Source organism: Bos mutus, chromosome 1, assembly GCF_027580195.1.
Source record: "Bos mutus isolate GX-2022 chromosome 1, NWIPB_WYAK_1.1, whole genome shotgun sequence".
NCBI lineage: Eukaryota > Metazoa > Chordata > Mammalia > Artiodactyla > Bovidae > Bos > Bos mutus.
In genome coordinates, this window is record NC_091617.1 from 81,754,823 (window position 1) to 81,826,911 (window position 72,089).

Consider the following 72,089-nt stretch of genomic DNA (forward strand, 5'->3'; position numbering starts at 1 on the left):
GGGGACGACAGAAAATGAGATGGCTGGATGGCATCACTGACTCAATGGATGTGAGTCTGAGTGAACTCCAGGAGTTGGTGATGGACAGGGAGGCCTGGTGTGCTGTGATTCATGGGGTCGCAAAGAGTCGGACACAACTGAGTGACTGAACTGAACTGAACTTGTCCTTCAAGGACTCAGGGTTTGCCATTGGGCTTCCCTGGAGGGCGGCCAGCATCTGGGCATGCCTTGTTTCTTCCCTTCTCTCCATCTCCTGGGCCTTGGCCTCCTTCTCCTATTCTCTGTTATAAAAGGTATTGGTGGCTGTCTGGACCATCTCATCTAAAGAGGCAGCAGGGTTCTGCTGCTGTAGCTGTTGTAACTTAATTCTGATGTCTAATGCACATTGGGACAGGAATTTGTCCTTTAAAATCACCTGTCCCTTGTAAGAGTCTAAGTCCAGATTGGTAAACTTTTGGAGAGCCTCTTTTAGCCTTTCCAGAAAGGCAATGGAGTTCTCATTGGACTCCTGAGTTATTGCTGAGCCTGGGCACAGTCCCACAGTAATAGGCTTCCTTCTGTTTCCATGGTTGGACTTCCTTAGGGGTGAGTCTTTCTGAAGCTTATCCTACCCAGTACTGTTGCAACCTGAGAGCCAGGCATCTCCACCTGGGTCAGGGTGAAGATCCCCAGGCAGACTGAGGCATGACAGCCTCCTGGAGATTGAATCCCCAGGCAGGTCGAGGCATGACGGCCTCCCGAGAATTGGGTCCCTGGACAGGTCGAGGTGTGACAACCTCCTGGGACCCCTGGAACTGGCGGATCCCCAAGTAGGTTGAGGCATGACAACCTTTTGAGGACCAGATCGCTAGGCAGGTCAAGGCAGGTTGACCTCCTGGGATCACTGGACTGGAGTTGGGCGTCCCCAAGATCTCCAGCGTGACTAGTGCTTGGTAGGATTAAGGGGTTGGAATATTATACAATATTTCCCTCCCAAGGCCAGCTATTTTCTGGTTGTCCCTCCAGAAGACTGTAGAGGCAACATTGTGGGCCCAGATGGGGCTCAGGAAAGGAGCGTGAAACAGGAGGGAAGGAGGCAGAGCACAACCTTTGAAAGAATGACATAGCACAAGGGCATAATGTAAACCGAATAAAATCAGTTTGGTCCAACATGACAAATCAAATTCAAGTAAACCTTAATCCCCAATCTGTAAGCCAACAGACACACCCAGAGGTGACAGGACAGCTCCAAGGCACTGTCAAAAGAGGGAGGAGTGGGTGGTTCCCCAATGGTTGGGGTGATCCTCCCACTTACTAGCATATGAATTCACCCCGCTTGCAAAACCTAGCCAGGCCACATTCTGTGGCCCCAGCCCTTGCCCTCAGCAATGGGCCACACTCTGAAGAGTGGCTTCTCTCTAAAACCTAACAAATCCACCTCTTACTTATTGCTTTGTCTCTCACTGAATTTTTGCAATGAGACATCAGAGCCTGAGCTTCATTAGGTCCTGAAGCCAGGCATCCTGGCTTTTGGCTGGGCTCAAGTCCCAGGAGAGAGTTGAGGGATAGGAGGAAAAAGAAGTGGGGAAAACGTGCCAAGGGATCCCCTTCATAGCCTGCCGGAAAATCTGCTAAATACCTGACCTGTGCTCACAGTTTTCAATGGCCTGGTCCTTGGCACAGAGAAGGTTAAGGACAGAAGGACCCCCACTGGCTTGGGTAACAGCTACTGGGGCTCAGCAGATAGTAACTTTGGGACATACCAAAGAGTAGCCTCTTCAATTCACCCACTGCCTCCACTGTTTGTGGCAGGTTGAGGAGACAAGAAACGAGAGATTGTAAAGGAATTAAGATTTCATTAGGCATATGTCCCTCCAGCCATAGGAGCGAGGACGTCCTACCTTAACTGGAGGTCTTCTGGAATCTGAGACTGGGCCAAGTGAGCTCTGCTGAGTTCATTTTTCAGTGTCCAAGTTTCCAGCATGATGGGCCTCTTGTCACTTCCCTTGCGAGATGTCAGGCGAGTGTATGCTCCTCGGTTCTGTCTCGTCACAACAAATATTTGGAGCAACAGACTTTAAAGCCCTCGGCGTGTCACAGCTCTCGGGTCTTGGACAAACTGTGTTATAGCTCTTAGACAAATCAGTGTTACAGCTCCATTTTATTTAGATAATAGCAGGAGAATCCATCCTCGAAGCATGAGGGCATGCCAACCCAAAGACGTGAAGAGAAGAGAGTGGAGGAGCACGCCAGCGCGCGGGAGAGAGAGAGAGTGCTTTGGCTCCCCTTTTTATGTTTTTTCCTCCCCTGAGCCTGCCCTATGTAAATTGGGCTAGCCAGGAGTGCTGTTTGTTCTACCTGAGGTCCTCACTCAGGTCCCCGGACCTTCCTTTGACCTTCCTTTGTTCTATTTTCACAGGCTTTTCCCTTCCTTGTCTTTTATCCACCGCCATTTTGGACTCCTGTTTCCTATTCTAACTACCTAACAGTTTGATATACTAAATCCTTTTGTAGACAGGGGAAAACATAATAAAAGTGTTTCTTATTTTGCAGAGAAGTCTAGAGAAGAAAAAAAGATTATCTTAAAGACATCCAGTTAATTCAAAGTAATCAGCTTCTGGGCTTCCCAGGTGACATGAGTGGTAAAGAATCCACCTGCCCATGCAGGAGACATAACAGTCGCAAGTTCAGTCCCTGAGTCAGGAAGATCCCCTGGAGAAGGACATGGCAGCCCACTCCAGTATTCTTGACTGGAAAATCATACGGACAGAGGAGCCTGGCAGGCTACAGTCCATGGGGCCCCAAAGAGTTGGACATGACTGAAGTGACTTAGCATGCACGCACAAACAGCTTTTAGATTTCATAGTCACATGAATAAACTCATCATCCCCACACTGCCATCATCACTCTTTCCTTCCATATGTCCAGTTTTGCTTTAAGGGAGCCCACTCAGCTCCCCCACACCAAAGACTGAGCCATGCTGTACAGGCTTTGTCACCCCTGACCCTTGCACACACTCACACACCCACACACACAAGAAAACAGAGCTCCAGAGACGTGGTTACACATGAATGGGAAGGATAGGTTTCTGAACCTGAGTCCAGTGTCTTGTGAGATGCAGTACAGCACAGAAGTCAGGAAATTAGATTCTCAAGTGAGACATCCTGGGTTAAAAGACTCAGGACTCGGCATCTTACCAGTTGTTGGCCTTGGGCAAGTTTATTTAACTCCCTGAAGTTTAGTTGCTTTTTCCATAGAAGGGAGACAATACAAGCACTCACCTCCGAGGATAAAATGATCAATACGAAAGTATAAATTACAGGATGACATAGAAATGGAAGAGGTTATCCATTCATAAAACTAAGGTCTCCAGGCTCAGGGAGTACATATAATACAAGCAACAATATAAGTGATAGTCACTAAGAGCATTTCACGTTAATGCTTCTATTCAAACGTACTCATAGAGTTTGCCATAACCAAATTTACCTCAGTGGGACCTTGTCCTGTGTGGTCACTCAGGCAGTCATATATGTAAAGGGGGTTTATGCAAAACTCTAGCACGATGAAGGTGTCACACAAGTGTATGTTCCTCGGTTCTTTGTCTCATCACAACAAAGATTTGGAGTGACGGACATTAAAGCCCCCTCAGCGGGTCACAGCGCTCAGGTCTTGGATAGACCGTGTTATAGCTCTCAGGTCTCGAATGGACCATGTTATAGCTCTTACACAAATCAGTGTTACAGCTCAGTGTTACAGCTCTATTTTATTTAGAAGATAGCAGGAAAATCCATCTTCGGGGCGTGAGGGCACGTAGATCCAAAGACACGAGGAGAAGAGTGCCCCGGCATGCAGGGAAGAGAGAGAGAGCGAGCTAGCTTTGGCTCCTCTATCTATATGTTTATATCTCCCTGGGCCTGTCCCATGTAAATTGAGCCAGCCAGGAATGTTGTTTGTTTTACATGAGGTCCTCACTCCAGTCCTCGGACCTTCCTTTGTTCTATTTTCGTGGGCTTTTCCCTTCCTTGTCTTCTAGCCACCACCATTTTAGACTCCTTTTCCCTATTCTACCTACCTAACATTCCCCCCTCAAGAGATGGGAGGCCCAATTCTTTGGGAATAGGGGCCTCGAGGTCTTTCTGGCTACTTCCTGCTGAACTGGGACGGCGAGGGGTATTGGGCCTCCCCCTCTTGTAGTCTCAAGCCTCAGAGTCCTTATAGCGGTGTCCAAGGGTATATGATATTTTCCGTGGTCAGCTGTAGTTTTATATCTTTGTTGAACTGTCACTGCATGTTGTAGCTGGTTGACCTGGGCAGGGACGAAACAGGTTAGACAATTGACAGTACATGGAATAATCATAAGCATCATCAATATAGCATAACAAGGACTAGTAGGGGCATTAGTCAATTTTAAATTAACATGGCCAGGATAGCTCAAGTCCCTCCTTGTTCAGGGATCAGATCTATCTCCTGTCTGTCTTGAAGTACAGTCTCTGTCAAGCTCTGTTGGCTCTTTAGAGTTATCCTGAGAAATTTTATCTCCAGAACAAGATTTTGGGGGTGTTCATTAGAATGGCACTCATTTGCAGTCCTGAATAGGTATCTGAGATCTCCCAGGGGCTCACAGGTGTATTGAGTGTCCTCTTCTGTTTTCTTCCATGGCTTGACTCATGAGTAGTGAATCCAGGAGTCATGTCCTGGTACCTTGACTGCTGTGGGGGTAAGAAAGTATTATAGGGGAGGGGCCCTTCCATGTGGGCTGGAGTTGAGCCTTTGGGGACCCATCTTTCCAGACTTTAATTAGGACTTGAGTCCCTGGAGCATATAGTGGTGACTCTTTAGAATCTTTTGGGTCCTGGTTCATACCCCACAAGTGTATATCCTGTTGGAATTGCCCAATAGCCATGGTATAAGACTGGAGGGTCTGAACCTCTGGATCTAGGAAGAGGTCATTGACATAAACAAAAGGTCTCTCATATAGCATCTCATAAGGACTAAGACCAACCTCTTCCTTAGGGGCAATGCGGGTGCGGAGGAGAGCTATTGGTAAAGCCTCCTTCCATCCCAGGGAGGTCTCCTGTGTTATCTTTTTTATTGCTGATTTTAAGAATTGATTGGCTCTTTCTACTTTTCCTGAAGATTGAGGCCTCCAGGCACAACGGAGATAATAAGTAATGCCCAATGCTTTCGAGACCCCTTGGGTGACCTTAGAAGTAAATGATGTCCCATTGTGACTTTGTAATGACCTGGGCAGACCAAATCTTGGAATGATTTCATGGAGCAGTTTTTTTTTTTTTTTTTTTTTACCACCTCCTTAGCCTTCTCAGTCTGGGTGGGAAAGCCTTCAATCCATCCTGTGAATGTATCTATCATGACTAATAGGTATTTGTACCCTTGAGAAACTGGCATCTGGGTGAAGTCCATCTGCCAGTCCTCTCCTGGGTAAGTCGCACGTCGTTGAACGGGCTGGGCCAGCTGGGGTCTTCGAGCTCCTTGGGGGTTAACTGGCAAGTGGGACAAGAGGAGACCACTTGCCTTATAGTTGTTTGGAAGCCTGTTCCTCTGAAGGACCTTTCTAGTAATCTTTGGAGGGCCTTTTCTCCTAAATGAGTAGTGGCATGTAAGGAGTTAACCAACTTCCATTGGAGGTTCCCAGGCAGAAAAAGGAGTCTCTCCTTTTGGAACCACCCGATATGATCTTCTTGAAAGCCCTCACTCTTAGCTTTAAGAGTCTCACCTTCAGTATATGAAGGAGTTTTTGGCAAATTAGTCTGTGGAACTAAGGTGGCAACCCCTGTTAGGTCATTGCTCTGTAATGCTGCTCTCTTAGCTGCCTGATCAGCTGTTTGGTTCCCTCGTGCCACTTTCATGCTCCCTTTCTGGTGCCCTTTACAGTGGGAGACTGAAACCTCAGTGGGCAGATGGACTGCCTCCAAGAGTCTAAGAATCTGATCACCATATTTGATTGGGGACCCTCGGGTGGTCAAGTGGCCCCTTTCTTTCCAAATAGCTACATGTGCATGTAGCACCAGAAAAGCATACTTGGAGTCAGTGTAAATGGCTATTCTTTTTCCTTTTCCCATCTCCAAAGCTCGAGTCAGGGCTATGAGCTCAGCTAATTGGCCTGAAGTACCTGGTGGCAGAGGTCTCAAAATTGGAGACTACTGCATACCTGCTCTTCTTTTTCCATCCAAGATAAAGCTGCTTCTATCAGTGTACCAGATTTCCTCAGGATTGGTCAGAGGATCTTCTGACAATCCCTCTCAGAGTTTTGTCCAGTGGTCCAAGGTTTCTAGACAAGAGTGAAAGGGGAGAGAGCCCTCGGGGGTAGGCAGGAAGGTGGCTGGGTTAAGAACTTCACAAGGGGATACAGTGAGGCCTGGATTTTCCATCAGCATTACTTGATATCTGAGGATTCTTTGATCAGACATCCATAAACGGCCTCTCCCATTGAGGAGTTGTTTTACTTGGTGGCTGGTAAAAATAGTTAGTTTGCCCTTAAAGGAGAGTTTTAAAGCATCTTCTATCATGATTGCAATAGCTGCAAGATTTCGAAGGCAGGGGGGCCAACCTCGGGTAGTTGGATCAAGCCTCTTGGATAAGTAAGCTACAGGCTGGGGCTCAGATCCCAACCTTCGAGTTAACATGTCCAAGGCTACTCCCTCTCTTTCATGAACATAAAGTTGGAATGCTTTTTCTGGGTCTGGCAACCTCAAGGCAGGTGCCTGAGTTAAGGCCTGTTTTAGTGTAGCCTCTGCCTTCTTTGAGGAGTTCCCCATATCAGTGGGATTTAATCATTCTGTCCCTTTAAGCTTTCATATAAGGGCTGGGCAATTAGACCATAGTTGGATATCCAGATTCTACAATATCCAGTTAGTCCCAAGAAAGCTCGCAATTGTTTTCGAGTCGTGGGGGAGGGCAACTCGAGGATTCCTTGTACCTGATCAGAGGACAGCCTCCTGGACTCGTGTGTAATCTGAACTCCCAGGTAAGTGACCTTTGTCTCGACCATCTGTGCCTTAGCACGGGAGATTTTATATCCCCTTTCTGCCAAGAAGTTTAGAAACTGAATTGCATGTTTTTGGGCACTTTTCTCATCTGGAGAGCAGATTAGTAGGTCATCTACGTATTGTAATATTTTCCCATTAGGTCCCAGGTCCAGATTTAGGAGATCCCGGCTCAGGGTCTGTCCAAACAGGTGGGGGCTATCTCTGAACCCCTGAGGTAATACTGTCCAAGTCATCTGTTGGTGTTTTTCTCCTGGGGCCTCCCACTCAAAGGCAAAAGTTATTGGGATTCTTTAGCCAGTGGTCTGCAAAAAAATGCATCTTTGAGATCCAAGACTGTAAGCCACTTGGCACTGGGTGGGATTTCTCCCAAGATTACATAGGGATTGGGTACTGTGGGATGGAGGGGGACTACAGCTTCATTTATGATCCGGAGATCTTGAACCATTCACCAGGTTCCATCTTTTTTCTTTACTGAGAGGATTGGGGTGTTACATGGTGAACTGGTGGGGACCAATAGTCCACAAGCAAGGAATTTATTTATTAAATGCTGTAGTCCCTCCCTAGCCTCTCTTTTGAAAGGATATTGTTTCCAGTTAGGAAACCGAGTGGGATCTCAGAGGACAATGATGACCGGTTCAGCTTGGTGGGCTTGTCCAGGAATCCCCTGGTTCCACACCTGGGCGTTAATTTTGTCTTCCCATAGTTTTTGGTCCCTCTCTATTGAAGGTGTAATGGGTTCTTCAGTAGTAACCAGGAGCTGTAGAGCTCTAGGGGCTGAAAAACCTCCCATCACAAGGGTGGTCCCCAGTTTAGTGAGTATATCTCTTCCCAATAAGGGAGTAGGACACTCAGGGACCACCAGAAACTGGTGGGAAAATATTTCCCCATCCCAGCAACAAAGAAGTGCTCAGGTGAATCTTTTAATAGTTGCTTTTCCTGTAGGAGCCAAAATGGTACAGGTTTGGGAGGAGAAGGCTCCAGAGTAGGAGATCAAGATGGAGTAGGAGATCAAGGCAGAGTAGGTAGCCCCTGTGTCAACCAAGAAATTCTCGGACCTACCTGCCACATCCAGTTGCACCCTTGGCTCCAGCCCCATGATGGTTATCTGTGACAGGCGGGCTGGCTGGAGCGGGCCGCTTCAGTCCTCTTGAACCATCGTGTGGGTAGGTTTGGCGCTTGACCTCGAGGCTCTCGAGTCTCGAGAGCAGAGTGCCACCCAATGTCCCAGTTGATGGCATTTGTGGCAAGCTGTTCTAGGAGACTTGTCTCGGTTTGGACACTCTTTGGCCCAATGCCCCACCTGTCTACAGATCAGGCATTTGTCTCGTGCCTTGTCCTTCAAGGACTCGGGGTTTGCCATAGGGCTTCTCTGGAGGGTGGCCAGCATCTGGGCATGCCTTGTCTCTTTCTTTTTCTCCTTCTCCTGGCCTTGGCCTCCTTCTCCTGTTCTCTGCTATAAAAGGTATTAGTGGCTGTCTGGACCATCTCATCTAAAGAGGCAGCAGGGTCCTGCTGTTGTAGCTGCTGTAACTTAATTCTGATATCTGATGCACATTGGGACAGGAATTTGTCCTTTAAAATCACCTGTCCCTTGTAAGAGTCTAAGTCCAGGTTGGTAAACTTTTGGAGAGCCTCTTTTAGCCTTTCCAGAAAGGCAATGGAGTTCTCATTGGACTCCTGAGTTATTGCTGAGACCCGGGCATAGCTAATTACTTTTTGTGGGGCTGCTTTCAGTCCTGCCTTCACACAAATTAGAAAATGATCTCTTTCCCAGATGTGCTCAGGGTCATTATAATTTCAATTAGGATCGGAGGAGGGGACTGCAGTTTCCCCTACTGGCTATCTATCACTGGACATGTGAAGCCCTGTTGCATACCTCCGGGCTTCCTTTAAGACCCTAGTATGTTCAGGGTCAGATAAAGTTTGACTAAATATGACCATGATGTCTTTTCACGTCAAGTCAAAGGCCAAGGTAATATGTTGGAATGTATCTATATATTTGCCTGGGTCATCTGTATAGCTTCCCAGGTCTTGTTTGATCTGTCTTAGTTCTAAGAGGGAGAAGGGCTTATGGACCCAGGTTGGTCCGAATTCTCCTCCAGTTTCAACTAAGGGACATACTTGAGCTGGCTTTTGTGGAGGGGGTGCTCCCAGATATGGGGGCACGTTTGGATACAAGGAAGGAGCACCAGGCAACTTGGGAGCTGTGGGAGGTGAGCCTTTATGAGGGGGTTCCTTTTCTTGGTTGCCTGTGCCTAACACCATTTGCCTAGTGGGCTCACTTTTAGGGCGTACAACAATCCCATACTTAAGACAGAGTTCCTTCATATCTCTTAGTAGGAAGAAAATTTGGACATAGGGGATCTCTGTCCATTTCCCTTGTCTTTTGCAGAATAATTCTAATTGCAGGATGGTATTATAATTTAAAGTCCCATCCTCAGGCCAGTGTTCCTCATCCCCCAGTGGATACTGTGGCCACGCAGTGGCACAAAAGAATTTCAAGCGACTTCTCCTTAGAGCTAGAGGGTCGAACAGCTTCCAGTTATCAAGGATGCATCTCAAGGGCGTCTGCCAGGAAGTGGATTGGTTATTTCCCATCTGAAAGACAGTCATGACAGGGAGAAAAGAAAAAGACCTCTTTCGATTTTTATGGGTGGACTTCCTTAGGGGTGAGTCTTTCTGAAGCTTATCCTACCCAGAACTGTTGCAACCTGAGAGCCAGGCATCCCTGGGTCAGGGTGCAGATCTTCAGGCAGGCTGAGGCATGACAGCCTCCTAGAGATCGAATCCCTGGGCAGGTCGAGGTGTGACGGCCTCCCGAGAATTGGGTCCCTGGGCAGGTCGAGGTGTGATGACCTCCTGGGACCCCTGGGACTGGCAGATCCCCGTGCAGGTTGAGGCGTGACAACCCTTCGAGGACCAGATCCCTAGGCAAGTCAAGGCGTGATGACCTCCTGGGACCCCCGGACTGGAGTTGGGCATCCCCAAGATCTCCAGTGTGACCAGTACTGGGTAGGATTAGGGGGTTGGATATTATAGAGTATTTCCCTCCCAAGGCCAGCTATTTTCTGGTTGTCTCTCCAGAAGATTGTAGAGGCAACCTTGCAGGTCTGGATGGGGCTCAGGAAAAGAGCATGAAACAGGAGGGAAGAGGTCAGAGCACAACCTTTGAAAGAATGACATAGCACAAGGGTATAATGTAAACCAATTAAAATCAACTGGGTCCAAGATGACAAGGCAAATTCAAGTAAACCTTAATCCCCAATCTATAAACCAACAGACACACCCAGAGGTGGCAGGACACCTCCAAGGCACAGTCAAAAGAGGGAGGAGTGGGTGGTTCCCCAATGGTTGGGATGATCCTCCCACTCACGAACATATGAATTCACCCTGCTTGCAAAACCTAGCCAGGCCACATTCCATGGCCAGTACCCTGTAGAGTGGGCGCTACTCTCTGAATCTTAGCAAGTCTACCTCTTACCTACCGCTTTGACTCTCAATGAATTTTTGCAATAAGACCTCAGAGCCTGAGCTTTATTAGGTACCCGAAGCCATTCTGGGTTTTGGTCGGGCTCAAGTCCCGGGAGAGGGCTGAAGGACAGGAGGAAAAAGCAGTGGGAAAAACGTGCCAAGGAATCCCCTTCATAGCCCGCCGGAAAATTTGCTAAATATCTGACCAGTGCTCACAGTTTCATTGGTCTGATCCTTGGCACAGAGAAGAGAAAGGACAGATGAACCCCCACCGGCTTGTGTAACAGCTACTGGGGCTCAGCAGATAGCGCCTTTGGGACATGCTGAGGAGTAGCCTCTCCAGAGTCCCTCAATTGTGCCCCCTGCTGCCCACCTGTTCACAGGAGGTTCAAGGAAACAAGAAACGAGAGACTGTAAAGGAATTAAGATTTCATTAGGCATGTCCCTCCAGCCATAGGAGCGAGGACCTCTTACCTTAACCGGAGGTCTTCTGGAATCTGAGACTGGGCCACGTGAGCTTTCTGCTGCGGGTTTTTCTCTGTCCCGGTTTCTTCCCCTGTGCTGGGTTTTCTTCGCATTCCACCTCTACCGCGGGAGCTTCGCTGAGTTGGGCTCCTGCTGTGCCTGGAGGTTGTATCAGGCAGGTTAAATCCGAGTCACGGCAACATAGATGTCACGCGAGTGTATGTTCCTCGGTTCTTTGTCTCTTCACAGCAAAGATATGGAGTGACGGACATTAAAGCCCCCTCAGCGTGTCACAGCTCTCGGGTCTTGGATAGACCGTGTTATAGCTCTCAGGTCTCAAATGGACCATGTTAGAGCTCTTAAACAAATCAGTGTTACAGCTCTATTTTATTTAGAAAATAGCAGGAAAATCCATCTTCGAGGCATGAGGGCATGTTGATCCAAAGACACGAGGAGAAGAGCGCCCCAGCGTGCGGGGGTGGGGTGGGGGGGCGCGTAGAGAGAGAGAGCTAGCTTTGGCTCCTCTATTTATATGTTTATCTCTCCCTGGGCCTGTCCTGTGTAAACTGGGTCAGCCAGGAGTGTTGTTGGTTTTACTTGAGGTCCTCACTCTGGTCCTCGGACCTTCTTTTGTTCTATTTTCGTGGGCTTTTCCCTTCCTTGTCTTTTAGCCACCGCCATTTTGGACTCCTTTTCCCTATTCTACCTACCTAACAAAGGTAAGCCCAAAGGCCAAGTTTCAGGGACTGAGATTCCCATCCCCATGCAGTGTGTAAACAGATGCCCCAGGAGGTTAGATGAACAGCTAGTCCAGTTGAGGGAAATCTGTGAACTTCTGCCTGAGTTTTCTATTTAAAATAGATAACTTCTGTGGTTTTGAGAGAACCTTTTTTCTTGCAATTGGAATATGTTTATTGAAGAAAATTCAGAAAATAATGATAAGCAAAAAGTAGAAAATATCATTTTTCATCCCGTCTCCAAGGGAAAAATAGAGTTGGTATTTTTTTTGCATCTTTTTTGTGTATGTATGCATTTATGTGTTTGTGTAACACATACTTTTTAAAAAACCCAAATGGCGCCCATCCCATATAGACTATTTTATTTCCACTTTACCATAAACCTAAATATTTCCCCATGTCAACAAACAAGGCCTTACATTCTTGCTGCTCACTATGGTACTGAGGCAGCAGCACAGGTCCCACCGGGGAGCTAGTGAGAAATGGAGTATCCCAGGTCCCACTTCAGATCTGCTGAATCAGAATCTGCATCTTAACAAGCTCTCCCAAAGGATGTGCCCCACAGGGTCTGAGGAGCATCAGCTGACAGCATGTGTTTAAAGGCCACACAGTCTCCCATAGCATGGCTGAACCATAATCGATTTCACCTCTCACTGGTGGGGATTTCCTTGCTTGACAGAAGCAGATCCCTGGAGGATCTTGGACTTCCCAAGGCTGTCCTTGACCTTCCCATCCACCCTCTAGCAGAGAACTCTTCCCTAGCTGTGGGTCCCCTCTCTGTTCTCCCTGTTTCCCAGATGACCTCTTGGACCCTTCAGAGTCCACCCCCAGGAGACTCCTGACAGCTAGGGAGATACATCCTTGCATGTTCTCCATGGGCTGAATGCACCTGCTCACCTCTGTCATCACCTTCCTCCATCTGGACCCCCGGTATGGAGCCACAGACTTTCCTCAGGCCCCCGTGGAGGCTTGGAGCAGAGCCCTTGGCCAAAGCAATGCCCAGGCCCCTCCCGGGGGCAACCCAGGCTCAGCAATTCCTCAGCCCTTCCTGAAATTCCTTTCAACCTGCTACTCTCATAATCCCTTCTCACTGTGGTGAACTTCAGCCCAATCTGAACTGCCCCCTTAAATGCTGCCTGGGCCTCCATTTCCGGCCCCCCACCTCCCTTCTCCCTGTCCCACCCTCAGCCCCTCCCTTCCTCAGGTCCCCTCTCTGATCAGGACACCCCTCTCAGCCCCTCCTCTCCACCCCCAACGTTCCTCCCCTCCCTCCCCTAGAAACAGCCTCCCACTTCTCACCCACGCCTTCACGCCTCCCTTTCCAACTTCCTCAATTTTCACCTCTCCCCCAAATTCCAATCCGGTCCCTGGGAAAGGAAAAGCGCCTCTGGTCCCACCCTGCCTGTGTGTGGTCCGAGGTGGGGTGGGGGTCGCTGGGGGCGGGGGAGGAGGATGCCTTGCTGGTCCGCCCACCCGGGCTGGAGAGGGTGAATGGAGCCCAGTGTGCCCCTGCTCTGTGGGCGGATGTCAACGGCCGGGGTGTCACTGGGTAAAAAGGGGCCCGTGACGGCTGTGAGGCAGCCCTGAAAATTCTCCCCGGTCCGCCAGCCCAGGGGAGAGCCAGATGCGTGCGGCGAGCTGGGCAAGAAAGAATGACAGTGAACAATAAACTGTGACCCCGACCGCGACCACCTCGCTGGGCTTCCGTGGGGGCTGGGCGTCCCGGATCAGAGCCACCGTCTCCAGGGCGCCGAGACCTAAAGTCCCTAAGAACCAAAGGAGAACCGAAGCCCGATGCTCTAGCTGCACCTGCCGCGGTGCCGCAGGGAGAGACGATGGGTTCCATGGCGCCCCCCACAGTCGAACTTTCTCCCTTTATACACGTTTGATAAGCAATTGAGGAAGATATTCTCAAAATAATACAGATAAGCTTCTATTTTCACCGATCAGAATAGTAAGCTTCTTTTTTTAAAAAAAAATGAGAAAGTGTCTTTGTGCTTAGTAATGATAAAGGTTCAGAGACAGGTAGTCAACCATGCACTGCCGGGCAGAGAGTGAACAGGTCCATTTCTGGGCAAAATGTAATACTACTAAGAACTGAAGCTTCAGTGCTCACACAGTTTGATACTGTAATTCTACATGTGAAAATGTTTCAGAAGGAATAATCCCCAATACTCCCCAAAGCACAGACATCCTTTGTGCTGAAAAATGACAAAGAGCTTATTAACACTGGAATCAACATATTGGGAATTGGATAAGTATATTACAAGTTGGGATATCATTCTGTCATTAACAACATTGATGAGTTTTTGATAACATGAGGAAATCTTAAGAGAAAGAAACAGAATTTCATATACATGGGATAATCACAAGTATACAGAAATAAACATAAGAGACTGTATAAAATGGAAGTGGGTGGTTTTCCCTTTTACCATTTTATGAACTATTTCAGAGCTACATCTAGATCTAGAGAATAATTTAGCCATTACTAAGCACTAGAAATGCAACATTCTGCCTGATGTGGCCCCTCAGGGACCCCCGAGGGAAAACTCTACACGCTTTTATTAAATGTGAATGATTCCTGAACATTATATAACATTGCTTTAACTACTTCAAACTGTCTTACTCGGATACTTCTGTGACTTACTTTTTCCAGTCAACATGATTCTTTGGGGATTTACCCATCCTGACTCACGGTTGATAAATTCAAATCTGGTTCACTTAGTAAATGAGTTAATATTCATAAGGAACTTTGAGCAGGGTGCTACATGAGTTTTGGGGTTTTTGATAAATACAAATCCATTTTCCCTTAAGTATAGTGTACTATTGTGTTAATATTAGGTTGCATTTATTTATCCATTCTCCTACTGATGAAAAAATCAGACTGTCTTTTGTCCTGACTACAAACAATGCTGCTATGGACATTCTAGTCCATATCTGCTTGTGCACGTGTGTGAGTGTGAGAGTTTCTGTAGGGTGCACACCTAGAATCAGGGCTGCACAGTTGCAATGGATGCTCAGAAGCAGTGTGGCAAGTTACTGCCAACGAATGAGTCATTGTGTTCCCAATCCTCACCCCCACACTTGCTATGGTCAGATTTGTTCATTTTCTCCCCAATTTAATGGCTCTGTAGAGAAGGCAATGGCACCCCACTCCAGTACTCTTGCCTGGAAAATCCCATGGATGGAGGACCCTGGTAGGCTGCAGTCCATGGGGTTGCTAAGAGTCAGACACGACTGGGTGGCTTCACTTTCACTTTTCACTTTCATGCATTGGAGAAGGACATGGCAACCCACTCCAATGTTCTTGCCTGGAGAATCCCAGGGACGGGGGAGCCTGGTGGGCTGCCGTCTATGGGGTCGCACATAGAGTCAGACATGACCGAAGCGATTTAGGAGCAGCAGCAGCAGCAGTATATTTCTGGATGGTTTTAATTTGCATTTCCCTGATAACCATGAGTTTAGAGGTGAGGTATCTACTCACATGTTTACTGGTTATTCGTATTATTTTTATTCTGTAAACTCCTGTTCCTCACCTTTTCCTTTCTTTGTACTGGCTGTTGTCATTTTCTTGTTGACTTACAAGAATTCTTACATATTTTGGATATTAACTATGACAATAAATGTGAATGAGTTGACTTTCCACATAAAATACAGCAATTATTAAATCAAACAACAAAATCCAAATATATAATGTTTATAGGAAGCACACTTAAAATGAAGTGATACAGAAAGGTTGATGATTAAAGAAATGGCAGATAAATGCAAACAAAAGGAAAGCAGAAATGACAACATAGATGATGTGAAACTTAAGATAAAAAGTATTAAATAAGACAAAGATAATCACAAAAGGCACATTTTAAGGAGAAGGCATTAGTCATAAACCTCTAAAACTAAACATCTTGGCAGCCAAATATATAATGCAAAAACTTTTAGAAATATAAGAAGAACCTCATTTTAAAACATGCATGCATAATTAAAGTATTCTAATATAATTCTTTCAAAATCTGACAGATCTAGATGATAAAAACTTAGCCAGAACATAGAGGATTTGAGTATTAAAATCAACCAGCTGAATTTAATAAATGCATACAGAACTTTGAAACCTAAAAATACAGAACATGCTTTTTTTCTTATGTCAATAAAACATTTAACTATTTATATAGCATATTTCAATGTCATGTATATTTCTATATTCATGTATCACATATACTATATATCCACCATGTACTTGGCCACAAATAAAACTTGACAAATTCAAAAAAGTGAAGATTTTGTAAGATGTGTTCTTCTGATCAGCGTTTTAGAATTCAAATGAATAATAAACAGAAGACCCCCAAACTATTAGCCACTTAGAATAAAAATAACCTCTAAATCAATACATAAATCAAAATAGAAACCAAGAACTATCTAGAAAGCAATGAAGTGTATGTTCATACTAACATTTTAGTATGTTAAACCCATATTCTGGGGAAAATTATAGTCTTCAATGCCTTTACTGTTAAAGAAGGCTGAAATTAAAGGAATCAAGAACTCTTCTTAGGAAATTAAAAACAAACAAACAATCTAGCCAAACAGATTAATAAAAGTAGAACTCCAAATCACTGAAATAGACAAAAAAGAAAGAATAAATCATAAATTAATTTTTGTACTGTGGTAGAATATACATGATATTTATCATTTTAACCTTTCGTAAGTGTGCAATTCCATGGTCTTAAATACATTCATAATGTTGTGTAACTATCACTATTTATATTCAAAACTTTATCATCTTCAACAAAAACTTTGTACCCATTAAAAGAAACCCCTCCTTTCTCCCTCCCCCCAAACCCCTGGTAACCTATTTTCTGTCTCTATGAATTGTTTACCCTAGATACCTCATAAGTGGAATCATTACAATATTGGTCCTTTTGTGTCTTGTGTATTACAGTAAGTATAATGTTTTCAAGATACATGTTGTAGCATGTATAAAATTTTAATTTCTTTTTATGGTTGAATAATATTCTACTGTAAGTATATTTTACATTTTGTTTATCCATATTTTGGTTATCTGTTGACAGATACGTGGACTGTTGCCACCTTTTGCCTATTGTGAATAATTCTACTATGAACATTGGTGTACAAGTATTTGTTTGAGTTTCTGTATTCAATTTTTGGAATGTATACATAGGTGTGTAATTCCTGAGTCATATGGCAGTTCTATGACAAATGTAAGTGTTTTGTAAGATCAGCTGATCTTACAAACAAGAGAGACAATGCCCACCATCAGGGACAAACAAGAGAGATCAAATACAAGCGGTAGTAGAAATTAGAAAAGCTATACAGATACAAAAGAGAGAAAAATAATTATAAGACAATATTATAAACAACTCTATAACAACCAACTTGAAAATCTAGAGAAAACTGTTGAACTCGAAAAATACAAATTGACACCAAAAGAAACAGAAAATTCAAATAATTGGTTGCTACAAAAGAGACGGAAAAAGTAAAAACAGTACAGTATAGGAATAGAAGGACACTTCTTAACTGTGATAAAGAATATTTATCAAAAATCAGTAGCAAATATCTTACTAAAACAGTGAAACCTTCAAACCATTTCCATTAATATTATGCAGGAAGAAGGGATACTCACTGTGACTGTTACTAGCTAACTTACTTTAAAGGCTCTATAAAGTGAAAGTGAAGTCGCTCAGTCGCGTCCAACTCTTTGAGACTCTATGGACTGTAGCCTACCAGGCTCCTCCGTCCATGGAATTTTCCAGGCAAGAGTACTGGAGTGGGTTGCCATTTCCTTCTCCGGGGGATCTTCCCGACCCAGGGATCGAACTCCGGTCTTCTGCATTGCAGGCAGACGCTTCACCATCTGGGCCACCAGGGAAGCCCTTAAAGGCTCTATAGCATTATTAAAACAAAATAAACTAGTAAGAATAAATTCTGAAAGCAGAAAAACAGTTCTGTACTTGCAGATGGTGTGATTGTATATTGAGAAGAACCCAAGAGACCGTTGTTTAAAAAAAAAAATCTATCAAAGAAGAAATAAATAAACAAGATATTTACAGACTGCAATAACTACTCTGCAGGAAAGGAACAGAGTAATGATAGAAAGTAGCTAGGCGAAGGACCCTGCTTTAGACAGGCTGTGCAAAGCAGACTCTTCTGTAGGGGGTGGATCCTGAAACTGGACTTGGGCAATGAGAAGGAAGAGCTCAGGGTGGCACTCCAGCCAGGGAAAACACTGTGTGCACAGGGAGCTTGAGGAACTGCAGGAAGGCCATCATGGATGGCACCGCTGGGAGGGGGTGGCGCAGGCTGGTGGTAGGCAGAACCCCGGGTCTGGCACGGGTCGGTACTCGGCGCGCAGAGCCCCGGGACCTCAGGAAGTTCAGAGCTTGCCCACTGGAGGGCAGTGACGCGCTTCTCAGAAGAGACCGCCCGGGAGCGTTTGGTTCTCGAGCCCGGCTCCAGAATCCCACCGGAGGTGTAGGGGAAAGTAGTCCTCAGATCCCACCGAGTAGGTTAGGAAAGCACGCCGCCAACATACACACAGGCCGTGGAGTAAACGGGGGCAGACCGATGGAAGAAGCCAGGTTAGGGATCAAGTTAAGGTGGTCCTTAACGTGGAGGGCAGCAGGGGTACCTAGTCCTGTTTGAGACCGAAACTCCTCTCACGCCAGCTCCGAAGCAATTTTCCCAGTGTTGCCACCACGCCTAAATCCCCACGTTAGAATCACTGCAGTTATTACAGAAGACCCCAGTCAAATGCGCATGTGTTAACCACTGCTGCCCAAGGACAACTCGTTAGTCGCATGGGACACAGTGACACACTAGCACAGGTTAAATTTGCCCTGAAGTGGGAATGGGGAGATCTTTGGGCTGTAGGTTGTCGGGGATGTTGTTACTGCCTCAAGGACTGCAATGATGACCACTGTTTATTCACTTGTTTCTTGCCAGGTGTCAAAGAGCTTTGTTGGATTATCCTTCCTAATAAAACAGCATCTTGAGATCTCTTGATCTGCTGGATTTTCCCACTGCAAAGTTACTGTTTTTCCCTTCGTAATTAATGAATACTGGGGGGAAGTTACCGAGACTCTGCAATATTGTTTATCCTCAAACTTCCCGTCACTTCTCCATATCCTTGGACTGCCTCTGCAACACCCCTCCAGGCTGGCATTGGTGGCTTTTGCTTTTGGTTCAGCTTTCCTTCACTCCAGCCTCACCGGAGTAACTCACTGTGTTTGCATCTCCCTCCCCCTCAACTCCCTTCCTCTGACCCCTCCTCCCACCCTGCACCTGGCATTGGCACTCCTGTGGGTTTCGACAACCAGGCTCTGGACCCCTCTGTGGACCTCTTTCTCTTTCATCTAACTCCACTCTTTTCCTCTCTTCTCCCCTCCTCCCCAGTGGATTCTTCCTTGGTGGCTCCTTCTTTGTTGAATTCCCACATCCTTCAAACTCCGCAAATCATATCCTTTACCATTTGCTTGGGAAGAACCAAGCCTAGATCCTGAACCACACCGTTGGGCTGCATCCTCCAGGACCACAAGCTCTGTGCTTGCCCAGTTTCAAGACCAAAGAAAGAGCCTGGAGTCAGAAACACCAATGGTCTAATGCATGTAGAGCTTACTTGTCTGAAGCAAGGTTCTGGAGTGACACCCCACCATACTCAGCAGGCAGGACATGGCGGCTTCACTCGCCGGGGCAGGGGAGGTTATCAGTTACGGGGGGATTTGTCAGGTTGGCTCATGAGTTACCAGGAAAACCAGCAGAAGAGCACGTCTCTGACCACTCCTTTGATAAGCTATCAGGTGGAGATGTTCTGCTCTAAAATTAGAACGCTCATTAGCTGGGGTAGGGTCAAGTATGTAGGAAGGTCAGTCAGGTGAACAGAGTGTAGGTGCAGCAGGCACTGGTTGAGCAGAAGACATACAGGCAGCAAGAGAGCCACAATTTTGGGTGGCCTGATGATAGGTATTGTTGTTGGTGTCTAGTAGCTAAGTCGTGTTTGACTCTTTTGTGACCCCATGGACTGTAGACTTCCAGGTTCATCAGTCAGTGGGATTTCCCAGACAAGAATCCTGGAGTGAGTTGCCATTTCCTTCTCCAGGTTATATGTATGTTAACTTCCTAATCCTTTCTCTATATTCTCCAAACATCTCCACCTCCACAAGCATCCTTTCCTCCTTCCATCCAATCTCAGACAACTAGCAAAGGCCTTTGGGGCCAGCTGGAGCTCTGACACCACCTGGTAGAGTAGAGCGAACACTGGCTGTGGGGGAAGTCAAATCTGATGTGGCCCCTAGTGCCACCGTTTACTAGCTATATGACCACTGTCTTTTCCTTTGAACTTTCTGAGCATCAGTGACCTATCGATGATGTCTGGATAAAAATACTGATTATTAAATATTTTAAGAATTAATATTGATGTGTGACAAGTTCCTGAAACAGACTCTGACATGTAATGCTCAATAAATGGTGTGTGCATGCTCAGTCCTGTCCAACTCTTTGCGACCCTATTATCTGTAGCCCGCCAGGCTCCTCTGTCTATGGGGATTCTCCAGGCAAGAATATAGGAGTGGGAAATAAAATAAAATTTATTTCCTCCTCCAGAGGATCTTCCTAACCCAGGGATAGAACCCGCATCTCCTACGTCTCCTGCCTTGGCAGGGGGATTCTTTACTCTGTGCCACCTGGGAAGCCCTCAATAAATGATGACTATTATAATTATTCATGGTATGAGTCCAACTCTCTCTAAAAACTTTATGCATTACCTCTCCTCTCTCCTGTATTTTCAACCTCTCACTCCCAACTGGTTTCTTCCCTCAGCATAATTATGAACAAGGTCAAACCTCTCCCATCTTTAAAAACAAACTAAATAAATAAATAGAAAAACAAAAAGTCCTCTGTAAAAAAAAAAAATACCCCACCAGCTCCCACAAGTATTTTCACACCTGGTCAAGAAAGGAGAACTTCCACAGGAGGGAATCCTTGGTTTAACTAATGCCTGGTTCTCCAAGATTCCTATCACCTGTGGGAATTTCTTGTCTGGACTTTGTGAATCAGAGAATTGACTTATGTCATCAATTCTGGAAAATTCTCAACCATTATCTTTTCAAATATTGTCTCTGCTCCATTTTCTCTCTCCCTTCCTTCCAAAACTCCAGTTAAACATATATTGGACTTTCTCACTCTACTGTCTCATTTATCTTCTCATCTGTATTTTCTACCTTGAAGCCCTCTGGGCTTCGTTCTGGATGGCTTCTGACTTATCTTCCTTTCCACTTTCTTGTTAACCTTATTGCATAATCCTACTTTTCAGTTCTATAATATCTAGTTGATTCTTTTTAAAGCCAGCAATCTGCTTTCAGAGCTTCCATATCCTTACATAAAACTCTAAATCCTGCTTTTATCTCCATGGACACAGTCAGCATTGCTTTATTACAAGTTGAGTCTAGTGACTCTAGTATCTGGGCTTCCGGTGGGTCTGTTTCTATGGCTTCTGCTGATTCTACCACTTATTTTGTTGTTTGTTTGCTTTACACGCCATATATGCTGGTGTACTTTCTGGACATTTTATCTGAAAATGACTATTTTGAGAATTAATCTGAGACCTAGGCTCTTCTTCCAGAGAGGGTTTTCTTTCCTTCTGCCAGAACCTGAGGTCACTCAGTCCAGGAACAAGACCTGAGGATATTCTAGACGACCACAGAGTCGGTCTCTGCCCCATATCCAATTGCAGCCCTTTGAGGTCTCTGCTCAATGCAGAAGGTGGACATATTGGAAAGAAGTGCAGAGGGAGGTGGAAAGAAGGAAGGGAAAGAGATAAGGAAATGTGTCTTTATATACAGGGTGAAGATGGGCTTGGGTAGAGATGAAACCCTTTACCTTAGGCAGAGTTCTTAGCCACAGACCACAAAACTGTCTCTGGCAGATTTACTCAGAAAGGAAGTTTAGTAAAGATATCATCTGGAGGGCTAAAATGCAAGGTAGAGTCCAGGGCGTGTGTGTAGCCTGTGTCCACTCCAAGGGAGGCCATGAGGGACAAAGGACAATTCTGGCATTTCTAGGTCCTTGTGAGGACCTGGACTCTTGCTGTATCTGCCCTGTAGGTAGGGAATTCCTTAAAAAGAGGAAGGGGGTTCAAATACTGAGCAGACAAACAGAATAACTCTTTCCATTAAGCTCCGCCTCTCCTCCACCCCTGAACGGTGCGGTCTTGAGGTATGTCCAGAAAAGTAAGAACTTGAACTCTGTTAATAGCCAAGGTTCAGAGATCACGGACCCCTGGAGTCCTTGACAAGGACCATTGCAAGAAGAAACTATACAACGCCAAAGAGAATATTGGCTGCAAAGGAGGAAGGCATCTTTTACTACAAACCACACTTCTCTTCAAACCCAGAAGGTCTAAATGAGGATGGCTTCAGAAAAACTGGGAGACTGGCCCTCAGCCTTCTCCACCCAGCTTCCCAAGGCACAGGTATTGTACTCTGGGAAGATAGTCTAGGTGGAGGACCCAGGAGAGTGATCTCACAGAACGGGAGAGCCCCACAGAGCTCCTAGAATCTTCCTGAATGTGGGGTCCCCTCTCTCACGGAAAAGGAGCTATTTCCACCTTACTTGGCATGAGCATCATTCCCTGGGGAGAACTGCCAGGGAGCTAAACCAACAAGACCAGGGCCGTCCAAGCTGTCCATCGAAACCATTGCCCATGGAGCCCCAGCCCAGAGCCCCAGCTAGGCCAGCGGCAAGCCTGGGCAACCCTTGGTGATGGCAGCACCACGGGCCAAGAAAGGGCTGGAGGCCAGCAGCCCACAGGCCACAGCATCCCTGACGGCCTGCTGAGGGCAGCAGCTGCAGTGTCAGTGCCCAGCACACAGCATGGGCAGTGCGTCTACACCTGACCAGCAATGTGCTGATGGAAAAGGGCCCAGAGCTGACTCTTGCAGACAGAATTCCATAGAAGAGAAGTTCTGCACGATCCTAAGACCCTCTGTGACATTGCAAATCCTGGGGTCAAACAACCACTAATAACTAGACAGTCATGTTCATCAGACTGGACTTGTAGTCCCAGATGGTGAAACCTGGTGTGGTGGTACCATGGTTGTAACAACACGCAAAATTGTCACATTGTGTAGCACTCTCACACATTAGCCTGATGCTGGGCAGACATCACATCTTTGAAAGCACAGGGAGCAAAGTGGCATTACTGGGGCACCACCTCCTGCCTCCGGGAACACCTTCTTGAGAGGTAAACTACCTGTTTATTTGTTGAGCCATTGCCAGGCTCCTCCTGGTGGGATGCGAGGGGCAGCTGTCCCCTGTGATGAGTCGTGGGCTCTTCTCAGGGGGATGTCCCTGCCCTGCTGGGACCACATTCAAGAAGAGACCTGACAGCAGAGGTGATGGCAGCAGGTGCCCTTGGAAGAGGTGGGGGAAGCAGTTGCCTTCTTAGTATCCGTCATACTAAGTTCTGTTTCCCAAAGTTAAGCAGATGGTGATGGTGGACGAGGAAGAGGCTGAGAAGCTGGTCCTTCTCCACACACCAGGGCAGCAGATACCTCGCTCTTCTTGCTGGGATTTTGGAGCCATGATGAACCAAGCATGTCTGGCAGAGCAGCACATGAAGAGGGATTGGATGGCCAATGCCTTGGGTATGGGTGTTCAGGGCACAAACAGCCCACTGAACAGCCCCCTGGCTGCTGCAGCTGCCGGTGATCATGTGACTCCCCCCACTTCCTGCCAGAGACCCCAAGCTTCCTCACCACCTTCTGCTCCCTCCGACCTGAGGAGCTATTGTGCTGCCACCATCTGCAGCCTCTGGCACCACTGTTGCCGCTCCTGTGGAAAGCCATGTGCCAGGTCCCTCCATGCCCGGTGGGCCCCAAGCTGGAGTCCAGGAAGCTGGGGGCAAAGGTCATGCTGCAGCATGGAACTCCAGGCTCAAAGCTGTCCTTGGAGGAGCCCCACAGGTGGGCAGACTAAAGTGTCCTGAGAGTCACTGATTGTCTATCCCATGATCTGTGTTCTTGTTTCCTGGAGCTGTTTAGCTCCTGAGATGGCTTCAGGACCTGTCTGTCTGTCTCATGGTGTAGGGGTGGGATGGATTCTTCATACTGATCCAGAAAGGGTCTGGGTGGAGAGAAAGGATTGAGCAACATGTCTGGACCTGAGGTTGCTGACCAGCTGCTTCTTTTGTTGAAGCATAACAAAAATACAGACAAGTGGGTAAATTATAAGTGTGCCGCTCAATAGATTTTTCCAAAATCACCTGTGTAACCAGCATCCAATCAAGAAATAGAAATGTACCAGAAGTCCCTCCTGACACCTCCTAGCCACTCCCCCTCACAAAGACCACTATCCTGACTTCTGACACCATAAGTTAGTTTTGTCCATTGGAAGACATAATAAGAATAGAATCATAAGATATTGCTGATGGACTTTAAAAGAAAAAAAAAAACAGAAATATCCAATACCTAATGCTGGGAGTTTGCTTTGGATGATATTATCGCCTAACATCATCATCCTCACACTTGTAATAAATCCAGGCTCCTCTGTCCATGGGATTCTCCGGGCAAGAATACTGGAGTGGGTTGCCATGCCCTTCTCCAGGAGATCTTCCTGACTCAGCGATCGAACCTGCATCTCTTATGTCTCCTGCATTAGCAGGCAGGTTCTTTACCACTAGCATCACCTGGGAAGCCCGAGCTCGCCTCAGGGCAGTGCAAAAACAGACCAAGCAGTGCTGTGCTGCAGAAAGTGTTTAGAGCAGATTCACACACTCAAAGTCTGAAGGGAGGGTAACCCCAGCCTTGGGATGCTCAGGAACCTTGGACAGAGTGTTGATTTCAGAGAGTCTGGGATGGGTAGGCAATGAGTCAACTTTACCTACATTTCAAAAGGTAGGGCAATGCTCCATTAACATCTGGATCACACACTAGATAAGTACGACATCTCATTAGAGGATGCACGTAGGCATCCTTATTTGACATTAACTGGCAGATTTATTCCTGTGTGAGTTACACCTGCATGAATCACCTGACAGGGCTGAAACAGGAGAGAAGAGTGGAAGAAGTTCCCAGCCACAGGTATGGAGAGGGAGCAGAAAGAAAGCCTACTGGGAGAGGTATCACCATCCAGCCACCCAAGAAGAAGTGCTCTGAGGGGCATGGAGAGGGTCTCCAGGGCCAGTCTTGGGCAAGGGACAGACAAATCTTAAAGGGACAGTGAGACTTCCTCACATCTTTCCCCAGCAGCAGCAATAAATGAAACCCGAACGGCTCCAGTTTGAGTCTCCCAAGGGAGTAGGAGGCCAGTTCAAGCACGAGGGCAAAACCCGTCCTTCCATCAGTCACCACAAAGAACATAGGATGGTTTTCAACCTGACAGCAAACGACATCACCAGGAGAGAGGTCATCTTTCACTCAAAAAAAAAATTGTGGTAAAAAAATACACAACATAAAAAGGTACCATTTTAACCATTTTTAGGGATACAGTTTAGAGGCATTAAGTGCATCAATACTGTTGTGTAACCACCACCACTATCCCTCTCCAGAACTCCTTCATCTTACTAAACTGAGATGGTCCTCATTAAACACTAATACCCATCCCCCCTCCCCCAACCCCTGGCAACCAACCTACTTTCTGTCTCTAAGGATCTGACCACTTAGGTACCTCACATAATAAGGATAGAAGTGGAATCATACAGCATTTGGTCTTTTGTGTCTGCAGGGGAGATTTTAAAAACATGAATGCCCAGGCCTAACAACTCCTGATCAATAAACCAGAACTTGGGGAGGGGGCAGGAACCCCTCCCCACAGCAAACACATCCGAGCACCTGCTGGCTAATGCCTAAAATTCCTTTAGATGTGGGTAAAGCTAAAGATTTTCCCTATTTCAACTGGAGATGAAAGGTTTAAAATGACTGACTGAGATATCACAGTGACTGAAACTCATCTGCTCAAGATTAATCTATCAGTCAACAAGCACAGATGACTGTTATCAGGCACTGTCTCCTTCTGAGACCCAGGAGCACTCAGATGACAGCAGATGATGAAATGGGGTGAGACAAACTAGAGACTCGTGGTCACTTTTGGTGTGGGGGCTGGTAGTAAAGGTGAGTTCTGTTTACCTTTACTTACCCTGTGGACAAAATAGGAGTTGGGAGTAGAGGAATTTAGGTCCAACACAGCTGTGTACTAGCCCCATTTACTGGAATGTGGCCACCCTGACATATGGTTCCCATCAACTATATTTTTGCATGATTCTTGAATCCTGCCTCCCACCCCCCACCTTTTTCTATTCGACTGCACTGACTTCATTACAATGGAACTTCTCTTCCATGGGTTCTAACTGAGGCATGACCAGTGCCTTGTTCAAGAAGAGTTTCTTCTGCTGCTTGTTTCTGCAGAACTAGGAATACATAGAAAACAATCAGATGGGTTGGAGGGATACAGACATATGGAAAATAACAGAATGACAAGAAATGTTCACACCAAGCCTGGCCCTACCTGTGAATGGAGAAAGGTATGGACAGGGGACTGAGAAGGACTTGAATGTTTATTTATTTTTTAAAATCCTAAAGCAAAACATGACAAAATGTTAACACTCTTTTTACTTGTCTTCATGCCCTTTGGTGTCTTTAAAAGTTGTCCGTATTGCATATATATCTTTATAAATAACTGTACACATGATTATAGATGAATAAAGAAATATTTTGATGACTAAAGAGAATTCTTACAGTTTTTTATGTTAATGATTTTATCATAAAATTAAATTAATAAAGCCTCACAGTAAAGTTGAAAAATATAAGAAAATAGAGATGCAAATTAACATTTCCCATAAAACTACCATCCAGAATGTGCCACAGTTAAAAAATTTTTAGCAATTTATTTCTTTTTATTATTTTTGTTTGCACTGGGTCTTCATTGCTGTTCATGGGCTTTTCTCTGATTGCGGTGAGCGGGGGCTACTCTCTAATTGCAGTGGAGGAGCTTCTCATTATGGTGGCTTTTTTGTTGCAGAGTCTAGATGGGGTCTAGATGCATGGGCTTCCGTAGTGGCAGCATATGGGCTCAGTAGTTGAAGCACACAGGCTTAGTTGCTCACAGCCTGTGGAATCTTCCCAGAGCAGGAATCGAACCCATGTCCTCTCAATTGGTAGGTGGATTCCTATCCACTGTACCACCATGGAAGTTCCAGAATTTGCCACATTGTGATGTCTTGATAGCTAAGCTTTTTCTCCAGGCATTAAATAATTGCAACATTGGTTTTAAGTTTTCAGATATCTTCTGATTATAAAAATAATACTTGCTCATTATACAATGGAGAAAAAGATAGATAAGGAAAGAAAATTACACATGGCCTTAATACCTGGAGTGTCTCTGTCAAGGTTCTTGATGGCAAAAACCAAAATCTGATTCTAGTTGCGAGGAGAAAGATATCATCGGAAAGACTGGAATAGCATGCATCAACAGTGGGGAGGTGGGTTTCCCAGGGCCGTTTTTATTTCCTTCATCTCCTCTTCTGGTCTTTATGTAATAGGTTGACCCAAAAATTCAGTCAGATATTGAATGGCTAGACCCTAATACCAGAGAAGGAAATGGCAACCCACTCCAGTATTCTTGCCTGGAGAATCCCATAGTCAGAGGAGCCTGGCAGGCTACAGTCCATGGGGTCGCAAGGAGTTGGACATGATTGAAGCGACTCAGACAGTAAAGCGTCTGCCCACAATGCAGGAGACCGGAGTTCGATCCCTGGGTTGGGAAGATCCCCTGGAGAAGGAAATGGCAACCCACTCCAGTGCTCTTGCCTAGAAAATTCCATGGATGGAGGAGCCTGGTGAGCTACAGTCCATGGGGTCGCAAAGAGTCGGACATGACTGAGTGAATTCACTTCAGCACACACACAGAGACCCTAATGCCAGTTTGATCTTGGTTTAAACATTATTTCTATGATGGGAAGGAGTCACTCAGTGTCACAATGGCCTTTTTTTGACGGGAGAGAGCTTATCATTTGTCATTCTCTGACATTTTTCTTGTTCTCTTAAGTATTTGTGTCTTGTCTCTATTCTCTGTTGTATTCTCAGGGTTGGAACAGCATCTGGCGTTAGCAGTATTCACTGTTGAATGAATAAGTGAATCAAAGAGCCTTCAGTGGTCTTACCTACAAAGTACCTTCCTTTAACTACCACTGGACATGTCATCTAAGAAGCCAACCTGGTGAAGCACCATCTTTCATCTGCATCCCTAGCCCCCACCTCCTTGTGCAGCAGCAATCCTAATACATCTCTGTGTCCACTACCTGCAGCCAACACCATATCCCTCTTTTTAGCCTGTTTGCCTTGCGCCTTGAGGAGCCTGAAATATCCATGTGACGCCTCCACTTCCAGTTCAATGACATCATCAATGTGTCCCTTGATGGGTATATTCTTCCCTTTGGTGTTAAAACTCTCAACCCTCAGGGTCTAGTGTTGCTAGGATGGAAAAAATATTTTTATATCCATTCACTAATGCAGAAGCCATAAGTTGGTGTTTTTTTCCTTTGGCTCATCATTTATCATTCTTTACCACTTTTTTGTCATCAAAGAGTGGGAGGAACTATGTCATCCTCTGTGGGAGGAAGTCGGTATTCTTAAGGCTACAGATAAGCTCCACCCCAGCCACCACGGCCACACTAAACATGAGGCCACTGAGCACACACTGGGCGGAGGGGAAGGAAGTAGAATGCCCTTGCAGAGTGGACTGTCCTGGTCCCTGGTCCCTGAAAACCCCCACCGGGGGAACATTTTATTCAGCATTCACAAGAGATGAATATTCTGGGCCCATTCCAAGAGTCTGAGCCTTCAATTCTTCCCCAAACTTCTTTGTTATAAATGCTCTCATCTGAGTTCTTCTAGGCCATTGATCATATGACAAGATTTTAACTATTACCCAGGATTTAGTGGGCCTTCCTCTGTGGCTCAGTGGTAAAGAATCTACCTGCAATGCAGAAGACACAGGATACTCGGGTTCAATCCCTGGGTCAGGAAGATCTCCCTGTAGGAGGGCGTGGCAACCCACTCCAGTATTCTTGCCTGGAGAATCCTATGGACAGAGGAGCCTGGCGGGCTTCAGTCTATAGGTTCACAAAGAGTCGAACATGATTGAAGCAACTGAGTGCACACACACACACACATACACACACAGGATTTAGTGGTCCTTGAGCTGTTCCAGAAAAAGTAGAATTGTTTTTTAATGTTACTATTCTGTTCAAAGTTCTGCCCTCTAGAAGTGTTTGCTTTATACACTGTTCTTCAGGACCATCTGGAGCAAAATTATAGCACTGCTTGGCACGTCCTGTCTGGGAGAGCCACCTGGAAGCAAGCTTGACTGTTCCCTCCTTATCAAGTAGTCAGAGAGAGCTCTCCTCTACCAGGTGTTGGCAAAGGGAGCAGAGGGAGGAGGAAGCATGCTAGGAATGTGAGCAACACATTCCCACCACTTATTTTTGCTTTCAGGTCATGCTCAAGCCTGGCCTCATTGTACATATCTATTTGATGATGGAGCATTGTTATGCAGCCTGACTTTAGATTCAGAAAATATCCAGAAAACGTGGTTACCATACTAGTGTTCAGAGTCTCCAGAAGAGCCCAATAGCAAGCTAAGATCCAGTTTCTCAAAATGTCACTCTGCCATTTGCCAACACGGTCATGGTTTTGCTCCAGAATCATGAAGCCTTCACTGTGATTCTCATATCTGGACTTGACACAGCCTCCATGAAATTTATTACCTCTGGATCCACTATGCAATAATAAAGCTGCTGGCACTGCAACCTGGGCCAGTTGGAAGGTCTTTTCTTACATTGACCTCCACCTAAAAACAAACACATGTGGACACTCTACCCAACAACAACAGAACAGAAATTCTTCTAAGTGCACGTGGACCTTCTCCAGGAGAGAACATGGGTTAGGTCACAATTCAGAACACTTTAAAAGAGAGATGTCATATCAAGTATCTTCTCCAACCACAATGGGATGAAGTTATAACCCTGTATATGAGACAGCAAAAGAGACACTGATGTATAGAACAGTCTTTTGGACTCTGTAGGAGAGGGAGAGGGAGAGGGTGGGATGATTTGGGAGAATGGCATTGAAACATGTGTAATATCATATATGAAATGAGTCGCCAGTCCAGGTTCGATGCACGATACTGTATGCTTGGGGCTGGTGCACTGGGATGACCCAGAGGGATGGTACGGGGAGGGAGGATGGGGAACACGGGTATACCTGTGGTGAATTCATATTGATATATGGCAAAACCAATACAATATTGTAAAGTTAAAAAAATAAATAAATAAAAAGTTAAAACAACAACAACAAAAAAGAAATCAACTACAGAAGGAAAACTCCAAATTTGTGGAAATTAGCACACTCTTAAACAACTAATGGGTCAATGTTTTACTCTGCTTGGGCCACCATCACAAAATATGACAGACTGAGTGGCTGAAAGAGCAGATATTTATTTCTTCAGCTCTGGAGGCTGGGCAATCCAAAACCAAGGAGCTAGCCAATTCAGTTCTTGGTGAAGACATACTTGCTGGCTTGCAGATGGCCACCTTCTCCGCTGTGTCCTTACAGAGTAGACAGCATTCTCATCTCTCTCTTCTTATAAGGACATTAATCCCACCATAGGGGCCCAACCCCCATAACCTCCTTTGAACCTAATTGCCTCCTAGAAGCCTCAGCTGCAGCTACTGTCACACTGGGGTATTAGTGCTTCAACATGTGAACTGTAAGGGGACACAAACATTCAGTCCATAACATTCTGCTCCTGGCCTCCCTTAAAGTCATAAAGATATGCAAAAAATTCATCCCATCCCAACAGTCCCAAAAGTGTCAACTCACTCCAGCATCGACTCTAAAATCAAAAGCCTAAAGGTTTATCTAAATAGTATCTAAGTCAGCTAAGCATGAGACTTAAGGTATGATTCATCCTGAGGCAAAACTCCTTCTCAGCTATGAACCTGTGAAACCAGACAAGTTGTGTGGTTCCAAATACAGTCATGGGACAGGCATAGGCTAGACGTACCCTTTCCAAAAGGGAGAAAGTGAAAGGAAGGGGTTATGGTCCCAAGGAAGTACGAAAGTTAGCAAGATCAATATCATTACATCTTAAGGCTAGAGAAGAATTCTCTTTGGTCAGATACTCTGCCCTTAGCCCCTTGGAGCAGTCGTCCTGCCTTCAAGACCCACTGGATTGGCGACCCCATCCCTGTGGCTCTACTTGGCAGGTTACCACCCCACAGCTCCAGGTGGCCCCACCCACAAGGCTCCAGAAGACCACTGTCTGGCCTGTTGAGATTGAGGTGGTGTCCCCCGCCCACACACATTTTGAAACCAAGGAAGCAGCCGTAATGATCTCTGAATTGCCTTCAGGGTCCTTTTCCCCTTGTCTTGAAGAATAGCACATGTTCACAGCCAAAGAGCTTTACCATCCAGTGCTGCCTGTAGGACCAAAGAAGCCAAATAGCCTTCCCTCATTTAGTCTCAGCTCCACTCCCTTCGGTTGAAACTGGCAGTGTTGCTGATGGGGTGGCTAATCAGGTCTGTAGTCTCACCCCATGCTAATCCCGTTATCAAGAGGTTGTTGAGCCACAACTTCCTGTTCTCTTCAGAACATCTCTTTCATTTTTTGCAATATGGATAGGCTGAGAATTTTCAAATCCTTAAGTTTAAGATCTTTTTTGCTTGACAATTACTTCTTCAATGCATTCCTCTCTTTTTGCATTTTACTATAAGCGATTGGAGAAGGAAATGGCAACCCACTCCAGTGTTCTTGCCTGGGAAATCCTGTGGTTAGAGGAGCCTAGTCCACGGAGGCTACAATCCATGGAGTCACAAAGAGTCGGATACGACTTCATGACTAAACAATAACAATAATCAATTTGGAGGCACCAAACCTCTCTTTCAACACTTTGCTTAGTAATCTCTTCAGTTAATGGCATCCAGTCCCATCATTTGGGGTTTCCTGGTAGCTCAGCAGTAAAGAATTTGCCTGCAATGCAGGAGACCTGAGTTCAATCCCTGGGTTGGGAAGGTCCCATGGAGAAGGGAAAGGCTACCCACTTCAGTATTCTGGCCTGGAGAACTCCATGGACTGCAGTCCATGGGGTCACAGAGTCGGACACAACTGAGTGACTTTCACATTCGCATTCACAGTCCCATCATTTAACGGCAAATAGAAGGGGAAAAAGTGAATGCAGTGACAGGCTTTACTTTTTGGGGTTCCAAAATCACTATGGACAATGACTGCAGCCATGAAATTAAAAGACGCTTGCTCCTTTGAAGGAAAGCTATGACAAATCTAGACAGTGTGTTAAAAAGCTGAGGCATCGCTTTGGTGATGGTCTGTATAGTCAAAGCAATGGTTTTTCATGCTTTGGATTTGTCATGTATGGATTTGAGAGTTGAACCATAAAGAAGGCTGAACTGGGGTGCTGGAAAAGACTCCTGAGAGGCCCTTGGACTGCAAGGAGATTAAACCAGTCAATCCTAAAGGAAATCAACCCTGAATATTCACTGGAAGGATTGATGTTGAAGCCGAAGCTCCAATACTTTGGCCACCTGATGTGAAGAGCTGACTCACTGGAAAAGACCCTGAAGCTGGGAAACATTGAGGGCAGGAAGAGAAGAGGGCGACACAGGATGAGATGGTTGGATGGCATCACTGACTCAATGCACATGAGTTTGAGCAAACTTAGGGAGATAGTAAAGGACAGGAAAGCCTGGTGTTCTGCAGTCCATGGGGTCACAGTCAGATACAACTTGGTACAACAACTCCCCAGTTAAGTAGGCAATTTCTTTTCTCACAAATTCTACCTTCCACAAAACACTAGAACATGAACATAACTGAGCCGAGATCTTTGCCACTTTTATAAGTACCACCTTTTCAACATGTCTTCTAACATGTTTCTCATGTCCATCTGAGACCTCACTGGAAAGGGCTTTATAGCCCATATTTCCACCAACATCCTGTTGGTGACATTTAGACATTCTCTAAGGAAAGGGACACTTTTTCTATAGTTGTCCTTTTTTCCTTCTAGGTCATCAACTGAATTATTTTTAACTGTCCCTTCATGGCACTCTTGACCTAGAATTTTCTAGCAGGTACCTCCAGACTCTCCCAATTATCCAGTGGCAAAGCTGCTTCCACAATCTTAGGTGTTACAGCAGCATCTCACCTCACAGTACCAAAATTCTGCCTTAGCTCAATCTGCTCGCTGGGTGACTTAAATCACAAATATTCATTTTTCATGTTTTATAGGCTATAAATCTGAGATCAGCGTGCCAAGATGGTTGGGTTCTTCTTCTTCTTCTTTTTTTTTTTTTTTGGTGGAGGGGAGTCTTAACCACTGGACTGACAGGGAAGTCCAGATGGTTGGGTTCTGATGAAAGCTTTTTTCCTGACTTAAAGACAGCTACCTGCTGGGTGTGTGCTCATGTGGCTTTTCCTCAGTGCATGCATATGGAGAGAAACACCAGACACAGGATAGGTAAGGAAGCAGAGGACTTGAACAACACAATAAACCAAATAGATGAAATATATATGAACACTCTGCCCAACAACAACAGAATTCACACTCTTCTGAGAGATCTTTGTTTCTCTTCCTCTTTCTGTAAGGAAATGAATGTCATCACAAGGGCCCCACTCTTATGACTTGATCTAAACCTAATCATTCCCAAAGACCCCGCCTCCAAACACTATCACTCTGGAGACTAGAGCATCAACATGAATCCTGTGGGAGACAAACTTTCAGTCCACAACAAGTACCATGTTGATTTTTATTATTATTTGCTTATTTACCAGTGAGATTCATTTTCTTGCATTTCATAGGTTTGTTAAATTTATAGTTTTTGTTAATTTATAGTTTTTCTTAGATGAATAATCACTTTATGTCCTTTGCCCATTTTCCTATTAAGGTATTCATTTTTAACTTCTTGATTTATAAAAGCCTATTATATTGTAAGAAGACTAACACTTTGTGACACATAGAGAAAATTTTTAGTTTGTTTTTCCTCTCAAAATTGGTTTTCTAACAGTAATTTTAATACATAAATTATTAATTCTGATGTTGAAATTCTATTAAAAAAACCTTCAAATTTTTAAAAATAATTAAGTTTTTTACTTTCTTCTTTATGATTCCTACTTTGGTATCATTCATAGAAATACTCCAATAACTTCAGCATCATGGGAATTTTGCAAGAAATATTAGTAACAACTCTAGTAAAGTTACTAATAATCCTGTCATTTTTTGAGTATTTACTATAGATCAGACACTCTACATACATTGTTCTACATGGATACCTCAGAGATATTGCAGGTCTAGTTCCAGATCATCACAATAAATAAAATGTCATGGGTTTTTGTTTGTTTCTCAGTGCATGTAAAAAAAGTTATATTTACACTATATATTATGGTCTATTAAGTGTGCAATAACATTGTGTCTAAAACAACAATACGCATACCCTAATTAAAAAGTATTTTATTACTTTAAGAAAAACAATTACAATAGCAACGTCAAAGATCAGTGATCACAGGCCATCATAACGATATAATAATAACAAAAAAATTGAAATATTGTGAAAACAACCCAAATGTGACACAGAGGCAAGAAGGGAGCAAATGTTGTTGGAAAAATGACATCAATAGATTTGCTTGACTCAGGGTTACCATAAATCTTTCGTTTGTTTAAAAAACATAATATATGCAAAACCTCAATAAAGCAAAGCACAATGAAATATGTCTGCATTTAATCCTCATAAGAAACCCAGAAAGGAATTATTATTCCCATTCTACAGATCAGGAAACTGAGGCTCCAGAAGACAGTAACTTGCTTATCGTTCTGTGAGTTGCAAATGTTGGAGCCGCGATTCAGTCACAATGCAGATAAACGAGTGGATCCAGTCCCATCCTGACTCTGCTGTGTTGGCTGCTGGGTCCCTTCCCCACTCTGAGCCTTCATGTCACCTGTAAAGTTTGTTTAGTAATAACTTTCTCAAAGAATTGTTGACAGATTTAACTGAGGAAAAAAAATGTAACATGCCTGGCACCAAGAAACAGTCAGTAAAAGGGAGTCAGCCGCCATCCCTCTTGGCTGGCACACCCCACTGTCTCCCTCCCCTCTCCTTGTGAAACGGTGGGGCAGAGGCTGGGAGAGAAAGGGCAGACCCGTGCCAACAGTGAGGGGCAAAGGTTAAAATCCCAGGCCTAGAATCTAAGCAAGGAACAGAGTGAGGCGCAACCCACATGCACCATCACGCCTCCAAAAGAGCCACTTCCACCCAGGAGTGACTCAGAGGCTTTGGGCACCTTCCCCTGTGTGGGAGCACAGGTGCGGCCAGATCAGGAGAATCTCCCCATCGCTCAAAAGCAGCCACTCTTGCTCCTGAGAAGCGCCCGTGAGGTCGCTGCTCATCTCCAGCCAGTGTCCCTGCCGCACACACCCAGACCATGGGGACCCTCGGGGGACACCTGATTGCAGGGCTGCTGTTCCTCATCGTAGTGCTCTACTACTCGGTGCTGGTGTCCTTGGCTCTGCTACGGGGACAGAGGTTCCTCAAATCTCCTCTGCCCCCAAGAGACAAGCGAGGGCACCGGTGGTGGCAGCTGGTTTCTGTGGAAGCAGTGGTGAAGGTGGTCTTCTCCCTGATCGTTATCTTGCCCGAGCTCTTCTACCCACCGGGAACAAACCGGATGGTGATGGTGGACTGGGAGGACCCGAAGCGGCCGTTTGTGTTCCAGGACACCTGGCAGCACATCACCATGTACGGGTTCTTCCTCTTCAGTGGAGTGGTGGATATCGTGAGCCAGGTGTGCCAGGCGCGGCAGAACATGAAGCTGGAGCGAGCGGCGGAGGCGCTGGCCTTCTGCGTGCTGGTGCTGCTGCTGATAAACCACATTGAGAACAAGAGCACCCTGGAGAGCCGCGTGCACGCCCTGTTCATGCTGCCTGTCTTCCTGGTCGGCTTAGTGCTTATCATCGAGGTCTGGGTCCCCGACCAGCCCTCCCTCTGGGTGCTCAAGGCCTGGATGGGGCTGGTGCTCAGCAACTGGCTGCTACATCTAAGCGTCCTGATGTATGCGCCTCCCTCCGGACAGCCCTGGAGCAGGGACGACCCTGTGGAGCTCGCCTTTGTCACCACCTTCTTCTGCTGGCACCTGGGCTTGGGGGCTGTCCTGCTGGCTGCCATCTATGGCCTCTGCAGCCTCTGGCACCATCGCTTCTCCTCCTGGAAAAGGGTCCCAGGTGCCAAGTACCAGCCATGCCCCCTACATGAGGGCAGCGAAGAGCCTGAGAAGTTCAGGGCAGGGGCCCCACAACTAGACGGGGGTGTTTAGGCATAGAATATATCTTGGTACCTCACCCTTTGTAATGAGGATGCCCGCTGTGTGCCTCGTGCAGGAACATCCTGGGCTCTGCATTGTGGCTTTTCATTGCAGGGGTCCCATTCCTTGATCTGAAATGAACAAAGATTACTTCTGTCTACCACCCTCTTCTCTCCAGACCTGTCTCTCTCCTGCTAGCCAGTGTGGTTCCTTATCATGGATTCACATGAAGTGAGAATAGGAGTAATGGTTTCCTCTGACAGCTTTTGGGATCCAAGAGGAAGAGAAGAAATGAGGAAATAGAAGAAAATGGAGGGTGTCTGGGGACATGGCAGGGCTCTGTATGTCCAGGGCAGAGCTGGCTTGGTGTGTGAGCTGCGTGGACCTGCAGCTGAAGTAGTAAAATGTGTCCCAGGGAGAGAGCTCTGTTTTTCCATTGTGGTGAGGGCTTCTGCTTCTTCATTTCTTTTTAATTATTAATTTAATTTAATTGAAGGCTAATTACAATATTGTGGTGGTTTTTGTTTGGTCTTTTACTCATATGCATACTAAGTGGGGCAGGAAGAAGAGCTGGTTTTGTTGTTACTGTTTTCTCATCTAAAGTGGATGAGGCTACTTCTGCCTGAGGGAATGAGGGATGAGGGGATAGGGCAGCAATCAGGTTAGCAGGGCTCAAGGTCTGGCGAGGGAGGGATTCCCAAAGGTGGGTGTAAGAAATGAGGATTATATCTGTATAATTTTAGGTTGTTTGGTTTTTGCTACGACATAAAACTCCATTGCTTATGTAGAGTCTTTCAATAAAGTCTATGATACACATAAACATGTCTTGTGTGAGTGATTCTGGGGTGAGATCAAAGAAAAGGCCCAGATTTCAGTTGATGGGAGCAGAAGGCAAGGACCACCATGAAACTTGGGGCACAAATGACTTCAGCAGTTCTGAAGATGCAGGGACTCCAAGCTGAGAGGGAATCTGAGAACGCCAGCTCCTGGAACCTGCAGAACTTTCAGCCACTGTACTCACTGAGCTCCTCCCAGAAGCAGGAGGTGTTAATAACTTCACATCCTCAGTGAAATATATGAAAGCAAACTATATAAAAATACTTATCTCTGGGTAAACTAGAAAACTGCTCTTGACAGCGCGTGTCTGCTTATGTGAGATGACAAAGCCAGCATTTGGAAGTCTGAAGAGGCAGGAAAAAGGGAGGAGGTGCTGACCACAGTGGTAGAGAAAGGACCACAGAGAAAAGTGCCCACACAATGAAGCAGCTGCAATTCTGCCACACCCACACAGTCAGAGGTGCTGGACTCAAAGACAGAAAGGCTCTATGAAGCACAGAGAGGGATATGCATTTGCAGATGGAGGGCAAGATGGGCTGTACATTGTTCTCTGAAACATCACAGGACACTCCCTAAAGAAGTATGGTGCATGAATGTGGAGACGAGCCCTGGAAACAGTGGAATAGGGCTTAAAGCAAAGAAGGGGAACAAGGGAAGGAATGGAAGTGGGGCAGGGGTCTGGCAAGTCACAGGGCAGCTTGGAGGGAAGGAACACTCTGGGTCTAGAAAAGAGAAATGACTTCCCCCAGCTGGAGCCAAGCCAGCCTCAGCTTTCCTCCCTAACCTAAGGAAAGGCCAACATCTTTCCTTGTGTCCCCACCTAAAAACCCAGAAACAGAGTCAACTTTACCCCAAAGCTAGTAAACCTTAAACTTCAGTTCCCCTCACTTCATTCTTTATTTTTTTTTTTGGAGGGGGGCACATCTCTCAGTTTGTGGGATCTCAGTTCCCAGGCTGTGGGCCCAAGCAGTAATAGTGCCGAGTCCTAACCACTGGACCACCAAGGAATTCCCAAGGCCCCCCACTTTATATCTCTTATATAAAGTCTTGAGAGGGGCCATAGCAAGTGTTCATATGATCACTTATCACTGAGAAAATGCAAAAGTTAGATTTTTCTTACTCTTTTTTCTCCATAAAATGTGGCTGTGCCCCCTCCCTGAAAACTCAGCACAGATTTACTTTCAGGATGACTTATGATAAACACATCTCTTCCCATTAGTAGTGAAAAGTAAGAGTGAAAGTGTTAGTCCCTCAGTCATGTCCAGCTTTTTGGGACCCCATGGACTGTAGCCCACCAGGCTCCTCTGTCCTTGGAATTTCCCAGGCAAAAATACTGGAGTGGGTTGTCATTTCCTTCTCCATCTGTTAGTAGAGCATCCTTTATTCAAGGAAAATGGTTAAGACTCTTCTTCCTTTAGCTTGAAAATAAGAAGCTTAAAATGTTAATGACATCACACACTGGCTAAAAACCACCTGCCAAATTAGAATCTCTCAGTCAACAAATGTGAATATCTTATCAGATGCTGGGCCTGATGCAAGGAGCAGGAATTAAAGGTGCAGAAAACTGATGGCTTCCCTGGTGACTCAGACGGTAAAAGAATCCTCCTGCAATGCAGGAGACCTGGGTTCAATTTCTGGGTTGGGAGGTTCCCCTGGAGAAGGGAATGGAAACCCACTCCAGTATTCTTGCCTGGGAAATTTCATGGACAGAAGAGCCTGGTGCGCTACGGTCCATGGTGTCGCAAAGAGTTAGACGTGAATGAGTGACTAACACTAACACTTTTCTTCACTGAGGCAGAGGTGGGAGGTAATACACAGATTTGGTTTCTGCTTATCTCATTTGTGCTGTATGCAGAATTCTTGTCCTGCACATCTGGCCCTTGCCCAGAGTATCAGTAATGGCTCTCTAGGGAATCAGAACCAACGGGATGCAGACAGAGAATTCAAGGAACTGATTCATAAGATTGTGAAGACTAGCAAGTCCAGAATCTTCAGGGCACGCCAGCAGGCTGGAGACCCAGGGGAGAGTTGAGTTGATGTTGCCATCTTGAATCTGAAGGTGGTCTGGAGGCAAAATTTATTTTTCTTCAGGGCACCTCGGACTCTTCTTTTGATGCTTTCAACTGATGAAATGAGACCAAATCACATTACCTAAGCCTACTGATTTAAATGTTCATCACATTTGTAAAAATTACCTGCACAGCAACATCTAGACTGATGCTTGACCAAACAACTGGGTATCATGGCCCAGCCAAGTTAACACAAAAAATTAGTCATTGTACTCAGCATAACAGAACACGACCACTCAAATATGATTTAAGTCAACATGTTTGTCATGTATTGGAGACCTCCCAAAAGAGTCGTAATAACTTCATTTTGGGTTTTCCTGATGGCTCAGACAGTAAAGGATCTGCCTGCAATGCAGGAGACCCAGGTTCGATCCCTGGGTCGGGAAGATCCCCTGGAGAAGGAAATGGCAACCCGATCCAGCATTCTTTCCTGGGAAATCCCATGGACAGAGGAGCCTGACAGGCAACAACAGTCCACGAGGTCACAAAAGAGTTGGACAGGACTTAGCGACTAAACAACAACAACAAACTTCATTTTAAATGAACTCCATCATTATAGGACCTGACTGCAGTGCGACTACAGCTATATAATGTTCTATGGATTTCTTCCCTTCCCTGAACCCTCCAGAAGGAGAATGATAGAGCGATGGGTGTGCAGGTAGGTGACACTGATTTTTAAATTTAAAAATTTTAAATAATTTTTTAATTTAATTTTTAATTTAAAAAAAAAGAGACTTTTTTTTTCTTTTTCAGGTTACATATTCTAGGCATCTTAGAAAATAACAAAAAATAGTTTAAAGTGTTTGAAAATCTACCATAATGCTCTTACCCAGAATTAATTACTGCCTCACAGGGCTAAAAGGGTAGGATATTATTTCAACCACCTTAAGAGGGTAGAGGGCTTCTCAGGTGGCTCAGAGGTAAAGAATCTACCTGTAATGCAGGAGACAAGAGTTTGATCCCTGGATCAGAGAGATCTCCTGGAGGAGGGCATGGCAGCCCACTCCCGTATTCTTGCCTGGAGAATCCCATGGACCAAAGAGCCAGGTGGGCTACAGCCCACAGGCTTGCAGAGTCAGACGAGACTGAAGTGACTGAGCACACATGCACAAGAGGGGAGAAGGTGGGGTTTAATATCAGAGATGAGGCCATTCCTGGTGATACTGCCTGATGTACCTGATGACCAGGTAAAGGTCACTGAAGATAAGGAAGTCCAGAACTGGGAGTCTAGTACTACGAGAAAGAACTAAGGATACTGACATGCCTGGAAGATGGCAACCTTGGTGAGAAGAACCTGGAGCCCAGTTCTTGGTGAATCTGGAGGGGGCAGTGTGGTAAGGCATCAAGGAAGTACAGAAGATAGAAAATGTGACTAGCATGAGCTTCAAAGGAAGACGTGATCAGGGTTAAGCAGACATGGTAATATCTACCCTACAGAGGTATTCTGGGAAATAAACATAGTTCTTCATATACAACGCTTAACACAGAGTGTTGTGTATACCATACAGCAGACACTCAATATGTATTAGTTAGAGATTCCGAATACACATGCAGGCAATGACCAGACCATATATTGAAAATAAAACTCTGACCCACAGTCTGCAGCAACCAGCCCAGGAAGTCAGTCTTCGATCTACAAATCAGACTTGTAGAAAGTTGGCCAGCTGTCACTCGCTACCAACCAGCCCAGGTAGCCAAACAATAATCCCTATAACAACTGACACACAATGGACAGGACCTGATAAAACTAACAGCTTCCCTAATTTTTGCCCTGTTTCTAGCTTAAGGAGCTTCCCTGGTGGCTCAGATGGTAACGGCAACCGCTTGCAATTCGAGAGACCTGGGTTCGATCCCTGGGTCGGGAAGATCCCCTGGAGAAGGAAGTGGCAACCCACTCCAGTAATCTTGCCTGGAAAATTCCATGGATGGAGGAACCTCATAGGCTACAGTCCATGGGGTTGCAAAGAATCAGACACGACTGAGCGACTTCACTTTCTAGCTTAGGACCAGCCTAAAAAAGCCAAATATGCACCCCTAAGCAATCACGTGAGACTCCACTTCTAGATAGCCTGACTACAGCTTCCCTATGACAACAGCTTCCAAGCAAAGCATTCCCTGAAGGCTTCTGTTTTTTCCCCCACCATGATGCTTTCCCATTCCTCTGCCTCCCTGAGCCTTTGCCAAAAAGCAAATAATGGCAGCTGACCCCCTTGCTGTAGCAAGCCTGAAAAGAACACCTTTGCTTGTTCTCCTTTGATTGGTTTTCATCTATTTTCATATGTTAAATTCTTTCACTTATTCATTTAAGCTGTTAATAGTTATCGAGCATATACTATATGCCAGACTCCATGCTAGGATCTAAGAATAAAGAAGTGACTCAGATGCCTAGGTCCCTGCCTTCAAGCCAACCGTGGCTGTGGGAGAAGAAAGGCAAATAGACAGCAAGGTAAGCACAGTCTGTAAAGGACTGTGATGAAGGGCGGCTCAGCCAGACTTGAGAATCAGGGAAAGCTTACTAGAACAGTGTGGAGACAGGGGCCTGAAGGAAGAAACCTGGAGGAAGGGAAAGAGCAGTGAGGAAAATGGTCAGGAAAAGAGAAAAAGCCATAGGAAAGTCCCCAGGTCATTGCATAAACACTGCAGAAAGTGCCTGAACGTAGGATGCTTCAAGACGAGCCATGAAAGTAGAAAGGCAGACAAGGGTCAGAATCTTTCTAGGCCACATGAAGACATTTAGCATTTATCCTAAAACTGACAGTAGTGATCAGATTTCCATCTTGGAAACATCACTCAAGCTCCATGTAGATGAGGCCTGGAGGAAGGCAAACTTGGAAGCAGGGAAACCAGTTAGGTGACTAACAAGTGATGGTGGCTGGATGAGAAGAACAGTGCGTGGATTGGGGAGCTGATTTAGACCTCCCCAACCAGGACATCCGGAGAAGGCAATGGCACCCCACTCCAGTACTCTTGCCTGGAAAATCCCATGGACGGAGGAGCCTGGTGGGCTGCAGTCCATGGGGTCGATAGAGTCGGACACGACTGAGCGACTTCGCTTTCACTTTTCACTTTTATGCATTGGAGAAGGAAATGGCAACCCACTCCAGTGTTCTTGCCTGGAGAATCCCAGGGACAGGGGAGCCTGGTGGGCTGCCGTCTGTGGGGTTGCACAGAGTCCGACACAACTGAAGCGACTTAGTAGCAGCAGCAACAGCAACCAGGACATCAAGGCTGGAGGTCAGTAGGGGAGGAGAGGGGGCTGGGGGATGGGACAGCCCAAAGCTTATATAGCTGAAGAAGAAAGTAAATGTAATCACCAAGAAAATGAAATCCATGATGGGGGCTGTGGAAGAAGAGATGAATTCTGGATGGAGACATGAAATTAAGGTGCTGTCCTGGAAGCAGGTGGAGGTACTGTGCCTGGTGCTCAAGAGGAAGGGATGGATAGAGAGGGCAATCTGAAAATCAAAAACAGTCATTAAAGCCATTGATGAGGATGGATGAGATCACCCAGGGGGAGGGTACAAGGAAGAGAGCTTGGAACAGGACTCGGGGTACCTTATCTAATTGAGAAAAAGAAGACAGACATTCGTGAGGCAGACCAATAAAGAGTAGCCAGGGTAGAGGGAGGAAAACCAGGACTTTGCTGTAATACAGAAACCAAATATTGATGCTGTCTTAATAAAGGGAGTAGCAAATAAAGGTTTGCCTCTTGTTCCCAGTTCCTCCTTATCCTCCCCAGGAAACGACATTGGGAGGGAACTTACTCTACTAGTTCCAGTTACTAGTCACTAGTCCCAGTTTCAGTTACTAGTGGAACTGGTCCTGCATTGCCCCATAGTGTTGCCCAAGCTGCGTCAACAAAGTGCTGGTGTTGGTACTTGTCAATAAATAAAACTGGATGATGAAATACTGAGGAGAGATGCACACACTTAGGACAAGGAAGTCCCCCTAAGCCATACCACCTGAGGGTGTTACCAGTATCTTGGTGAGGTGGGGCTGGGAGTTAATTCAAGGGCCACAGTGGGCATTATTCTGGTTTGATGATTGAACAGTATACAGTTAACTACTCAGTTCGTTCTGCTTGTACTCAGTCATGTCCAACTCTTTGCAACCCCATGGACCATAGCCTGCCAGGGTCCTCTGTCCATGGAATTTTCCAGGCAAAAATACTGGAGTGAGTTGCTATTTCCTTCTCCAGGGGATCTTCCCAACCCAGGAACTGAACCCACATCTCGAGTCTCCTGCACTGGCAGGGGGATTCTTCACCACCCACCACCTGGGAAGCACCCGGGTTATGGAGCACCTACCGTCACACTTCCTTGTTCTTCACTAGACTGCAGGTACAAAGGGACCCCGGAAGGATATTGCAAGTTCTCCAACCTCTTCAGCCCTGGCTGAGGTATCCCTCCCCATCCTCACAAGCCTCTCTCTCTCTACCCCTCTCTGGAGTATGGCATCCCCTCACTGGCAATGGCCATCCTTGGTAGCAAAAGGGTTTTCTTCTCTAATTAGCAATTCTTTAAAGACCCAAGTCACCCACCCCCTTCACCAGGGAAAAAACGTCCTTCCCCACCTTCTCCTAGCACTGCCTGCCCACCCTCATAGGCCCTCTGCCCTCCTGAGAACAGTTCCTTAACTTCTTCTGGCAACCCCACTCTCCAGGTACACATTCCCCAGGAACCCAAGAACCAATCTCAGAGTGGCAACATCCTCACTGCTTGGCCCATTGAACTGTCCTGATGTCTTGGGACAGGAGCTAGGAGCGTGAGTACTGGGAGACAGAATTGGAAGAGACACTTGACTTTCACTCACTTTGTACTTCTGATTTTTTGTTTTCAATGAAACCAAAATTAAAACTGTACTAAGGGCACGGAACTACCTAGTAAACTGTAAGGAATGCACAGAGCCCAGCTCTGCCAGGCTGTCCGTGGGGCCATGCCTGCTCCACGGCTACCCTCTTGTTAAAGAGGTTCTGGTCTGAGAATGGCCAGAGTGCTAGGGCCCCTCACTCCTGTGCGCTTTCCTCTCCCCTCCTAGGGGCTGGGGCAGAGATCAGGATCTCAGCCCCCAGCCCACCTCTTTTCAGGTAAGAGGCTGCGGGGTCGCCGCCACGCCTTTGCGCGACTATCCCAGGGGGCGCCCAAGGGACGACCGCGCAGCATCGCGCTGGAGTACCTGCCTCGCCGCCGCTGGACCAGGGAGAGGTCAGGGAAGAGGTTGTGTATCCGCCTCTCCCAGGTCGTTGGTACCGTCAGCTGCCTGGCAAGACACAGATTCAGGACGCAGAGACTGCGCGGCTGAGAAGGTTTCCGCCTGCATGGATGCCCCACCGGGACCCCCTAGCTGCCGAGCGCTCTTCTCCCACGCGGGCCGGGCGAGGGCCGGCTGGCCCCAGGTGCTCAGAGGTTACACGCGTAATCTGGGGAAATGAGGAGGGAGATGGCTGAATCAGGGAGGGGTGGACTGATTCTTAGAATCTTTTCTGCGTACAGTATTTCTCTAGCTCCTTCTAAGCACTCGAGAAGAATCAGCGAACAAAACAAAGTTTCCCGCGCTCTCAGATCTAGAGTGGGAAGTAGCATTGACCTGATTAGTTCATATGTTGAGGTTTAGCCCTAAGCATCTACAACCACCTCTTCCTACACGCTATTAAAAGCAAACTCCTTGACAAATTGCTCTCCAGTGTGCACCAAGGGAGACAGCAAGTTGCAAAAGCACGCTGATTGGGAGAGGTTGGGGGCAGAAGAGCTATACGATTGGGAAACAGTTCAGCTCAGTTCAGTTTAGTTCAGTCACTCAGTCGTGTCCGACTCTTTACGACCCCATGAATTGCAGCACCCCAGGCCTCCCTGTCCATCACCAACTCCTGGAGTTCACTCAGACTCACATCCATTGAGTCAGTGATGCCATCCAGCCATCTCATCCTCTGTCGTCCCCTTCTCCTCCTGCCCACAATCCCTCCCAGCATCAGAGTCTTTTCCAGTGAGTTAACTCTTCACATGAGGTGGCCAAAGTACTGGAGTTTCAGCTTTAGCATCATTTCTTCCAAAGAAATCCCAGGGCTCATCTCCTTCAGAATGGACTGGTTGGAGCTCCTTGCAGTCCCAGGGACTCTCAAGAGTCTTCTCCAACACCACAGTTCAAAAGCATCAGTTCTTCGGCACTCAGCTTTCTTCACAGTCCAACTCTCACATCCATACATGACCCCTGGAAAAACCATAGCTTTGACTAGACAGACCTATGTTGGCAAAGTAATGTCTCTGCTTTTCAATATGCTATCTAGGTTGGTCATAACTTTTCTTCCAAGGAGTAAGCGTCTTTTAATTTCATGGCTGTAGTCACCATCTGTAGTGATTTTGGAGCCCAAAAAAACAAAGTCTGACACTGTTTCCACTGTTTCCCCATCTATTTCCCATGAAGTGATGGGACCAAATGCCATGTCTTCGTTTTCTGAATGTTGAGCTTTAAGCCAACTTTTTCACTCTCCTCTTTCACTTTCATCAAGAGGCTTTTTAGTTCCTCTTCACTTTCTGCCATAAGGGTGGTGTCCTCTGCATATCTGAGGTTATTGAAATTTCTCCTGGCAATCTTGATTCCAGCTTGTACTTCTTCCAGCCCAGTGTTTCTCATGATGTACTCTGTATATAAGTTAAATAAGCAGGGTGACAATATACAGCCTTGACGTAGTCCTTTTTCTATTTGGAACCAGTCTGTTGTTCCATGTCCAGTTCTAACTGTTGCTTCCTGACCTGCATATAGGTTTCTCAAGAGGCAGTCTGGTGGTCTGGTATTCCCATCTCTTGAAGAATTTTCCACAGTTTGTTGTGATCCACACAGTCAAAGGCTTTGGCATAGTCAATAAAGCAGAAATATATGTTTTTCTGGAACTCTCTTGCTTTTTCAATGATCCAGCAGATGTTTGCAATTTGGTCTCTGGTTCCTCTGCCTTTTCTAAAACCAGCTTGAACATCTGGAAGTTTACGGTTCACATATTGCTGAAGCCTGGCTTGGAGAATTTTGAGCATTACTTTACTAGCGTGTGAGATGAGTGCAATTGTGCGGTAGTTTAAGCATTCTTTGGCATTGCCTTTCTTTGGGATTGGAATGAAAACTGACCTTTTCCAGTCCTGTGGCCACTGCTGAGTTTTCCAAATGTGCTGGCATATTGAGTGTAGCACTTTCACAGCACCATCTTTCAGGACTTGGAATAGCTCAACTGGAATTCCATCGCCTCCACTAGCTTTGTTCTGAAGACCTACAAGACCTTTTAGAACTAACACCCAAAAAAGATGTCCTTTGCATTATAGGGGACTGGAATGCAAAAGTAGGAAGTCAAGAAACACCTGGAGTAACAGGCAAATTTGCCCTTGGAATACGGAATGAAGCAGGGCAAAGACTAATAGAGTTTTGCCAAGAAAATGCACTGGTCATGGCAAACACCCTCTCCCAACAACAAAAGAGAAGACTCTACATATGGACATCACCAGATGGTCAACACCAAAATCAGATTGATTATATTCTTTGCAGCCAAAGATGGAGAAGCTCTATACAGTCAGCAAAAACAAGACCGGGAGCTGACTGTGGCTCAGATCATGCACTCCTTATTGCCAAATTCAGACTGAAAATTGAAGGAAGTAGGGAAAACCACTAGACCATTCAGGTATGACCTAAATCAAATCCCTTATGATTATACAGTGGAAGTGAGAAATAGATTTAAGGGACTAGATCTGATAGATAGAGCACCTGATGAACTATGGACGGAGGTTCGTGACATTGTACAGGAGACAGGGATCAAGACCATCCCCATGGAAAAGAAATGCAAAAAAGCAAAATGGCTATCTGGGGAGGCCTTACAAATAGCTGTGAAAAGAAGAGAAGTGAAAAGCAAAGGAGAAAAGGAAAGATAGAAGCATCTGAATGCAGAGTTCCAAAGAATGGGAAACACAAGGCCTACATTAAGCAGAGAAATCTTATTTTCATTGGTAAAACATCTTTTATCTTCATCACTGGGGCTTCTCAGAATTTCCTAAGTGCCCCCCAACCTCTTTTTTAGTCACTAATATTTGAAAAGTAAGAAAAGATGGCAGTTTCATTCCTCAGGTCATAAAAACACTTCGTTTCACTCCTTATTCAAGTTTCTGGCAAGATGGTTGAGATGCCAGATGTGGTGACAATCTGTTAGAAGAAATAGATCAGGTTTGAAAGGCAGATGATAGGGACTCATGAGTGTTCTAAATTAGAAATAACAAGGCTTAATGACCCGACAATAGTGCCCCAAACGTCCAGTTAACAGGAAGCGCAGAACAATTGACCAAGGATCAAAACTAGAGCACCACCAGACTAAAGGGACTCCAAACAGGTCCTGCCCAGGCATGTCTCTCTTCTTTTCTTTTTTTTTTTTCTTCCTTGTGATGAAAGCTTTTAAGGTCCACACTCATCAGTTCAGTTCAGTCGCTCAGTCATGTCCGACTCTTTGAGATCCCATAAATTGCAGCACGCCAGGCCTACCTGTCCATCACCAACTCCTGGAGTTCACTCAGACTCACGTCCATCGAGTCAGTGATGCCATCCAGCCATCTCATCCTCTGTTGTCCCCTTCTCCTCCTGCCCCCAATCCCTTCCAGCATCAGAGTCTTTTCCAATGAGTCAACTCTTCCCATGAGGTGGCCAAAGTACTGGAGTTTCAGCTTCAGCATCATTCCTTCCAAAGAAATCCCAGGGTCCACACTCATAACAACTTTCAAATATCTGATACACTAGTATTAGCTGTAAAACCCCATGGTTTATATATTTATAGCTTGGAGTTTATACTTTTTAACCTTCTTCTTTCATTTCACCTACCCCCATCTCTGGTGACCACCAACCTGTTCTTTCTATGCATGAGTTCAGTTTTTGTTTGTTGTCTGTTGTTAGATTCCACATATATGTGAGATTATATGGGACCGGTCTCTCTCTGATTTATTCCACTTAGCATAATGTCCTCCAGGTTCATCCATGTTGTTGCAAATGACAAGATTTCATTCTTTTTTATGGCTGAATGATATTCCATTGTACATGTATACACAGCATTTTCTTTGTCCATTCATCCACTGATAGACATTTAGGTTGCTTCCATATCTCGGCTTTTGTAAATAACGCCACAGTGAACATGGGGTGATACAGATATCTTTTCTAATTAGTATTTTTGTTTCCTTTGGATAAATACCCAGAAGTGGAATTGTTGAATCACATAGTGGTTTTATTTTTAACATTTTGAGGAACCTCCATACTGTTTCCACAGTGGCTGCACCAGTGTGGATTCCCACCATCTGTGCACACCCTCACTAACACTTGTTACTTCTTGTCTTTTTGGAAGACAGCCATTCTGATAGGTGTGAAGTAATATCTCACTGTAGTTTTGATTTGCATTTCCCTGATGAGTAATGACACGGCACCTTTTCATTTAGTTGTCGACCATCTATATGTCTATTTAGGCCTTTTGCCCATTCTTTGATTGGGTTGTTTGTTTTTTGGTGATTGAGTTGCATGAGCTACCAGACATCTTTAATCATAGCACCAGCCCTGTAGGATTAGAGTTTATCCTTTTAGTCTGCCTCAGTTTGAGACTCAGGTTTAGCAACAAGTGCTGGTCAGGGGCCTGGAGAGAATCTCATTGTATTAAAATATACATTATCTTTCAGTTTATTGTATATGCTCTATGATCGTAAAGATCTTTTTAATTCCTAGCGTGCATGCACTGAATGAGTATTGAAATTTCAATACAGGAGATATGATCTCTGAGATATTTCTTCACTCTTTTGCTCCATGTCATATGAAAGGGGTTTTTTTTCTTCACTATTCATAAATAAGGCCAATGTGTCATGAAAATATGTTCTCTTTATACTTTCTTCTTTGACAGCCTATAATTTGCTTAACTTGTTATTCCTGTTTCCATTACGGCTACTGCTCCTTCTTTCTCTTATCATATATAAATGACCTGGTATGTTATTGTATATTTTAACACCAATTTAAATTCTGATGATAGCTGGAACCACTCTTTCATTCTTCTGCATTTATTGTAAGAAAAAATTTCCAATGTTCTTACTTTTAAATCCAAACTGACTTATATAAGGGAGTGCAATCATTTGACTCTATTATGTGTTTTAGTATAATTATGTTACAGCATTTACATATGGAAATGTACATTACTTAATTATGGATCATTATTATGTCTCCTTTTAATTTCAGTTAGGACATGAAATGACAAAAGCCACCCCTGACACCTGGGAGTCAGCCTGGCACTCAGTGCTCAGCATCGTGTTCTCCCGTGGCACATTAACCATTTCACAGATCGCCAGGATCAGATAAGGCCACTCTGAGAGCTTGATGGATCAAGACGAAAACAAGAGCACTCTGTAATCAAGTCTGAACACAGACAAATGTGAACGTGGTCCAAACCAGAGAAATGACTAAATGTCTCCCTATGTTGGCTAGTATGGGTGACTACTGTTTTACAATGATAGCTTTAGCTCTAATATGCCCTTCTTCTGGGCAACATTTATCAAAATATCCAACTATAGAACAGTTCCCGCTTCTTGATAGCATCCAATTCAAAGCAAAGCACCACTTTCATGAATCTTCCTGAAAGTCATAAAACAAACTTAAACCTTCAAGTCCCTTCTCTGCGGTGTATATTCTCACTTGCAGTGAGCAATAGGTTTAACTTATTCAACTGTAAGTATGTTCCTGAGGATCTTTGGTTGGGAGGCATTGACAGATATTACAGTGTCATCTGTCTATCTAGCCTTTGCAATAATGTATGTAGATAAATTATATTACCTATGAATTTCAGTTCAAGATAATACAGGGGCTTTATAAAGTATTTATTATAAAAAGAGGGTATTGAGTTTGATAGTTGATAGTAATTTCCTGAACTTGATTCTGTCTACAGGTAAATCATGGTACACTGTTTTCTCTGCATATAAATCCTGTGTGCAAATGCAGGCTTCACACAGGATGTCACTTACGTGAGCAGGTAGTGTCATACTACACACACACACAAATTCCTGAAACTAAATACAGCACAACTATTCCACTCTGCAACTTCAGAAAAATGATTGGTTAAAGGAAACCAACTGAATAGAAGAAAATATTTGCAAATCATAAATCTGCTAAGGTATTAATATCCAAAATATGTAAAGAATTCATACAACTCAATAGCAAAAAATAATCTAATTTTAAAAATGGACAGAAGATCTGAATAAACATTCTTCTGTAGAAGATATAGAGATGCCGATAGGCACGTGTGAAAAGATATTCAACATTGCTAATTATTAGAGAAATGCAAATCAAAACCATAATGATACTATATCACACTGGTCAGAATGACCATCATTTAAAAGTCTACAAATAGTAAATGCTGGAGAGGGTGTGGAGAAAAGGGAGCCCTCCTACACTGTAGGTGGGAATGTAAATTGCTGCAGCCACTATGGAAAACAGTATAGAAAACCAATACAATATTGTAAATTTAAAAAATTAAATTAAATAAAAAAAATAAATCTAATAGAAAAAAAAAAACTAAAAATAGAGTTACCATATGACCCAGCAATCCTTCTTCCAGGCATATATCCAGACAAAGTTATAATTTGAAAAGATACATACACCCCGATGGTCATAGCAGCCCTGTTTACAATAGCCAAGACATGCAAGTAACCTAAATATCCACTGACAGATGAATGGATAAAGAAGATGTGGTACATATATACAATGGACTATTACTCAGCCATAAAAAGAATGAAACAATGCCATTTGCAGCAACCTGGATAGACCTAGAGATTATCATACTAAGTGAAGTAAGTCAGACAAAGACAAATATCATATGATATAACTTATATGTGAAATCTAAAATAGGACATAAGTGAATTGATCTATGAAACAGAAACAGACAGACATGGAAAACAGACTTGTTGTTGCCAAGGAGGAAGGAGGAGGTGGAGAAAGGATGGATTGGGAGTTTGGGATTAGCAGATGCAAACTATTATATATAGAATGGATAAACAACATTCCTACTGTATAGCACAGGGAATTATATTCAACATTCTGTTATAAACTATAATGGAAAAGAATATGAAAAATAGTGTATATATGTAAAACTTAATCACTTTGTTATACACTAAATCTGCCTGCAGTGCATGAGACACAGGAGACGTGGGTTTGATTCCTAAGTCTGAAAGATCCCTGGGTCGGGAAGATCCTCTGGAGGAGGAGATGGCAACCCACTCCAGTATTCTTGCCTGGGAAATGTCATGGACAGAGGAGCCTGGCAGGGTCTCAAAGAGTCCAACACGACTGCACAGGAGCACTGTACCTAGTATCCGTGTCCATATGCTAGAAGCTAACTCAACATTGTAAATTAACTATACTTCAATAAAATAAATTTTCAAAAAAAGATAATTCAGTGGACATGTACATTAATAGTTCATGGTGCTCTAAAAGCTAGCCATTTGTCATCATTTTTGTCTCTGTGCACAAGCATACACACACACACACACACACACACACGTTAAAAGAACAGATGGAGAGATATAAGGTGTGGTTGCTTGAGTCTCCGTGATTACATGGAAGGTGCTTGACTCAATGTGTGTGGTTGAGTTTGCAGGACAATCAGGCAATGCTGTTGCAGGCTTCTGAAAGTGCAGGCCAGGCTGGGGGGCAGGGGAGGTCATGGGAGAAACAGAGGACAAAGGTTGAACATACCTGAATCAGAACTCAGTTGGATATATGGATAGTTGTGTACAACATGCTTCAATATATTACCTTTGTGCTTTTTTTTTTTTTTTGATAAGAGACCTCCCAGAAAATAGTTTTATTACCATGGAAACAACACAGTCCTACATTTTACACACGACTTTTGGACTTCATTTATTTCACTGTGGCCTGGGATTCTTTCATCAGTGGTGAAGAATAGAGGCTCAATTGGAAGAGAAGACAAGAGGTCTTAGAGAAGTTAGCCTTCAAAGGTGGCCTCCTTGGGACAGCATCAGAGTAGCAGTGAAAATCATGAAAAATGGCAAGGAATCCAAAATGAATATAAAAATACAGTCTTCTTTGCATTGTGCTAAACATCTGTTGCTAATTTTTTTTAATGGCCCACAAACCTACGTTGCCAGAAATTATAGCTGAGGCTCAATCTGTGGCACATACAATGACATTAGAAAAGGGAATTTTTGTTTCTATGAAATCATTTTTAAGGGTTTCAACCCTTAAGCATTGAAGAGTTTAAGGGTTTCAACGCTTCTGTGTCAATTGTCAGCAATTTTGAAAACAAACTTTCGCGGCAGCTTTTTGTAGTCCTTAACCTCACCGATGTGAGCAGAATGCTTTTTTATCCCCCAGGGGGCTCTCATCCACCAGAAATAAAAATGTCCAGCCTGATCTCATTACACAGCTGATGTTCAGCAGATTTCACCATCTCTTTGATTTTTCTTAGAAACAGTATCATCAGAATTCAGTGGAATAAAAATATCATTTCAGCTGGATTTTTTTTCCTGTCATTATTTATACAACCTATAATTCACTGGTAATTTGAGTTTTTTTCCTACAATATGTTATTCACCCTATTTTACAAGCCTTTGTGTGCTTAGTCACTCAGTCATGTCCGACTCTTTGCAACCCCTTGGACTGTAGCCCACCAGGCTCTTCTGTCCATGGGGATTCTCCAAGTAAGAATACTGGAGTGAGTTGCCATGCCCTCCTCCAGGCTGCAAGCCTTTAAATTATTTAAAAACTCTCATTTTCATACTTTTCCTTTAAATTTCAGAAGTCTGATATGCTATCAACTTTGTGTGTATGTGTGTGTTACTCATTCAGTCGTGTCTGACTCTTTGCAATCCCATGGACTGAAGCCCACCAGGCTCCTCTGTCCATGGAATTCTCCAGGCACGAATACTGGAGTGGGTAGCCATCCTCTTCTCCAGGGGGATGTTCCCAATCCAGGGATCAAATCTGGGTCTCCTGCATTGAAGATGGATTATTTACCGTCCAAGCCACCAGGGAAGTCTATGCTATCAACTTTACAAATATGTTTCTTTGTAAAAATCTTCACTTTATCTTGCTGGGGTCACTGTTTATTAGAAAAGAACTGCAGGGTTTGCATGTTGGCAAGGATTCATTGTGGGCAGCAATAAAACCAAATCTTCAATATTCAACTGAATATTATTGACTCTTTTCCTTTAGAAATGACACTTTGTCATAGAGACTACATCACTATATTCCTATATAAATGTAGAATCACCATGAAAATGACAGTTAAAATGCAGACAGGTTTGGTGACTCCAATAATACAAGAGGATTGCCACCAGTGACTTCTTAAAAGGGTGAACTCTTTAGTAAAGTATTAAATAAAACACAGCACAATCTTCCCTTGATATTCACAGTTGTTGCTTCCCAGGAAATTTGGTATTTAACTAAACCTTGCCAATAAACTCCCCAAAACAAGCACTTTGTGTTCATTTGTAAAATGAAATTATTTCTGGGCTCAAATAATTATAAGCAGGTTTTCACCTACATAATTCCAGGTTCAGTTAGATTATAGAAATGGATCATTATAAACAAATTTTTTACTTCTATTTAAAAGTCCTGAGGGACACAAGAGAAATCTTTTGCCAGCCCAACAAAATGCCAGCTTTAACCCCTATTTGTCATGACCAAAAAATAAAAATTTCCAAAATACTTTAGGAAGCAGTAGTGCCCTGCAGAGAACCATTAATCTTTATGAAGATACAATGACATATCTGTGGTTTACAAGCTAGGTTACACCTAATTTTTGTAAAAAATATAGTCACTCAAACATGATCAGGGCTGTTTTAAGAACTTTTTGAGGCTCAGTCCCACAAGTTGGAGGCCCTACCTTAATTACAGCAAGCATTTAAAAATGCACCCTCATCCTACAGCAAATATACTAATAGCCAGACCTGATATGTACCAGGCACATTCTAAGTAATTTACAGCCACCCTCTGAAGTCGGCCACTTCCCTGGTGGCTCAGACAGTAAAGCATCTTCGTGCAATGCAGGAGACCCAGGTTCAATCCCTGGGTTGGGAAGATCCCCTGGAGAAGGAAATGGCAACCACTCCAGTACTCTTGCCTGGAGTAGGCTACAGTCCATGGGATCACAAACAGTCAGACACGACTGAGCAACTTCAATTTCTTTCTTTCTCTGAAGTAAGCACCGTTATTATTCCCAATTTGCAGATAAGGAACAGGCACAGAAAGATTCAATGACTTGTTCAAAATCACACATGTAAGTGGGGAAGCCAAAATACAAAGCCATGCACTCTGATGTTGACATACTATGGCCTGTGTAACTTTTGTAAAGTTTGTATTTAAGAATAATTTATAGCATCATTTATGAGTTAGTTGAGTTGCAGTTGACTTAATATTTGTCAGTTTCAGTTGTGGAGTTTTTGTTTTGTGTTTTGAGCCAGTCATTTAATTTGAGGTCTCAAACATCATGGGAAGGTCCTTAAAAGGCCTGTGAAAGTGAAAGTCATTCAGTCATGTCCATAGCCTGACAGCCTCCTCTGTCCCGTGGAATTCTCCAGGCCAGAGTACTGGAGTGGAAAGCCATTTCCATCTCCAGAGGATCTTCCCTACCCAGGAATCAAATCCACATCTCCCACATTACAGGAGTATTCTTTACCATCTGAGCCACCAGGGAAGTCCTAAAAGGCCCGTAGACCTCATGTAGTAAGCCTGCACTGTCAAAAGATCTTCCTTGCAATCAGAGAGACCCACACCAACTTCTGAGAGACCCACCCACCTTCTCTCTCCTGGTTTTTAGAGTGTAGTTTCTAAAACACCATGATCCGTGCAACCCTAATCTCTAATTTTAGTACACACCTTTCCCTGGTGGCTCAGACAGTAAAGAATCTGCTGGCAATACGGGAGACCCAGGTTCTATCCTGGGTTGGGAAGATCCCCTGGAGAATGAAATGGCAACCCAATGAAGTATTCTAGCCTGGGAAATCTCAAGGGAAGAGGAGCCTGGTTACTACAGTCCATGGGGTCACAAAGAGTCAGACATGATTGAGTGACTAACACTTTAGGATAAGTGTTATTATCTCAATTTATGGAAGAGGAAACTGTCATGAGAGGGACTAAAAGTCCTCACTCAGTGTTCACATTGCCTAAGAAATGACAGAAGTGAGAATTCAGTCCTGGTCCTTAGGGCTCCAAAACCTCTGTCCTTCATTCTGTTTAGTTTCCATGGGGCTTTCCTGTCCTTTTGCGAAACAGTCCTTCCTTGGTATACGGAATGTCAGCAGGTTTCCTAACGTCCCGCCACCCAGTTCCCATCAGCATCTCTTGCTTTCTCTTGTAAGGAAGTTCTTTCCTTACAGCCACTGCCCTTCCATTCCAGAGCCAATGAGGCCCAGACTCTTGTTAGGGCACAGCCAACTGCAGAGGGTGTTCTGGATGGGGAACTCCGGAGGAGGATTTTCTCAATGCCGGACCTCACCTGCTCCTCTTTTCCTGGGCACTAAAATCACCCATCACTTCTCCTGACCATCCTTCTTAGAGATCCCTCCTCCCCACAACCCCAGAGGCCATGACTGCACCAAATTCCCCCTCACCTTGGTGGCCTGGATCCCTGAGGATCCAAAGCATGGGGAGCAGATATTACCAACTGGTTCCCTTCTCTCAAGACTCCACTGGCCCTTCACCTGGAGGCCTCAGAGACTGAGGCTGAAATAGCCAAATTTTATTGGGCAAGTGGTCAAGTAGAGAGAGCAGAGAGAAGCAAGGAAGTGGGGATGCAGGCAGAGAGAAGCAAATAAGAGACCCTTCGTATAGCCAGATAGAGAGAGAGCGCATGTGCACAAAAACAGGGGAGAGGAACTTGGTTCCCAAACTCTCCTGAGGTCAATCCTCAGGCCTCATGAAATCTGCCAGTATCCTTCCAACACGCTCCCTTCTTCCCACTGAAGTTCCCTGCATCACCTGCTGAGACCCACTGCAGCCCAGGGGCAGGAGAAAAGGGATTGGCTCATTAGTCCCAACCCTCCCACCCCATCCTGATCTGGCAGGTTGTGGCACTAAAGTGAACTTTCTGAGGACCTGTTACCTGCTCATCTCTGAGTCACAGACACTTCAGTAAATGATATGGTATTGAGATAAGAGATACCAGTGCCATAAAGGACGGTCTAACTCTGAAAAAATAAAAAAGTTAGCAGTTAAGAGAGTTAAGAGGCTGTCATAGAAATTTCAGCACAAAGTGAAGATGCTCCAAAATGAGACTAGAAAACAATTTGACTAAACAGCATTTTCAGAGAAACACTTCTGGCATTTAATTGCATAACTGCTACAAAGGATAGAGAAAACCTTCAAAATTCTATTCCAAGGAGGAAAAATATCTTCCTCTTTAGAAACCAAACTTAGATAGGTGTTGGGACAATAGAGATAAAGGATTTAGGGGAGTGAAGTTTGAATCTTAATGCGGCAGACATAGAAATAGAAGAGAATTTGCATATGATGAATATATTTTGGAACTATCAACTTGAAACCATGAAGATAGACGTATTCTACGTGAAAGTAAGTATAGTGAGGTTTATAATATTTTTAAAGGTACTGACCTGCCTCTTGAGAAATTTGTATGCAGGTGAGGAAGCAACAGTTAGAACTAGACATGGAACAACAACTGGTTCCAAATAGGAAAAGGAGTACGTCAAGGCTGTATATTGTCACCCTGCTTATTTAACTTATATGCAGAGTACATCATGAGAAACGCTGGGCTGGAAGAAGCACAAGCTGGAATCAAGATTGCTGGGAGAAATATCAATAACCTCAGATATGCAGATGACACCACCCTTATGGCAGAAAGTGAAGAGGAACTAAAAAGCCTCTTGATGAAAGTGAAAGAGGACAGTGAAAAAGTTGGCTTAAAGCTCAACATTCAGAAAACGAAGATCATGGCATCTGGTCCCATCACTTCATGGGAAATAGATGGGGAAACAGTGGAAACAGTGTCAGACTTTGTTTTTTGGGGGCTCCAAAATCACTACAGATGGTGACTACAGCCATGAAATTAAAAGACGCTTACTCCTTGGAAGGAAAGTTATGACCAACCTAGATAGCATATTCAAAAGCAGAGACATTACTTTGCCAACAAAGGTCCACATAGTCAAGGCTATGGTTTTTCCAGTGGTCATGTATGGATGTGAGAGTTGGACTGTGAAGAAAGCTGAACACCAAAGAATTTATACTTTTGAACTGTGGTGTTGGAGAAGACTCTTGAGAGTCCCTTGGATTGCAAGGAGATCCAACCAGTCCATTTTAAAGGAGATCAGCCCTGGGATTTCTTTGCAAGGAATGATGCTAAAGCTGAAACTCCAGTACTTTGGCCACCTCATGCAAAGAGTTGACTCATTGGAAAAGACTGTGATGCTGGGAGGGATTGGGGGCAGGAGGAGAAGGGGACGACAGAGGATGAGATGGCTGGATGGTATCACTGACTCAATGGATGTGAGTCTGAGTAAACTTCGGGAGTTGGTGATGGACAGGGAGGCCTGGGGTGCTGCGATTCATGGGGTTGCAAAGAGTCGGACATGACTGAGTGACTGAACTGAACTAGTACATTTGGAGAATGTAATGAACTGTATAGATCTCCTTCGCTGGTGAAAGAAATATTCATAACACAAAATTATACATAATTTTGCACATAATTCCAGGAAGTACTCAGACTCCAAATACCGCAAAGATAGTTGAGGACTGCTAGTCAATGAGCACAGTGAGGAGGTCAGTGGATAAAAAATTACTAAGAATAATTTGATTAGATATGAGAAGTAGAAGAATTCTTTTTTTAATTTTTAAACAGCTGCACTGGGTCTTAGTTGTGGCAAACAGGATCTTTAGTTTCGGCATGTGGGATATAGTTTCTTGGCCAGGGAACAAACCTGGGCCCCCGCATTGGGAGCTCAGAGTCTTAGCCACTGGACCAGACCACCGAGAAGTCCTAGAAGTCAAAGGATTCTTGATAAAGGCGGGCCATAGTGATCAAATATCAAGGATAGCAATATTCTCAGTACACTGACTTAGCAGATTCTTTGCTAAAACAGGGCCTTACCCGAGGTGCTGTGCTCTACCTTATAGCCCCTCCAGAAATGCCCCAAGTCTAGCCCCACTGTGGACCCCAGTCCACTTTACTCTAGCTAAGTCCTATCCAGATCCACTCCCTGGGGTACTCCTTTCCATGCTCACTTTGCCAGTTCCAGACTCTGAACTCAGCAGAGACACAGATGGTGCAAAACCTGCCCTGCCTGCCCTGCCCTGCCCTGCCCTGCCTTACCCACTGGATGATATCTCTCAGTTCAGAGGCTTATGTATATACCCAGGCTTGCTGGGCCAGCAAAATGGAACATAGCACAACCAACAAAGTGGTGATTGCCTGATGATCTAGAAAGATATCCACAAGTCTGCATCATGGAGAGCAGGTATGTAGATATGCTTGTAATTAGACATTTTTGTAACAGTCTCGTAAGCATCATGGCTGAATTCTCTGTTTCTTTTCTGGCTTAAATATTTTTCTGGTTTTACTACTCACCACAACATAGATGGGTTTCCCCTGTGGCTCAGCTGGTAAAGAATCTGCCTGCAATGTGGGAGACCTGGGTTCGATCCCTGTTGGGAAGATCCACTGGAGAAGGGAAAGGCTACCCACTCCAGTATTCTGGCCTGGAGAATTCCATGTACTGTATAGTCTATGAGGTCATAAAGAGTCGGACACGACTGAGCGACTTTCATTTTCACTTCACTTTCACAACATAGATGAATTTCACAGAGACAATGAGAAAGAAAGCAGACACCAAAGAGCAAGTGCTGCATAACTCCATATAAGTGAAATTAAAAAACCAATCTATCATAATAGGAGTCAGAATAGCAGAGTTTCTATGTTGACTGGGACTGGAACCAGAGAGCTTTCTGGGGTGCTAGAAATGTTATTTCTTGATCTGGGGGTGGTCACATGGGTTGATATACTTGCAAAATTTTCTTGAGTAGTATCCAGAAACATTTATTATGGGTTCCTCCCTTTCCCAACAGCATTTCCTGATGGCGTGTAGGGTTTCCCCTTGCTGATCTGTCTTCTGGAATTCCTGGGTCCCTTTCCCTCCTTCCTGACCCTGGAGATTTTCCTCTCTGGAAGTTCCATCTGAAGCCAAGAGCTACCAAATGGAATTAAAATACTCTTAATCAGAGGACTCCAGGTTCTCTGTTCTATCTGCCAGTTATCAAGTTATTGCCTTTCAGCTCCAAGTGTATATATAGCTCAGTGATAACTGATCTGGACCTTAAAATATTTCTCCTTTGCTACCTGGCCAAATGCTAAGCTTTCTTGGTAGTGGACACTGGAGAGAGACTGGTAAGACCTACACCCTGTCTCTACCCTCAGATTAAGCTGATAGTAGGAGTATATCCAGATGGTGCAGCAGTAAAGAACCCACTTGCTGCTGCAGGAGACAGGAGACTCAGGTTGGATCCCTGGGTTGGGAAGATCCTGTTTGTTACACTAACACTCTTGTATTATGTTCTTGCAGAGATTGTAGCTGACCACTTTCTTGATGGGGTCTCTGTGGAAGGATGTGGACCTGATGGAAGGCAGGAACAGGTTGGAGTGATGCAGGAGCCTTCTTGTGCACAGATCTTCTTGGTCACAACTCTGACGCCAGCCACAGCTTTGGCAACCCGTTTTGCACAACCTTCCGTTCTCGACCTGAGCAACCTGACTGTGCCTTACTTTGGGCCCTTACTCCCTTACTCTGAAAAGTCCTTCTTCCCTGTGTCTTCTGGACCCTTCTCCTACATTTCTTCCCATTCTTCTTGTTAGATTTTTATTATTATTATTAAAAATAGAGTATGTTTATTTGCACAGAGCATGATTCCCGAGGGAACAAGGCATCTTATCATTGATCATCTTGCACTCGGGATTCATGAACTTGAGCATCTGAGCCAGCAGGTGTCTGCTCACCACACAGCCCTGTCTTCTTGGTCTGGAAATTTCTCAGCTGGCCCTTGGGGGTCATGGGCTTCCGCCTCAGGTATCAGGGCCCAGCATCCTTGGTCACTTGCATGTCACCATTGCTGGGGGTTGACTTCCCTGACAGGCTCTGGGGCCCGGTGTCCAGTCGCAGTCCTTCGGCCACTGTCATTTCGATGGTCTGCTTCCCCTGCTCCAGCTTGCTGGCAGCTGCCTGAAGGGTGGAGGAAATGCTGTCAGCCTCGGTGCTGGGTGTGCCCAGCCAGCTGTTGCCTCCCAACTGTTTCTGCTCCCTCTTGGGGGGCATCTTCTTCACATAAAGTGCACCAAGGAGGTTTCTCTGTTGATGTCACTCTCCTCGCTGCTGTGTTTCCTCTGCTTCTTCTCCCGCGGCATGGGCACCTTCTTGTCCTCCTGGGGCAGTGTCTCCTTCTGGCGCTCATTACAGCTCATGCTCTGCTTGTCCATGCCCTTGGGGCTCTCCTCCTGCTGGGTGACCTTGGGCTTGCCCTCCAGCTCCTCCTGGGAGTTGCTGCGGCTGGCGGACATGTTGTCCACCTCCTGGCCCTTGAAGTCACCATTATCACTGACCTCAAAGGCCTCATCGTCTGATCCCTTCTTCTTCTTCCAAACCCCCTTGCTGGGTGGCCCCTTCTTTTTGACCTTGGGGCCCTAGCCACGGTCCTCTCCGCTGGCCTTGCTGTCGTCGGAGGACATCTCCAGGTCACCCTCCAGGTCACGGATGTGCAGCTCAGTGGCTTTCTTGCACCTGGCTTCTCTTTCTCATCCTCCTCCTGGTCCTTCCACCTAGGCTGCTGCTTGATGCATAAATGGTTCCGGACTGGGTTTCTTCTCTCCCACTCCTCCTCGGCTGTCAGCATGCGGCCTTTGGCCAGCGGCATGAAGTTGTACCAGTTGTTCACAGGGAAGGCCTCAAAGGCTCCATCAGGCACTGGTGAAGATGTAATAGGATGTGTGCTCTATCATGCCATATTTCTTTCTTGGTGCCTTTTCCCCGAGCTTGCAGCGGAAACCCCTACCAGCTCCCAACTTGGGCATCTCCTCCTCTTGGTAAATTTTCTTGTTGCTCAGGTCGCATTCTAGCTGGGCCTGATTCCAAGTAGCGAGGTTGACTTTATCAAGTTTATGGGAACTCGGACGACATACTCAGTGACATCCTGACCCTGGGGCCGAGGGCCACCATGGGCGATGGTCAGGGTCCAGTCGGAACCTCGTCCTTTTCGCTTCCTCCTGGGGTCTGCGTCCTCCGGTCTCTGGAAGCCACCCTTGAGGGATCAGGTCTCTGGTCTCGATCAAGGACCCCAAGTCCAGGCAGGGTACTGTTGATCCTGAGAAAAGCTATCTGGAGGCAGCGCTGGGTCAGCCTCGGAAGCCTCCCGTGCCACGTCTGCACCGGCGCAGGCTCCTAAATCGGAATAGAAACTCTCCAGCAAGCCTAGTCCAAACAAGCTACTCCAAGCTGAAGGCAGCACCTTCTGTGCCTGGCACACTGGCTGCCAGAAATATATATATCCATCCAATCACGAGGGTCACGTCATCATGGGATGACCCGGTCATGTTGATAACCCAATCAGGCCGATGACGTCTCACGCAGATAATCAATACTTCGATAACCCAGTTATGCAGAGTCCTATGTAGCTCTTTTGGTTCGTCCTGACTTCTGGTGGCTCAGAAGGTAAAGAATCTGCCTGCAATGTGGAATACTTGGCCCTGGGTTGGCAAGATCCCCTGGAGGCCGGCATGGCAACCCACTCTGGTATTCTTGCCTGGAGAATCCCCATAGACAGAGGAGCCTGGTGGGCTACAATCCATGGGGTCGCAAACAGTCGGACAAGACTAAGTGACTAAGCACAGCACAGCCCAGTAAATATAGGTTGTCCCCAGAGTCCACACTTGGGTTCGCTTCTTGATGTACACATTCTCTCCAGACAGTCTTGTCACTCACATTGCTTCAATCTTTACTTTTATTAAGCTACTTCCCAGCTCTCCAACTCTACTCCCATATCATTTTCAACAGCTGTCTAGGGACTTGGACAAAGAAAGCCAACCAATATTTCACACTCAGGTAGTTCTTGCCAAAGAATGACTGTTCTTTTGCTGTATGAAAGTTGTGGGCTCTACATATTTAAAGTGTTTTCTATTTTTACTATAATGATTAAGCAAAGCACACACACACACAACACGACACACTCCTGGGATTCTGAGCAAGAGGAGTTAGTGAGCATCCCTCCCCCATGCCACTACCACGCCCAAATTCTCAGTGCCTGATTCTGTCCTCCACCTTGCCTCCACCACATGCTTCACAATAAATCTACAGATATGCACTTACCAGTAATTAAAGCCAACAATCTTGGTTGTGAATTCCAATTCCTGCCCTCATCTTCCATATTTCTAGCTCGTTCCCTTATTAACCAGACTCCAGTAATACTTTCCCCCACGAGGACCTAAAGTCCATTTTTCTCAGTCCCTCTTTCCCCAGATGTCCCCTCTTCCCTCCCGTCCCCTCTTCCCTCCCTGCCAAATTTAATTTCCTCAGCCAGTTTTTACAGTTTCTCTCTTTATCACAATCTAATTCCCCTGCCCCTCTTTCACTTCATGATGCCCAATTAGAAAAATGAGAAACCAAGTTAAATCCAGCACTACACCTCCTCCACACCTGTCTTCATGCACCTGAACCTGACTGGAGAAAAAGGTATTAAACTGCTGACTGATTTCTCTTTAAACTCATGACCACAAACCTCAAGCACACCTCAACTGTCTGTAGCCAGACAATCATCTGATACACCCTATAATCCTTTCACTCTCCTATAGGTTTGAATGATTTATTCACCTGTTTTCCCCTCAGACCTCCAACACTTTCTCTGTCTTCACTCTTTACCTGCAACCTTGCTTCCTGTTTTACTGAGGAAATGAAATCTGTCCGAAAAGAACCCTCTTGAACTTCCACCTACTGCATCTGAGCTGGCATGTTCTGTCTTACCTCCTTGACTATGGATAAACCTTCCGTGGTCCTGAGAAAAGCCAATCCCTCACCTCAAGGACATCTCCCCAGTAAGTCTACCTCTTTCTCTCTCACAACATCAGATTTTCCCTCTCTACTCTTTCCCATAAACATACAATCATACTATTATTTCTCCTATTTTTGAAGAAAAACTCTTGGCCCTTCCTTCCCTTCTAGCTACCATTCCATTTCTCTGCTCCCCTTCCTTAAAAAGAAAAAAAAAAGCCCCTTGAAAGTACCCTTGTACTCACTGTCTCCAGTTCTCTACTGAGTCCACTTCAATCAGGCTTTGGTCTTTTCGAAGGTCTTGGAACAATATCACCAGTGACTTCCTTGTTGCAAGACCATTGCCTCTTCCTCTTTTTTTTTTTTTAAATTTTATTTTATTTTTAAACTTTACATAATTGTATTAGTTTTGCCAAATATCAAAATGAATCCACCACAGGTATACATGTGTTCCCCATCCTGGAAATACTCTCTAATAACACACCACAATCGCTGAGTTTTCCTTCTTCCTCACCAGCTACTCCTTCTCAGCCTCCTGGTTCTTCAACTTGTACATCTTTACTTTGGAGCACTCCAGGGCACTCTTTCACTTCTCTTTCTATAGAACTCCCTTGGCAATCTCATCTAATGTTATAGTGTTAAATATCTTTTTTTAAACAGTCAACATTTCTTAAAAATTGAAATATAGTTGACTTACTAATATTGTGTTAGTTTCAGGTTTACAGCAAAGTGATTCAGATTTTTTTCCAGATGATTTTCCATTATATATTATTATAGGATATGGACTACGGTTCCCTGTGCTATATAGAAAATACTTGTTGCTTGTCTATTTTATGTAAAGTACTTTACATCTGTTAATCCCATGCTCCTAATTTATCCTTTTCTCCCTCCCTTTCCCATTTGGTAACCACAAGTTTGTTTTCTATGTCTGTGAGTCCGTTTCTGTTTTGTATATCAATTCATCTGCATTATTTTTAGATATCATGTAATATTTGTCTTTGTCTGACTTTCTTCACTTAGTATGATATTCTCTAGGTCCATCCACGTTGCTGCAGATGGCAATTTTTCATTCTTTTTAAAATTTATTTATTTTTGGCTGCACTGAGTCTTCGTTGCTGCATGAAGGCTTTCTCTAGTTGCGGAGAGCAGGGGCTCCTCTCTAGTTTTAGTGTGTGGGTTTCTCATTGCGGTGGCTTCTCTTGTCGTGGAGCACAGGCTTCAGTAGTTGTGGCACGAGGGGGCTCATTAGCTATGACTCAAGGGTGAGTGTGTAGGCTTCAGTAGTGCAGCTTGCAGGCTCTCAAGCATGGGTTCAGGAGCTGTGGCACAGGGGCTTAGTTGCTCCAAGGCATGTGGAATCTCCCTGGACCAGGGAAGGAACCCACGTCCCTTGCACTGGCAGGCGGATTATCTACTGCACCCCAGGGAAGTCCTTATGCTTTTTAAGGTTGAGTAATATTCCATTGTATATATATATACCACATCTTCTTAATCTAATCATCTGTTGACACTGTTAAAATGGCCATACTATCCAAAGCAATCTACAGGTTTAATGAGATCCCTACCATAATATCCATAACATTTTCCACAGAACTAAAACGAAAAATTCTAAAATTTATGTGGAACCACAAAAGACCCAGTGTCAAAAGGAATCCTGAGGAAAAAGAACAAAGCTGAAGGCCTAATTATCCCAGACTGAGGACAATATTACAAAACTCTAGCAATCAAAGAGCAGGATATTGACACAAAAATAGACAAAAGGACCAATGGAACAGAATAGCAAGCCCAGAAATAAACCTACATGCTATGCTAAGTCGCTTCAGTCGTGTCCGACTCTGTGCGACCCCATAGACGGCAGCCCACCAGGCTCCCCCGTCCCTGGGACTCTCCAGGCAAGAACAATGCAGTGGGTTGCCATTTCCTTCTCCAATGCATGAAAGTGAAAAGTGAAAGTGAAGTCGCTCAGTCGTGTCCGACTCTTAGCAACCCCATGGATTGCAGCCTACCAGGTTCCTCCGTCCATGGGATTTTCCAAGCAAGAGTACTGGATGGGGTGCCATTGCCTTCTCTGAAACCGACGTATGTAGGGTCAATTAATCTTCAACAAAGGAGGTAAGAATGTACAATGGAGAAAAGACAGTCTCTTCAGCAAGGGCTGTTGGGAAAGCTAGACAGCTACATGTAAGTCAATGAAGTTAGAACACACCCTCACACCATCGACAAAAATAAATTCAAAATGTTTAAAGACCTAAATGTAATACATGACACCATAAAACTCCTAGAAGAGAACATAGGCTGAACATTCTCTGACATAAATCATACCAATATTTTCTTAGATTGGTTTTCCAAGGCAGAAGAAATAAAGGCAAAAATAAACAAGTGATACCTTATCAAACTTAAAAGCTTTTGCACAGCAAAAGAAACCATCAACAAAATGGAAAAAAAGGCCTACAGAATGAAACAAAATATTTCCAAATGATGCAACTGACAAGGGGTTAACATTCAAAACATACAAACAGCTCATACAACTTAATATAAAAAAAAAAAAAACTCGCTCAAAAAATGGACAGAAGACCTAAATAGACATCTCTCCAAAGAAGACAAACAGATGATCAAGAGGCACATGAAATTAGTGATGCTCAACATCACTAATTGCTAGAGAAATGCAAATGAAAACCACAATGAGGTAATACCTCACACCAGTCAGAAAGGCCATCATTAAAAAGTCTATAGATAATAAACGCTAAAACGTATGTGAAGAAAAGGGAACATTCTTGCAGTGTGGGTGGGAATGTAAATAGAGGAAGCCATTGTGGAAAACAGTATGGAGGTTCCTTACAAAACCAAAACTAGAGCTACCACATGATCCAGCAATCCCGATCCTGGCCATATATCCTGAAACGGTGGAAACTCTAATCTGAAAAGATACATGCACCCCAGTGTTCATAGCACCATCATTTACAGTAGCCAAGATATGGAAGCCAACTGAGGGTCCATCAACAAATGAATGGATACCACCATATGTGGTATCACTTCGCACACAAACATGTAAAGACAGGGCAAGATGTCCCATATAACAGGTAACTACATTTTCAACATTACATTATGTAGGATGTGACACTTGAGCTCTGGGGTGGGGGCAGGATCTTCGGTTGTGGCCTCACCCAGAAGTCCTGCTTCGAACCATAGGCAGATGCTCCTTCAGTCCTAAGACCCAACCACCTCAGGCTGCATCTGGGCCAGGAGTAATGGTCAGGATCACATCTACCTTCTGACGGCTCCTATAACCATAGACCAACCATCTTCTTTCCTTTCCCAAAGAGGCTCCTTTTCTTTTAAACATTTACAACTCTAACAGAAGAGATTTCTAATTAAAATTAGCAGATTAAACATCTCTGTTTATTTCCATTCCCTCCCACATCCTTTCTAAAATTAAAGTGAAGGATTTTTTTAAAATGGATAAACCTACAGCTACAAGAGAATGAGAAGGAAGGTCCATCAGCCAATAAGAGATTTTGACAAAATTCTGGAAGACAGGAAGCAGAAGAAGGAGTGACAACTGAAGTCCAGAATAAAGGAAGCTGCAGATTTGAATATTGGCACAGAGAAAAAATACCGAAAAGAGCTGTGTCGCCCTACAGAATGTCAGAGAAGTTCAGTTCTCTAAGGAATCAAGTAGAGTAGTACAGCAGAGGGCAAATAGGGTTGAAAACAGGGTGGCTAATTAAAAGTCTATGTAGAATTTAAACAGCCCCTCCATTCTGCCCTTCCCCCATTTCCCCGCTGGTCAAAACAGACTTCCACCCTTCAGGGAGGAGAATAGAATTTCCTTCCCTAGAGAAATAAGCAGCCCAGAAAATAGAATTGCACATTATGGCATTAGAGGCCCCCAGCATAATGGCTGGCTCCCACACAATCACCCCAAAGGAAAGCCCATCCCCAATTCAACATTTACTCAGGGCTCCTTATAGCCTTTTTGTCTCATGCTCTTAAATTGAGAATCACTGGAAAACTGAGGAATGCTTCCAAAATAAATAAAATCAGGATTTAAAAAATGACTCTACAGAGTTCACATGGGATAATGATAGATTCTTACATCCAGATCTCTTCACACAACCACTAAAACCCATACAAATTAACAAGGAGAGCAACTCAAATCACATAAAATCTATATCTAGACCGTGACTACAACGCAGAGATTACACAAACTTTAATTTACATGTAAAAAGATAATTAGACATATGATATCAGCAAAGCTGGCTCCAGAGCTCACTTCAGAGCAGAAAATCAGGTGAAGACTGAAGGGAAGAAGGATGGGGTTGGGGGGAATCCTAGCAGTGGGAGAACATGGATAAAAGTCACCATTTTGAAAAGACAGGGTCTCATCTTGAGCGGAAGAATGCTGAGAATGATTCTCCAGCTCTGGCCACAGACGCTTGAGCCACTGCAAATGTTCGTGCCCAAGAAAGACCTGCTTGCCATCTATGAACTCCTTTTTAGGGAGGGGCTTGGTGGTGCCAAGTAGGATGTCCACAGACCTAAACACCCCAAGCTGACAGAAAAGAATGTGCCTAGTCTTCACGTGATGAAGACCTTGAAGTCTCACATCACCAGCCTACAGGAAGGGACAGTTAGCCTGGAGACAAATCTGGTACCTTCCCAGCAAGGTATAAGGTTATACCTTATACCTATGATTACCTCTATCTGCCCCCTGAGAAGGAGAAGGCAATGGCACCCCACTCCAGTACTTTTGCCTGGAAAATCCCATGGATGGAGGAGCCTGGTAGGCTGCAGTCCATGGGGTCGCTAAGAGTCGGATACGACTGAGCGACTTCACTTTCACTTTTCACTGTCCTGCATTGGAGAAGGAAATGGCAACCCACTCCAGTGTTCTTGCCTGGAGAATCCCAGGGATGGGGGAGCCTGGTGGGATGCCGTCTGTGGGGTCGCACAGAGTCGGACACTACTGAGGTGACTTAGCAGCAGTAGCAGCCCCCTGAGACATGCCTACCACCCTGCACTGCAGCTGTCCTGAGACTGGCCGTAGCCCAAAAGTCTGGAGGGAGAAAACTGGCAAGATTCACACGATGGGAAGCTGACAGAGATGCCTACAGACCAACTGCTATGCCCTCTGGTGCCTACAGGAGCCCCGTGGCCAGGCTGAGTCAGCAACTGAATTCCAATTAAAAGGTGTGTTTGGCCATGGATGTGGTAGGCCATCTCAGTAAAGTTGGAAGAGATTGTTTAGTGTTGAAAAAACCTGCAGGCAGACACACAGAAAGGAAGGGGGTGGGAGAGAGAGAGAGAAAGAAAGAAAGGAGGGAGGAGGGAGAGAGAAAGACTGAGAACAGGCCTGCCAGCTGGCAGGCCAGGGCATTGGCTACTGAGGACTCTAGGAGAGACTCAAAAAGGCACAGGACCAAAAGTAACAGTCTTTGAAAGGCTCCCCTCCTGGGGAGAGGTAGCCAGCTTAAAAGTGGGAGGCATTACTTGGAGACTAGGAAGTGAAAGAAAATGGTGGACAAGAGGAGCCCTACAGAAACGAAAGAAATCACAGAATCAGAAGACACACCAACCTCTCCCTCACAACAGCACAAACTATTAAAGAAATCTCACTCCACTTATCTATAGAAAAGGGCGTTCCAGAACTAAGAATCTTAGTAAACCACCAAGTCCTTTACTTCTCCCCCAAAACAAATACCTGTCATTAGCAGACCAGGAAAATTCAACACACTGTTGTATAAACAAATCACAGGTAGCAGTACACTGAGCCACTATGAGAAGAAAATAATAAGTGAGAGTACAATACCTTCAGATGATGATTTTATTCACCTCCAAACCACAAACAGATGAAAATTGTGACACAATATTCAACATTAAATATTACTAAATAGGCACTTGAAAATATAAAACACCAAAATTCAAATTTTCTGGATGGGAAATAGACAAAAATCAAGACGTGAAATGAGCTAATCAAACTCAGAAAAGAGATAGAAGGAAAAAAAATAAAAGTTATGTATAGACATTAACTCAATGTGTTGCACATCTGAAGCTAATATAATGTTATGAGTCAATTATACCTCAATAAAATCTTTAATTGTTTTTCAATTTAAAAATTACAGAAATAAAGATTAAATCACAAGATGCCCAAAGGAGAATAGATGCAACTTCAACTAAAAATATAATAAGGGATATAGCCAAGAGAAAAAAAGTGAATAAAGGGATAAAATGATCAGAGAAAATGTGATCACTGTAGAGAACAGGCAAAAAAGGCATACACATATATCTGGGCTTCCCCAGTGGCTCAGTGGTTACAGAATCCACCTGCAATGCAGAAGACGCAGGTGGCTCAGATTCAGATTTGATCACTGGGTTGGGAAGATCCCCTGGAGGAGGCATGGCAACCCACTCCAGCTATCTTGCCTGGAGAATCCCATGGACAGAGGAGCCTGGCAGTCCATAGGGTTGCAAAGAGTTGGACATGATTGAAGCGACCGAGCACGCACACACATACACATAACTGGATTTGCTGAAGAAGCAAAACAAAACAATGGAATGGAAATAATACTAAAAACTGTAGTCCAGTAATGACTATAGTAATGATTACACAACTGTGTGCTGCTGCTGCTGCTAAGTCACTTCAGTCGTGTCCGACTCTGTGCGACCCCATAGCCGGCAGCCCACCAGGCTCCCCCGTCCCTGGGATTCTCCAGACAAGAACACTGGAGTGGGTTGCCATTTCCTTCTCCAATGCAGGAAAGTGAAAACTGAGAGTGAAGTCGCTCAGTCGTGTCCGACTCTGTGGGACCCCATGGACTGCAGCCTACCAGGCCCCTCCGCCCATGGGATTCTCCAGTCAAGAGCACTGGAGTGGGTGCCATTGCCTTCTCCGACACAACTGTGTATTACTTGTCAAAACTCATGAAACCATACACTTGAAAGTGAATTTTATTTTATATAAATTATACCAATACAAAGTATATTATAAATTAAATAAATATGACATGTTTAACCCAAAAGTTATAATCCCAGAATACTTTCTGGAAATAAAAATGACCTAAATCTACATGTCAAACGTGTCTGTGTGTGTACATAGGAAAACTGACCAGAATAGTCAACTCTGAGACATATCAAGGTAAAACTATAATAGAAGTAAAGAAAAAAATTCTGTTGGCAAATTTTCCAAATCAAATACAAAGAAAAATCAAGTTGTCATCCTATTGGATAATCACTATTACAAAACTAAAATAGTGAAAGAATGCATAACTGACAATTTAACAGAAAGAAAAGGAAATTATAGAAAATATTTTATTAATCCAAAAGTACCCAAAAAGGAAGAAAAAAGGGAATATAAAACAGGTTTGTTCATCCAATTTACCAGAGTGAAAAGAAGAAAGTAAAAAATTTGTGGCATTTTTAAAAAGAATGTATTTGGCGTTTAAAACTTTCCAACAGTTCTGGCTATGACAGGGTAGCTAGCACTGGACTAGCCCTCCTGCCATAAGTAATTACAAAACTAGACAAAAAGGATAAAGAAATCTTTTTCAGATATTGGGACAACCAGTGATACAGAACAGTGGTTCCTAAGAGAAGAAAGGCCCATGTGAGCTCCACAATTACCTGGCTTTCTTTCTGGAGACAGTTTCTAGACCGCAGGACAGAGAGGTAGAGCCCAGGAAAGAAAGATGGGTCACTAAGCTGAGGAGGCAGAAATTAGAGTCTAGGGCTGTTTAAACAGCTGAAATCTGTGAGACCGGGTACTGAACAGGAGAGAGCTGTAAGAGAAGGAGCTTTGGAAATCTGGGTAGGGGTCCCCTCAAGGGTTTGACTGAGTACTCAGCTGAGCATAGGGAAATGAGAGTCTGCAAAGCCTGGCAGAGAACAGCTATTGAGAAGTTGGGAGCTGCACAGACATTCCAGAAGTCTCACCGGACTGGGAGACGTAGCAGTTCCAACCAGTCAGAGAGGCTAAAAACATGCAATTCAATTAAGGCCTCAGAAAGGCCACGCCTTAGGAGTAGAGCTAGTCTAGCCTTAAGGAAGGACTCCTCCAGACCAGTCCTAATAAAGCTTAAAACAAGCCTTGAAGAAAAAAAACCAAATTGATTCACCAGTAAATCAATTGCCTGCTAAAACAAACCTCAACAACCTTTAAAGGAAAGCCGCATAAATCCCATCACGTAGCATGTACCATGTACAGCTTGATGGTCAAATCATTAGACAGGTGAAGTAGTAGTAAGATGTGATTAAAAATCAAGAGAAAAAACAGTTTAAAAAAACTCAAACAGGGTAAGAGGTGTTGGAATTGACACAGACTTTTAAAAAGCCATTATAAAATTGATCAAGGATTTAAAGGGGAAAACTAAACATAGTGAGTGAACAATTGGAGAAATTCGGTAGATAAAGGCAAACTATTAAAAAGCATCAAATGGAAATTTTAGAATTGAAAACAATATCAGAAATAAAAATTTGCCAAATGTGTCAAAGAACAGATTAGATGCTGCAGGAAAAAAAATCAGTTAACTTGAAGGCAAGGCAATAGACTTACCAAAGTGAATCACAGGGAGAAAAAAGCAAAAATTGATCAGCACCTTAGTGACCTATAGAACAATATTAGGCAGTCTAACAGGTGTAAGGAGATCCAACCAGTCCATTCTGAAGGAGATCAGCCCTGGGATTTCTTTGGAAGGAATGATGCTAAAACTGAAACTCCAGTACTTTGGCCACCTCATGCGAAGAGTTGACTCATTGGAAAAGACTGTGATGCTGGGAGGGATTGGGGGCAGGAGGAGAAGGGGACGACAGAGGATGAGATGGCTGGATGGCATCACCGACTCAATGGACGTGAGTCTGAGTGAACTCTGGGAGTTAGTGATGGACAGGGAGGCCTGGCGTGCTGCAATTCATGGGGTCACAAAGAGTCGGACACGAGTGAGTGACTGAACTGAACTGAACAGCAAGGCTTGCAGGATCCAGTCAGGGATGTAACCCAGGCCCCATGCAGTGAAATCTTGGAGTCCTAACCAGTGAACCACCAGGGAATTCCCAGTAAAATTTAAGTATGAACTGAATATCAGAAGATATTATTCAATTAGTGATATGTGTTTGGAGTGTAGTAATGATCTT

At 44.7% G+C, this 72,089-nt stretch overlaps 1 protein-coding gene and 1 pseudogene across 1 annotated transcript; one reads left to right on the forward strand and one right to left on the reverse strand.

Annotated features, from left to right (window-relative positions):
* Positions 1-35,143: 35,143 nt before the first annotated feature.
* Positions 35,144-36,146, forward strand: LOC102274731 (transmembrane epididymal protein 1A). Its single transcript, XM_005909501.2, has one exon. The coding sequence runs from the start codon at positions 35,144-35,146 to the stop codon at positions 36,029-36,031; it is 888 nt and encodes a 295-aa protein (XP_005909563.2). The 3' UTR covers positions 36,032-36,146.
* A 23,672-nt stretch (positions 36,147-59,818) lies between these two features.
* Positions 59,819-63,000, reverse strand: LOC102284759 (general transcription factor IIF subunit 1 pseudogene; annotated as a pseudogene).
* Positions 63,001-72,089: the final 9,089 nt, after the last annotated feature.

Coding starts and splice junctions, on each gene's coding strand:
- LOC102274731 (XM_005909501.2), top strand. CDS start 35,144: ATGGGGACCCTCGGGGGACACCTGATTGCAGGGCTGCTGTTCCTCATC.